Source organism: Oryctolagus cuniculus, chromosome 19 (assembly GCF_051225735.1).
Source record: "Oryctolagus cuniculus isolate XC-2025 breed Fujian yellow rabbit chromosome 19, ASM5122573v1, whole genome shotgun sequence".
Taxonomy (NCBI): Eukaryota; Metazoa; Chordata; class Mammalia; order Lagomorpha; family Leporidae; genus Oryctolagus; species Oryctolagus cuniculus.
In genome coordinates this window covers 18,356,218-18,427,977 of record NC_142885.1, presented here as the reverse complement: position 1 = coordinate 18,427,977, position 71,760 = coordinate 18,356,218, and the positions used below count along the sequence as shown (strand labels likewise).

Genomic DNA, 71,760 nt, shown 5'->3' with positions numbered 1-71,760 from the left:
ACCATACCAGTTGTTAAAAGGACTATTTTAGTCACCTCTGTGAATGATCTCTGTTTTCCTCTTACTGTTTCTAATTTTTTTCTCCCCTGATGTTATGAAGTGTGGTTATGTATACTTTTGTGTCTTTTTGACACACTGCATTTGTAATTCAAGAGTTTGTAAGCATAGAGTCTTTTAAATCATCCAGGTTTGATAATTGCCTTTGTGTGTTTTTCTTTTTTTTTCAATATTTATCACATAATATTCTTTTTTTATTTTTTATTTAATGAGCATAAATTTCCAAAGTACAGCTTAAGGATCACAATAGCCTCCTCCCCACCGTATCTTCCCTCCCACCCACAACGCTCCCCTCTCCCACTCCCTCTCCCCTTCCCCTTCACATCATGATTAATTTTCAATTATCTTTATATACAGAAGATCAATTTAGCATATGTTAAGTAAAGATTTCCACATTTTGCTCCCACACAGAAACACAAAGTGTAAAATACTATTTGAGTACTAGTTATAGCATTAATTAAACACCTAAGAGTAATTGTGTATTAATTACAGAGTTCAACCAATAGTTTTAAGTAGAATATAAAATGCATCTTTTGTATTGTTGTGGCTTCCCCCCTGACCTCCCTCCCTCCCGTGGCCCTCCCCTCACCCACTCCCTCTCCCATCCCGCCCTTCATCACATTTCATTTTCAATTACCTTCATATGTTGAAGATCAACTTAGTATATACTAAGCAGGGATTTCAACAGGTTGCACTCACACAACCGAACCAGGTATAGGGTATTGTTCGACTAGTAGTGTTGTGTTTGAGTTTCATAGTTAAACATATTAAGGACAGAGATCCTGTGTGGGGAGCATGAACCCAGTGACTCCCGTTGTTGATTTAACAATTGGCACTCTTATTTATGATGTCAGCAATCACCCGAGACTCTTGCTATGAGCTGTCTAGGCTATGGAAGCCCCTTGAGTTCAGCAACTCTGAATTTGTTTAGTCAAGGCCATATCACAGTGGAGGTTCCTTCCTCCCTTCAGAGAAAGGCGCCTCTCTCCTTGATGGCCTGATCCTTCTGCTGGGGTGTTGTTCACCAGGATCCTTCATTTAGATTGTTTTTTGCCACCATGTCATGGCTTTCCATGCCCTCACCATGACTGCAGGGGCTGGGGACCCAGGCAGGGGGCTGGGTCAGGTCTGCCCAGGGTGGATCCCTCATTATGCCTGGGGTTCCTCGCCATGCTTGTAGGTGCTGGGTCCTGGACACGGGGCGGGTTCCATATGGGGTGCCCAGGGAGGGCTCTCACAGGGCCTGCAGGGGCTGTGGATCCCGGCGGGGTTGCGTCTGGGGTGTGGGGCCCAAGCTGTGACTTAGGGGCTAGGGACTTGGGCGGGCGGGGCGGGGTCCCATCTGGGGTGCCCAAGGAGGGCTCTTTCTGTGCCTGCACAGGCTGGGAATCTGGGTGGGAGGCGTGGTCATGTCTGGAATGCCCTGGGCGCATCCCTCGCTGTGCCTGAGGGTCCCTCACCATGCCTGTAGGGCCTGGGGACCTGGGTAAGAAGCGGGATCCCATCTAGGGTGGCCAGGGCGGTATTCTCACCATTCTTTCAGGAGCTTGGCACCCGGGTGGTGGGGAGGTAGTGTCTGGGGTGACCAGTACTGGGCCTTCAGCCTGCCTGTAGGGGTCAGGACCCGCATAGGAGGTGGGGTCCCATCTGTCGTGGCCAAGGTAGGGCTGTTGCCATTCCTGCAGGGGCTTGGCACTCGGGTGGAGGAGGTAGCGAGTGTCTGGGGTGCCCAGGGAGGGGCTCTCGCATGCCTGCAGGGGCTGGAGATCCGGGCGGGGGGAAATAGCCTCTGGAATGCCCAGGGTGGGGCCCTTGCTATACCTGAGAGTCCTGGCCAAGCCTGTAGGGACTGGGGTCCTGGGAACGGGGCGGGTTGCGTCTGGGTGCCCACGGTGGCGCCTTCGCCCTGCCTGCAGGTGTGGGGACCCGGGTAGGAGGCGGGGTCCCTTCAGGGGTGGCCAGGGCGGGGTCTCTGCATTCCTGCAGGGACTTGGGACCCAGGCAAGTGGTGTTCGAGTCTGGGGTACTCGGGACGGGTTTCGCCTTGCCTGCAGGGTGAGGGATCCGTACGGGGGACGTGGTTGCGTGTGAGGTGCCCAGGGCAGGGCTATCACAGTGCCTGAGCATCCCTTGCTGTGCCTATAGGGGCTGGGACCCCGGGGGGGTGCGTGGTCACATCTTGGGTGCCCAGGCGGGGACCCAGCTGCTCCCGCCCTTGCTTTACCCGTGGGGCCCTCGCCCTGCCTCCTGCAGTGGTGGCCCGGGCAGGTGGCAGGGTCACCTCCGGGGTGCCCAGGGCGGGGCTCTCCCTGTACCTGTATTGGCTGGAATTAGATCAGGGGCGTGGTCGGATCTGGGGTGCTTCAGGGTAGGGCCCTTGCTACAACTGCCCTCACTGTGCCTGCAGAGCCCTCCGACTGCCTGCAGGGGTGGAGAACGGAGTAGGGTGTGGGTCGCCACTGGGGTGCCCAGAGCGGGAATTTCGCTGTGCCTGCAGGGGCTCGGATGCGGGTAGGGGGCGTGGTCGTATCTGGTTGCATCTGGGTTGCTCAGGACGGGGCCCTCGCTGTGGCTGCAGGCCCTCCTGTGCTGCAAAGGCTGTAGCTCCGGGAGGGGGACATGGCCTCGTATGGGGTGCCAGCAGGGGCTTGTGAACCAGGCAGGTGGTGGGGTCCCAACTGTGGTGCCCACTGCAGGGCACTTACAGTGCTTGCGAGGCCTGGAGCCCCAGGCGCGGGGGAGCCGGGTTGCATCTGGGGTGCCCAGGCGGGGTTCTCGCCCTGCCTGCAGCAGCTGGGGACTCGGGCAAGGGACAGGGTCGCATCTAGGGTGCCCGGGGCAGGGAGCTCGCTTTGCCTCGGGGACTGGGCGGGGTCGTGTCTTGAATTCCCAAGGTGGGTCCCTCCCTGTGCCTTAGGGCCTGGGGACCCCGGCGGACGGGGCGGGGTCCCGTCTGGGGTGCCCAGGGCAGGCCTCTCAGTCAACATGCTGGTGCTTGGGACGCAGGTGTGTGCTGGGGCCGAGTGTAGGGTGAACAGCGCGGTGCTCTCGCTGTGCCTGCAGGGGCTGGAGATCCGGACTGGGGGTAGGTATCATCTGGGGTCCCAGGGCTGGGACTCTACTGCGCCCGCCCTTGCTTTGCCTGCGGGGCCCTCGCCCTGCCTGCAGGTGTGGGGGCCCAGGCAGGGGGCGGGGTCACGTCTGGAGTGCCCAGGGCAGGCCTCTAGGCCAGCATGCTGGGGCTTGGGATCCAGGTGGGTGCTGGGGCCGAGTTTAGGGTGTCCAGGGCGGGGCTCTTTCCATGCCTGCAGGGGTTTGTGCTCGGGCGGGGGTGGGTCGCCTCTGGGGTGCCTGCAGGTCCTGGGGCCCCGGGTGGGGGAGGGCGGTGCAGCGCCTGGGATGCCCAGGGCGTGGCTATTGGCACGCCTGCCCTCCCTGTACCCGCGGGGTCCTCAGAGTTCCTGCAGGGGCTCTGGACCTAGGCGGGGTGGGGTCGCCTTTGGGGTGCCCAGAACAGGGCCCTCTCCGAGCCTGTAGTGCTGGGAACCCGGGCTGGGGGCGGGGTCCTGTCTGGGGTGCCCAGGGAGGGCTCTCATCGTGCCTGCGGGGGTTGGGGATCCGGGCAGGAGGAGGAGGCGACTTGGGTCCCCATGTGCCGCAGGGGCTGGGGACCCGGGCAGACAGGGCGGGGTCCCGTCTGGGGTGCCCAGGGAGGGCTCTCACTGTGCCTGCAGGGGCTGGGGACCCGGGCGGGTGGGGCGGGGTCCCGTCTGGGGTGCCCAGGGCAGGAGTCTCGCTGTGTCTGCAGGGGCTTGGGATCCGGGCGGGGTCGCGTCTTGGGTGGCCAGGGCGGGGCTCTCGCCTGGTCAGCAGGGGTTTGGGACACAGGCAGGGGTGTGTTGTTCCTGGGGTGCCCAAGGCGGAGCTCTCCCCATGCCTGCAGGGACTGGGATCTGGGCGGGGGGCGTGGTCGCGTCTGGCGTTCCCGGGGAGGGCCCTTGCTGTGCCTGAGGGTCCTCGCCATGCCTGTAGGGGCTAGGGTCCTGGGCAGGGGGCGGGGTTGTGTCTGGGTGCCCAGAGCGGGGCCTTCGCCCTGCCTGCAGGTGTGGGGACGCAGGTAGGAGGCGGGGTCCCTTCAGGGGTGGCCAGGGCGGGGCTCTCGCCATTCCTGCAGGGACTTGGGACCCAGGTGAGTGGTGGTCGAGTCTGGGGTGCTCAGGACGGGTTTCGCCTTGCCTGCAGGGGTGGGGGATCCGGGCGGGATACATGGTCGCATGTGAGGTGCCTAGGGCGGGGCCCTCCCAGTGCCTGAGCATCCCTTGCTGTACCTGCCGGGCCGGGGGCGGGTTCGCGTCCGGGGTGCCCAGGGCGGGTCCCTCGCCATGCTTGCAGGGGCTTTTGACCCGGGAGGTAAGTGGGCCCTTGCTGCAACTGCCCTCACTGTGCCTGCGGAGCCCTCCCAGGATACCCGGGTAGGGTGCGGGTCGCCTCTGGGTTGCCCAGAGCGGGAATCTCGTGGTGCCTGCAGGGGCTGGGATGCGGGTGGGGAGCGTGGTTGCATCTGGGTTGCCCAGGGCAGGGCCCTCGCTGTGGCTGCAGGCCCTCGCTGTGCTGCAGGGGCTGGGGCCCCCGGCAGGGGCATGGGTTCGTCTGGGATGCCAGCAGGGGCTTAGGAACTGGGCAGGTGGCGGGGTCCCCACTGTGGTGGCCATTGCAGGGCACTTAGAGGGCTTGCGAGGCCTGGGGCCCCAGGCACGGGGGAGCCGGGTTGCATCTGGGGTGCCCAGGGTGGGGCCCTCGCCCTGCCTGCCGAAGCTGGGGAGCCGGGCAAGGGGCAGGGTCGCGCCTAGGGTGCCCAGGACAGGGCCCTGGCCTTGACTTAGTTGGGGAGCTGGTAAAGCAGTTGAACCCAACTAACTGAATGTTGATGTTGTAAAATATGGCATAAGGTGGCTGGCGCCATGGCTCACTATGTTAATCCTCTGCCTTTCGACGCCGGCACACCGGGTTCTAGTCCCGGTCGGGGCTCTGGATTTTGTCCCGGTTGCCCCTCTTCCAGGCCAGCTCTCTGCTATGGCCCGGGAGTGTAGTGGAGGATGACCCAAGTCCTTGGGCCCTGCACCCCATGGGAGACCAGGAGAAACACCTGGCTCCTGCCATCAGATCAGCGCGGTGCGCGGGCCGCAGCGCGCTGGCCGCGGGGCCATTGGAGGGTGAACCAACTGCAAAGGAAGACCTTTTCTCTCTCTCTCTTTCTCACTGTCCACTCTGCCTGTCAAAAAAAAAAATATGGTATAAGGTATTACCTTGATATCTTGCTGGTGAAAAAAGAGAATACATTTTAAAATTCTAGATTTTTGTTTTACACTTAGAAATGAGAAACAATGACAGCCGAGGCAACTAGAAAAGTTTTAATAATGATTGCATTCTTTTTAAATGAAATTCCCATTAATTGTGTAATCTTAAACCTGAGAGGTGAAGGGAAGCTCTCCTCTGGCCCCAAAGCTGCCTCAGACTTTCCTCTCCACTCCCTTCCTGCCTCACTTCCTTCCCGCTCACACAGGCTCCACAGCAGCCTCGAGGTCTTGCAGCATGATGTCATAGAAACTGCTTTGTACTGGTGAGAAATAAACACAATTCTGCTGTGAGAAGACGACACTCAGGAGGAGGGAATGTGTGGAGCCCTTTGGAATTGTAGTGCTCTGCGTGAGGAACGGGGTGTGTGTCCCTGGTGGTGGGTGGGTGCAGCAAGTATCTCTGGACCTCTCCCGAGCAGCCGTTCCTCCTCTCCCTTGTGTGGTTGGCTGGACAGTTGAAGGGCGGGGACTGCTGCCTCGGTGTCACTGTTGGAGCTGACTGAAAGACCCCATGGCTGAGCCCCCCGGGGGTATGTTGATGGCATCATTTGAGGTGTGAGCCTGGGACTTGATGGACATTTGGGTGTCATGCAGCCGAGGAGAATGCGCCGATTTCCCTGTCTCCTGCTGCCAGAGCCATGAAATCAAGGCTGCTTTGCACCAAGTGCCGGGTGAGCCCTCTTCTCATCCCCATCAGACACAGACGTTTCTGTTGAGGAGAAGCATCTGCTCTTCATGTCAGTTCCGCACCTGGACCAGGCCTCAGCCCTGTTTTCTTCAGGACCTCTCAGGTTGATGGGTGAGGAGACCCGTGGGAGGAGGACTTAGAAGTCTGGAGGCTGAGTGCCTTCTAGTTGTGCACAGAAACACCCTGTACGTGTCTTCCTTAATTTCAGAGTGTTCCTGATGTCATGGGCACGTAGGAACCAGAGAGGAACCTCTGCCCTGGACCTCTCTCTGCTGGATCTCAGCTGCCTCATATTTCCTGGTGCTGTTTTTTTTTTTTCTTTAAGAGTTTATTCAAGTCAGAGGTATCTGCATTTATAGCTTCTTCCTGATAATTCTTTCCTCTCCTGATGGAGTTTCATTTCTCCTGTGTTTCAGGAGATGCCTGGGGGGGGGGGGGTGTCCCCCATTGGATTCTAGTCTGAGGGAGTCTTCCATGGTGAGTCACGTGCTGCTTTGCTCATTAGAAGAATCCTAAGTAAGATGGGAAAAGACTCTTTTTGTTGGAGAGAGAAAATGAAAACCAGCTTTTCTGAGGCCAGAGGGGCTCATGTGTGTCGCTCCCCCTCTTCGTGGAGGAACGACACAGGACCCTGCGCTGTTCTTTCGTCTGCTCGGCCCTCCCCGGGTTTGCTGCTGGTTCCTCCCGGGTTGGCTACTATCCCTTCCACCTCCGTGGAAGGGCAGTTCCCCCTGGCCACATTCCCCACTTCCGCAGGGGAGCGGCACACCACCGGCCGGCTTTCTCGGGGGCTGCACGGGTTCCCTTAGATGTTCCCCATAGATGTTCCTGGTGCATGCCGTCTCTCTCCTCCTTTATAGTCCTCCTCCGCCAATCCCAACTCGGCTGCCCACACGCCGAGTACACCGCTCTCCAATCAGGAGCAAGTCCTACAGTCTATTAGCTGAACTGGAGGCAGCTGTGTGGAAGCTGTTTACTTCTCTCCCAGTGCCATATTGTGGGAGAGCAGATGCATAGAATAAGTCTTAATTCGAGTAACTTAGTCTAGTCCGGATTGCTCCCCACAGATCCCCCTTTCTTTTTATTTTTGGCGTTGATACGCGCCTGTCTTCGGTGTCCCGCGGCACACACTCTGCTCTACTTGCTAGAGTTGCCACAGGCTCTTACAAGTCCTATCAATCAGGAAAACCGAATCCGGGTCCTCTCTTCGCCATGTTGTGAGGAGGTTTTTAGGCGCTGATGCGTGCCTGTGTTCGGTGCCCTGCAGCGCATGCTCTGCTCTGCCTGCAGGGGACTTACAAGACCTATCAGGCAAACCGAATCCAAGCCTTCTCATTGCCTTATTGTGGGGGAGACTTATTAGTGTTGGTTCGTGCCTATCTTCGGTGACCTGCAGCTCATACTCTGGTCGAGCTGCTTGCTGGCGCTTACCGCCTTAATCAGGCAGACCGAATCCAAGCCTTCTAATTGCGGTATTGTGGGGAAGCCTTACTGATGTTAATTCGTGCCTGTCTTCGGTGACCTGCGGCGCATAAGCTGCTAGCCGCCCAGGTGCTCATCGCCTCACTAATCGGGCAGACCGAATCCAAGCCTTCTAATTGCCATGTTGAGGGGAGGCCTTATTTTTCTCTATTTCTCTATCTCCGGGCATTCCTATTTCTCCCATTTTACTTCTATCTGCCAACATTCCCATTTCTCTCACTCCACTTCCAAACTTCTGTTTCTCTTATCCCCGCAGCTTCCCGCTGCCCGCCCCGAGGCTACTTCTCGGCGGCTTCCCGGCTGAGCCGCTTCAGCCCGCGCCTCTCTCATCTGCGCAGCTTCCCGGCTTTGCGCGGCTTGGCTTCGCGCGCTCCGCGGTCTCCACGCCCTTCGCGTCTGCACCACGGCCTACGCCAGCCCCGTTCCCTATCTACTTGTGCCCCGCACGCTCTCTCTGCGCACGGCAGCCTCCGCGAGTCACACAGCGTGTAGCTTACGTGTCCGCCACTAGCATTCAATCTAAGTTCCCCGGGCTAGCCTGGCGAATTCAACCCAGCGTACGTCTCCGCCCCACGGTTTGGCTTCCCGTCCTTTGCTCCCCGGGCTAATCAGACGGATCCCAACCTGGCTCACGTTTCAGCTTCTGGTTTCAACTTTTCGCCCCCTATTCCCGGGCTAACTTGAGAACCCCAAAGTGGCTTCCGTTTCCGCCTCGGCCTGCCCCCCGCGGCTTCAATTTCCCTAACATTTTTCTCTACCCGGTATGTTTCCCCAAGCTTTCCTCCAACGATATTCCTCCCTCATTTCTCCTGGCCTCTCCCCACAGTCCACGTCCGAGTCTGTTTGTTCTAGCTTTCACTTTCGCTTTCGCCCTTAGAGATTTCTCCCAGCTTCCCCCCGTAGTCCGTATCTGAATCTATGCCTAGGCTTTCAATAGCTTCTTCCGGCACCTTTTTCGTCCGGCTTTTCCCTAGGCTGTTTGCTAGTCTCTCTCTCCGATATTTTTCCCATTTCTTCCCGTTTCTTCCCTCCTAAGTTTCCTATCCGTCCTAGGTTTCCTATCCGAGTCACGGCACCATTATGTCGCTCCCCCTCTTCGTGGAGGAACGACACAGGACCCTGTGCTGTTCTTTCGTCTGCTCGGCCCTCCCCGGGTTTGCTGCTGGTTCCTCCCGGGTTGGCTACTATCCCTTCCACCTCCGTGGAAGGGCAGTTCCCCCTGGCCACATTCCCCACTTCCGCAGGGGAGCGGCACACCGCCGGCCGGCTTTCTCGGGGGCTGCACGGGTTCCCTTAGATGTTCCCCATAGATGTTCCTGGTGCATGCCGTCTCTCTCCTCCTTTATAGTCCTCCTCCGCCAATCCCAACTCGGCTGCCCACACGCCGAGTACGCCGCTCTCCAATCAGGAGCAAGTCCTACAGTCTATTAGCTGAACTGGAGGCAGCTGTGCGGAAGCTGTTTACTTCTCTCCCAGCGCCATATTGTGGGAGAGCAGATGCATAGAATAAGTCTTAATTCGAGTAACTTAGTCTAGTCCGGATTGCTCCCCACACATGTGGTAATAAATGATGAATTCATCCTTTTTTTCTGCCATCCCTCCCAGTGGCAGTTGATCTCATGACAGCTGTTTCCAGCTGTACTCTGGATTTTGCGCAGGCCCCTTGGGATGGCTGTAGTGACTCACACAGCTGGGGTTTTTCCACAACGGGCTGAACCTGGCTGCTAGAGGAGCAGGGGCTAGAGGCAGGGAAGGTGACTCTGGTGGCTGGAGGAGATTTCCTTGTTGGGATCGCTGTCCCTGCAGGGCCCTCCTGTCCACAGAGATCCTGGGAGATAACGTCTGGGGCAGGGTAGAGAATGTGTTCATAGAGAACGTGTGTTGGAGAAAGCCAAATGTTCTTTTTTTTTTCTTTTTTCCCTGTCCCTTTCCTTTTCAGATGGAAGTAGATCTGTGTGTGAAATGGATACATGAGTGAGTGTTGAGGGAGACATGGTTAACAGATGGACATTGCAGCCATCCGGCGCAGTGGGATGCCTGCATCCCTCACTGGAGTTTCTGGTTTGAGTTCAGGCTCCTCTTCTTCTGACCCAGCTTCCTGTGAATGCGCTCCATGGGTGGCTGACACTCATGCAGAGACCGGGTTTGAGCTTTGGGCTTCTAGCTTTGGCCGAGCACCGCCTTGGCTGAGTCACACCCGGAGCAGAAGAAGCTGACTGAAGTGGGCCTGGGGCATCAGAATGATGCTGGATGCGGCAGTGCGCAGATGTGTCCCGTGGCGCCATGGCGACGGCCAGTGGGACTGCGCCCGCCTGCGTCCTGCACTTTGACCCGGAAGTGCACACGCACGCATGCATACCCCAACTGCCCGCCAGCGCTCTTGTGGGAGTCAGCACCGCGTCCGCTGCTGCCCAAGAGCCTGCACAAGCTGTGAGGAGCCGTGCTCGACGCTGCTGGCCAAGACTGAGGGAGACCCAGCGGCTCCAAGGTCAGGCCAGGATCAGGAGAGGCTGCATGTCTGAGGCTGCAGCACTATTTCCCAGGCGCGGTTGTCTTCTTCAGCCCCTTCCGGAAGCAACGGCCTTGGTAGACCTCTATCCCGCCAGCAGACCGGGCCCCCTTGGAGGTGAGTGACGTGTGGCTGTTGCGGCTTCCCGCTGGGGTATTGGGTGCCGGCGTGCCTGTTGCTCTTGGTCCCGAAGGCTCAGGTGGAGTCGCAGTTGTGCTGTGCAGACGGTCTGGAAGGGTCCCCAGGGTGCGAGCAGCTGTGTGAGAGCAGAGGTGGCTCCATCTCCTCCCAAAACTGCCCCACGTTCCCGTCTGTTTGCTTTTTGAGGGCCCAGCCACCCTGCTCTAGACCTCTGAGAGTGTTGTTGGGAGGAACGAGAGCGAGAATGTGTGTCTGTGTCCTGGTCTAGGAGGGCAGTTTCCGGTTACTCGCGTTTGGTGTGCTGTTAGTACTCTGTGGGTTTTTTATGAAAGACCGTTGTCAGGCCCAGGTGTACCATCTGTTCTTAATTTGATGATTTTATTTTTTTAATACCGCAAAAGTAATGAAGGTTTTGTGAAATAGGTTTTCTGTGTCTATCGGGATACTTTGTGGCTTTTCCCATGTGGATTCTGTTCTGGGATATATAGCTTTGGTATGGTAGCCATCCTTGCATTCCCGGAGTAACTCTCAGTTGCACACAGTGTGCTAAGCTTTGTTTGTGCTCCCGGATGGCATTTGGTAATATTTTATTGAGGCATGTGACACATTCATGATGGATATTTGTGTGCCATTTTCTTTATGATGTGTGCTTGTTTTGGATGTTGGGATAACGCTAGTCTGATGGAATAAAAAGGAAAGTTTTTCCTCTTCATCTCCTTTTTGGAAGGGTGTGCAAAGAACAGATTATAATTATCTTTTAAATGGGAGTTCTCACCAGTAGAGCCATCTGGTCCTGGACTTTTCTTCATGTGTGTTTGTTTCCCACTACTACAGTCTCTTTTCAAATTATGAGTGTATTTAGGGTTTCTTGTTTTACTGTATTCAGTTTTAGTGGTTTGTGTCTTTCTGAGAATCAGTCCACACTGTATCGACATTGACCAAATCCTTGTGCCTTGGCTTTTCCATAGTGTTTTCTGATTATTATTTTGGTAAGGTAGGTAATAGTGTCTTCTCTGTCGTTTCTGTTGTGAAGTCACTTGAGTCTGTTCCCTTTTTTCCTGCGGATAAACGTTTTGTCCATGTCACTGAGTGTTCAAGAATAGTATTTTGGTCTCACTGAATTTCTGTTGTGATATTTTCTATTCCGTTGGATTTATATCAGTTTGTATATTTTTCCTCCTTCCACTTTCTTAAGATTTACTTTTCTGTTCTAGTGTTTTAAGGTAAAATCCCCACCTTGGGAGACCCAGAAAAATTACTGGCTCCTGGCTTTGGATTGCCCCAGCTCCAGCCATTGTGTCAATTTTGGGAGGTGTACTAGTGGATCGAAGACCCCCCTCTCTCTCTGCTTCTATATCTCTGCAACTCTGCCTTTCAAATAAATGCATAAATCTTTTAAAAGAAAAGATTGACAGTAGTTTTATCATTAGAAACAACATATGCTACAAGAGAACGGAGAACCTCTTTGAAGTACTGAAAGATAAAGAGTGTCAGCATAGAATTCTTTGCACAGTGAACGTATGTTTCCAGTGTGAGAGTGAAATAAAGATTCTAGACATAGGATCACAGAAATAATTCATCACCAGCAGATCCACACTACCAGAAATATTAGAAAAAGTCCTTTAGGGAGAAAGACAATGTTACTAAGTGGGTATTTGAATCAACACAAAAGATGAAAACATGAGAATTGAAAGCTACATGGTTAAATGTATACAGATTTTTTTTGACAGGCAGAGTGGACAGTGAGAGAGAGAGACAGAGAGAAAGGTCTTCCTTTGCCGTTGGTTCACCCTCCAATGGCCGGCACCGCCGGTGCGCTGTGGCCGGCGCACCGCGCTGATCCGATGGCAGGAGCCAGGAGCCAGGTGCTTTTCCTGATCTCCCCTTGGGTGCAGGGCCCAAGCACCTGGGCCATCCTCCACTGCACTCCCTGGCCACAGCAGAGAGCTGGCTTGGAAGAAGGGCAACTGGGACAGAATCCGGCACCCCGACCGGGACTAGAACCTGGTGTGCCGGCATTAAACTCATTAGTTTTTACATAGCTGTGATTATTATTTATAGTATTATATAACCTCTTTTTTAAACTAAGAGATAGAAATGTACTTACCTACTATGAAGTTGAGTGTCTTCAAACATTATTTTAGTGCTTAGACGATAGTCCTGTGTGTGATTGTGCTCAAAATGTAAGGTTACAGATGGAGCATCTACATTGTAGCATGTGTGATTCAAGTAGAGGGTAGAGCTACTGGGATGTTCCAGTGTAAGCAAGTTTGTTCCCTGAAGAGGCTGTGGTCTTCCTGCCTGCTTGTCTAAGACTTTCTGCTGTCAGTGGGGAAGACCATCATTTCCTTCCTTACCAAAGACGTTTCTGATTCGTGTGGGTGTTCTTTTCTAGGAGTTGGTGGGGAGAGTACAGCAGGGTGCCTGGTAGAAAACAGTGAGGTTGACCCTGGCAGCTCAGGAGATAGGCTTTCCACTGGCAATATGGTCTCTGTTTTAATGGCGATTTTTCCCCCAGTCCTGGATATTACTCTTGAAAAGTTTGACCTTTTGTGCATCAAGCCATGTTGTTAGGAAGAAAAAATAGTACGAATGAGCCTTCATGGATAGTCGGGCCTAGTGTGAGAAGTTAATTCTGTGGACTCGGGCATGGGGTAGAACCCCATGATCGTAGGAGTTATCTAGGCACTTCCAGTTCTTCCCTTTGGTTTCAGGCCTCCGTACTTAGAGGATGAAGCAAAACCTTACTTTACTTGAGAATTTCACACCTTCTTCTCTTCCATTTTCCAATAAGTTTTTATGACTCAACTTAGATCAGATTTCTAAACTCTGGTTTAATGAAGTTGTATGTGGGGGCTGGTGCCATGGCTCACTTTGTTAATCCTTCCCCTGCAGCACCTGCATCCCATATGGGTGCCAGTTCTAGTCCCGGTTGCTCCTCTTCCAGTCCAGCTCTCTGCTGTGGCCCGGAAGGCAGTGGAGGATGGCCCAAGTGCTTGGGCCCTGCACCTGCATGGAAGGCCAGGGGGAAGCACGTGGCTCCTGGCTTCGGATCAGCATAGCTCCAGCCATAGTGGCCATTGCGGGGTGAACCAACAGAAGGAAGACCTTTCTATCTGTCTCTCTCTCACTGCCTACCTCAATCTGTCAAATAAAAAAAGAAGTTGAATTTGTTAGAAATGTTTAAAAATAAGAGTTAGTAACTCTTGCCTGTTGTGTAGAGGTACAAATGCTACCTAATTTGGAGAAACATCAGGGAGCTCAATCCAGCAAATGGTATAAAGCATTTAGTGCAGTGCCTAACTGCAGTGTAGTAACTTCTCAGTAAACATTAGCTATTGTGCTAGTAACCGCTATAATTAAAGACACTTGCTCCTCTGGCCGCCATGAGCTCAGTGTGCGTCCATGGAAAAGTTACTTCCCTTCTTGAACTTCAACTTCGCAAAGCTAGTAGAAGAGTATAGCTAATGACTAGACAAGTCTTCCAGTACTAACAGTCCATGGTCTTGGGATTTTCTTTGCAGCAATTCAGCTAACAAGGGGATGAACTTTAAGAAATGCTGCAAGGGGTTCTGCATTGGTATCCTGAAGAAGCTCTCCTGGATGGTCAAGTTTACCTATGACTTCTACCTGGTGACCAAAGGGAAGCATGACAAAAATGTCAACAATATGTGGATTGGAGTGATTGGGGGAAGTAAGTCACCTTTCCACCCTGGCCTCCCATTCTAATGGGGGCCTGTGGTCAGAAGTGTTGGGAAGAACATGTAAAGGTGCCATTCTTTTTATGCCTTACCTCCAGGTGGTTACCACAAAGCGGTCCTGGCAGTGGGCTCGACAACATCAATGAGGAGCATTCTGAAGTGGTGGAATTCTCCGTGCCCTTTGTGAAGACAGGGATCAGTGTCATGGTTTCAAGAAGCAACAGCACTGTCTCGCCTGCTGCTTTTCTAGGTAGGTGAACATCATAGGGAATCCTGCTTCGCTATAAGAAAGTATAGTTTGCTGAAAGCATGGGACTGGACCAGACCTAGCTGTTTAGCATGATTTGCCCACATCAGCATGTTCCAGAGCATGTTGCATTTATATTATCCCAACTCACACTCCCCCACCATCACTCCAGTTCACAGCTCTCATTAATCCTGTTACAAATCTCTGCTGAAAACTACTCTCATATTTTCAGATACCAGTCTTCACTCTAGAATGCAAATTAATAAATATATGGCTTAGAGCCTTGAAAATATTTAAGAACTTAAACCTGGCTGTCCACAGTTAATTTAAATCAGTGCATAAAGCTTTACTCAACATCCATGTACACATCTTGCATCCCATGCTGTGGGGTAAATGCCAGTCATTTATTTATTAGATGCCAGAGGGAAAATAATGATGACTGCACTGTTATTTATACCAGTACTCTGGTAAACAAAATGGTAGTCTGAAGAATGTACACTGGTTTAAAATTAATGGAATCACGTTTTAAATATGGCTGTTCTTTAAGCCAAATAGTTTGCAAAGCAGGAAGATCTCTTGACTCTGTTTTAATGTAAGTTTGTTTTCACATTAAAATATTCCCTTTTTGGATTTGTATATTTTCTCTTCCTTTAAACTTTTCTTCAGCTCTGTATGTACATGTGTTGGATACCCCGGCTAGATTAGTGAGAACTCCATGGAAGGTAGCCCAGCCCAGTTCATTTTTCTCTCTCACAAGAAAAGTGTTGTGTTGACTTTTCTTTCACATGCATTATTTCCATTAGTGGATGTCTTGTTGACAATCAGGCACTTCAGAGCATTAACTCCCTCTTGGTACTGCTATATGCATGCATTCACCTCAAAGTTGTGAAGATTGGAACACACCTTAGAGGAAAGCAAGTAAGAGAGAGAAGGAAGTTCTACAAAGCTTAATCAAAGAGTTGCAGAGAGAGTTAGAAACAAAGAGAAAAAGAAAGGCAAAGAAAGAGAGAGGTCTTCTATTTGCTAGTTAACTCCCCGATGGCTGCGATGACCAAACTGAGCCAATACAAAGTCAGGATCCAGGACCTTCTTCCTGGTCTCTCATGTGGTTTCAGTGGTCCAATGACTTGGGGCATCCTCTGCCACATTCCCAGGCACATTAGGAGGGAGCTGCATGGGAAGAGGAGCAGTCAGGACTCGAATTGGCACCCATATGGGATGCAGGCACTGCATGTCGTGTCTTTAACCTGCTAGAACACAGCACTGTCCCTGACAGTATGGTTTTATTCTTTCATGATTTTGATCTATTTATGTTTATTGATTTGCAAATGTGGAACCCCCATGGCATTTCTGGGATAAATTCCAATTGAAGGTAATATATGAGCTTTACCATGTGGTTTTGGACTTTTTTTATTTTGGCTAGAATTTTATTGAGAATGTTTTCATCTATTTTATTAAGGATATAGGGTGGCAATTTTCTATGCATTTCATGTCTTTTGTAGTTCCTGGTGTCAAAGGAATGCTGGCCTCATAAAAAGTGTTTGCCAAAATTCAGTGTTATTCAGTATTTTGAAGCAGTTTGAGAAGTGTTGAAGTGCCTCTTGAAATATTTTATTGAATTCAGTCGTAATGCAGGCAGTTTTCATTGCTGGAGTTTTAGTGCCTGGAGTTTGCTGGAAAATTTTTAATTACTGCTTCAATCTCATTGGCTTTAAAGGGTCTTTTTCAGATGTCTGTGTCTTCTGGGTTTAATCTTAGTAGTTTATATGTATTTGTTATTGAGGAATTTCTCCATTTCTTCCTGTTTTTTCCAATTTTTTAGCATATGATATTGAATAGTAATTTCTTTTGAAGCCTTGTATTTCAGTGATGTTGGTTATTATGTCTGCTTTTCATCTGTAATTTCACTTACTGTAGAGTTTTTCTCTTTTGTTATGTTAGTCTGGTTAGAGGATTATCTATTTTTTTTTAAATTTTATGTCAGGTGTACAAATTTCTTGCATTTCTTCTATACAGAGTCAACACATACTGATACATCTTCCCATGCTACAATCCCTCCATCCGGCTCTCACACCCTTCTGCTCATTCCCTCTTTTGTTACCACTCTTAATTCTTAATAATTATCTATTTTCTGTTAACTATATACTCATATGTTTAACCACACAATAAGTAGAGAACAATATGAAGAAAAAAAAACACTGTAGAAAATCATCTATCACAGAATGTCAGTTTCCCTCCTACCCATTACCCTTTAGGTCTGTATTAGTTACCACAAATCAGGGTACATATGGTATTTGTCCTTTCAGAATGGCTTATTTCACTAAATACACTGGTTTCCAATTATATCCATTTTGTTGCTAAAGACAGCATCTCTGTAATCCCCAATGGGTTGTGTTACCTAGTGTATATAGGCCATGATTTCTTTATCCAGTCATCAGTTCATGGACATCAAGATTGATTCCATGTCTTAGCTATTGTGAACTGAGCTGTACTAAACTTGGAGGTGCAAATAATCCTTTCAAATCTGCTGATTTCATTTCCTAGGGGTAAATCACCTTGAGTTGGATTGCTGAGTCATATAGTAGATTTATTTCCAGCTTTCTGAGGTATCTCTACTTGCTTCCACAATGGCTTCACCAGTTTATGTTCCCACCAGCAGTGGATTACGTTCCCATAGTTGTCACATCCTCAGTAGCATTTATTGTTTGCTGATTTCTGTATGTGAGCCATTCTAACTGTTGTGCAGTGAAACCTCATTGTCATTTGGATTTGCAATTCTGTGATGGTTTGTGATCTTGAGCATTTTTTCAAGTGTCTGTTGGCCATATGAATTTCCTCACTTGAAAAAATGCATGTTTAAGTCCTTTTGCCATTTCTAAACTGGATTTTTTGTTTTGTGGTTGTTGAGTTCCTTGAACTCTTTATAGATTCTGGATATTAATCTTTTATCAGTTTCATAGTTTGCAAGTATTTTCTCCCATTCTTTCAGTTGCCTTTTCACTTTGCTGAGTGTTTCTTTTGTAGCGCAGAAGCTCCTCGGCTTGATGGAATCATATTTGTCTCTGCTTTTACTGCTTGTGCTTCTGGGATCTTTTTCCTCAGAAATCTTTGCCTATGCCAATACCTTTCGGTTTTCCCCAATGTTCTCTAGTAGTTTGATGAGATTGGGTTTTAAATTTTGTTCCTTGAAGTATTTTTAATTGGTTTTTGTATAAGGTGTAAGGCATGGGTCTTCTTTCATAGTTCTGCATGTGGAGGTCCAGTTTTCCCAGGACCATTTTTTGAAGAGACTGTCCTTTGCAGCTGGGATTGATCTTTAGCTCATTTGTCCAATAGAATTTGTTTGTAGATGTGTGCACAGATTTCTGGAGTTTCTTTTCTGTTCAATTGGTCTATATGTCAATTTTTTGCTTATACCATGCTGTTTTGATTGTAACTGCCCTGTTCTGTGTCTTGCAGTCTGTCGTTGCGATGCTTTGAGCTTTGTTTATGTATATGTTTTAAATTTGTATTTAACAAATATAAATTTCAAAAGTGGAACTTTTGGATTATAGAGGCTTTTCCCCCCATAACCTCCCTCCCACCCACAGCCATCCCATCTCCCACCCCCTCTCCCATCCCATTCTTCATCAAGATTCATTTCCAATTAGTTTTATATACAGAAGATCAACTTAATATATACTAAGTAAAGATATCAACAGTTTGCACCCACGCAGATACACAAAGTATAAAGTACGGTTTGAGTACTAGTTTTACCATTAATTCGCATAGTACAACACATGAAGTATAGTGCTCATTAAGAAATGCCACGCATTTACTTTTTTTCCCCCATTTTCTTTTTAATAGGTACAGTAGCATCTTAGGAAAATCAGATTACTTGTTAGAACAAGGAAACTGTCTTCCAAAACCTGCCTTACAGACTGTCAGCCAGGATATCTCCTGCACGTGGCCTTTATGAAAAGGAGACAGGCAAAAAATGCAGCGTTAAGAACACAGTTGCATAGGGAAGCCAATGCCTCTCTACATGTTTTCCTCAAACTTCTATTTCAGATCGTTGGGCAGAGAGTGCATATTCAGGGAGTTCTAAACCCCTGCCCGAGCCCCCATCACAGACAGAGAGATGCAGTGGTAAAATGGACCAGTATATTACATCCTTAATCCCCACTTCTGGTGGAAACAAGGGTTACTTAGAGGACTTTTCTCATCACTCTGGTTAACGTGTTTCTGGTTTGGATCAGAAGGGAGCAGAGGGCCTGTGACATTATGGAAAGGACCTGAGTTGGTGTTAGTCTGAATTGAGGTCAGTCCGTGGCTTGACCTGTTTCTAGGGGAGTTATATGGCATCTTTCATCCTTCTCTGCCGCTTCCTCAAAATGGAGATAATCGTGGTTTCTTCATCCGTTTGTTGTGAAGATAAATATGTTCAGGTACTTGCGGTAGTACCTGGTACACCCAACGTTCTCTTTAAGTAGTCTTTGTCCTTATTAAAATGTGGATGTGTGTGCAGGAAAGGGCGTGATAGTGGGGAGGAGCTGGGGGGAACTGTGGCCCAATACTCTGTTTTCTCTTTAGCACCAGTTTGTCTTAACCTGTGGGCAAGTGCATGTGTTGAGGAAAGTAACAGGACAGCCCTTATGGCAGATGGATTTCTGCTCCTGTACCTTCCATGGGGAAGACTCACCCTGCTGGAAGTCAGAGGCACAAAGCAGCAAAAAGCTTAAAATTGGGATTCCAGATGAAATAATCTTACTTTACTTTAATTTAAAAATATTTAAATGAACACTGACCAAAAACAATGCGTAGTCTGGTGCTTTGGGGACCTGACTCTGTCCTGTTATCCAAGGCACTCTTTCTCCAGGTTGTCATTTTAATTTGTCATTCCTTGGGTATTAGATCACTGGATGGTTGAGTTTGTTTCTTTAGTTATTTTGAAAGTTGAAGGTGGAGGGAGGAAAGAGAGAGAGAGGGAAGGAGTCTTCCATCTGCTGGTCTACTACCAAATTGGCTGCAATGGGCAGAGCTGAGAGTTTCTGAAGCCAGGAGCCAGGAGCTTCCCCGGGGTCTCTTCATGGGTGCAGAGGCACTAGGACTTGGGGCATTTTTTACTGCCTTCCCAGACCACAGCAGAGAACTGCATTGGAAGTGGAACAGCCAGGATTCGTTCTGGCGTCATGGGATGCCGGCACTGCGGGTGGTGGCTTGACCCACTACCCCACAGTGCCGGCCCTTCCCGGAAGCCGTTCCCCCTGGGATCCAGCTGTCTGCTAAGACGCCTGGGAAAGCGGAGGGAGACGGCCCAAAGACTTAGGCCCCTGAACCCAGAATGGAGCACCAGATAAAAAGTCCCTGGCTTCTGCTTCGGCCTGTCCCAGTGCTGGCCTTTGTAGACACCTGAGGGGTGAACCCCCATATAGACTGTCACTCAGAGAGAGAACAGTGCTTGCGATGGCCCCTGCACTGCTTCTCTCCCCACGTGGCTTTGATGGCCAGCGGTGGGCCAGGCAGAAGCCAGGAGGCAGGGGCTCCATTCAGGACTCTGAGCGGCAGGGAGGCAGGATCCGGAGAACCTGGGCAATCAGCAGCTGCCTCTCTGGGTCAAAGTCTGGAGCAGCGGGACTGAAGTGGCCCTGGGGCTTCTGTCCCTGGATGCTGCAGTGCGCAGATGTGGCGCCATGGCAACGGCCAGTGGGGAATGCGCCTGCGTCCTGCACTTTGACCCGGAAGTGCACCCTCTGACATGGCTGCCTCTGACCTTGGCGCATGGGTAGGAGTAGCGTCTATGTCTGCTGCTGCCCGAGAGTCTGCACAAGCCATGATGTGAGGAGCCATCCTCGACGCTGGTGGTCAAGCCTAAGCCTGACCCATCAGCCCCAGGGTCAGGCCGGCATCAGGAGAGGCTGCGTGTCCGAGGCTGCCAAGCCATTTCCTACGCACGTTTCTCTTCTTCGGCCCCTTCCAGAAGCAACGGTTTTGGCAGGCCTCTATCCCGCCAGGAGACCGGGCCCCCTTGCAGGTGAGTGATGCGTGGCTGTTGCGGCTTCCCGCTGGGGTCTTGGCTGCAGGCATGCCTGTTGCTCTTGGTCCCAAAGGCTCAGGTGGAGTCGCAGTTGTGCTGTGCGGACAGTCTGGAAGGGTCCCCAGGGTGCGAGCAGCTGTGCAAGAGCAGAGGTGGCTGGGTCTCCTCCCGGAACGGCCTTGTGTTCTTGTCTGTCTGCTTTTGGAGGGCCCAGCCTCCCTGCTCTGGACCTGTGAGTGTTGTCGGGAGGAATGAGAGTGAAAGTGCGTGTCTGTGTCCTGGTCTAGGAGGACTGTTTCGGGTTCCTGGCATTGGGTGTGATGTTACTGCTCTGTGGGTTTTTCATGAAAGAGCCTTGTCAGGCCGAGGTGTACCTTCTGTCCTAATTGGATGATTTGTTTTTAGTACCTCAAAAGTAATGAAGGTTTTGTGAAATAGGTTTTCTGTGTCTGTTGGGATACTTTGTGAGTTTTCCCCATGTTTGTTCTGTTCTGGGATAAATTGCTTATGTATGGTAGCCGTCCTTGCATTCCAGAGTAACTCTCAGTTGCACACAGTGTGCTAAGCTTTGGTCGTGCTTCCGGATGGCATTTGGTAATATTTTGTTGAGGTATGTGACACATTCATGATGGATATTTTTGTGCCATTTTCTTGAGGATGTGTGCTTGTTTGGGATGTTGGGATAATGCTGGTCTGATGGAATAATATGGAAGGATTTTCCTCTTCATCTCCTTTTTGGAAGGGTGTGCAAAGAACAGATTATAATTATCTTTTAAATGGGAGTTCTCACCAGTAGAGCCATCTGGTCCTGGACTTTTCTTCATGTTTTTTGTTTGTTTATTTTTGTTTCCCTGCTACTGCAGTCTCTTTTCAAATTATAAGTGTATTTAGGGTTTCTTGTTTTACTGTATTCAGTTTTAGTGGTTTGTGTCTTTCTGACAATCAGTCCACACTGTATCAACATTGACCAAATCCTTGTGCTTTGGCTTTTCCATAGTGTTTTCTGATGATTATTTTGGTAAGTTAGGTAATCGTGTCCTCTCTGTCATTTCTTTTGTGAAGTCACTTGAGTCTGTTCCCTTTTTTCCCTTGTTTCCTGCGGATAAACGTTTTGTCCATGTCACTGAGTGTTCAAGAATAGTATTCTGGTCTCACTGAATTTCTGTTGTGATATTTTCTATTCCGTTGGATTTATATCAGTTTGTATATTTTTCCTCCTTCCACTTTCTTAAGATTTACTTTGCTGTTCTAGTGTTTGAAGGTAAAATTGGGTTTATTGATCTGGTGTCTGTATTCCTTAATATATACATATATAGCAATACAATTTCTCATGTGAAACAAGTCCTGTCAACATGGAAAACTGTATGGATGTACACAGTACTGGTAACATATTGAAGGAAACGAATCATTATGTAGGCAGAGGTTTTCACAGGCCTATGCTCATTGCAGCAGGATGCACAATAGCCAGGCTGTGCCGTCTGTACATGCATGTATGGTGTACATAGCCCATAATGTCTTTATTGAGTCTTCAGGTGATGTGCATTTTGGTTGCTTGCCTATCTTTGCTCTTGTAATTAGCTGTAGTAAATATGAGGGCAGAGATAACTGTATGTTGATTTCATTTCCCTTTTGTATATTCCCAGGGCTGGAGTGGCTGGCTCATATGGTGCATCTATCTTCAGATTTCTGAGGTATCTCCATACTGTCTTCCACAGTGGCTGTAGCAGTTTACATTCCTACCAGCAGTGGATTAGGGTGTCTTTCCCCCACATCCTGAAGGCCATTGTAGTATTGATTTGCATTTCCCTGATGGCTAGTGATCCTGAGCATGTTTACATGTGTTTGTTTGCCATTTAGATTTCCTTTCTTGAAATATGCCTGTTGAAGTCCCTTGCATATTTCTTGATGCGTGGTTTGTTTTGCTGTTGTTGAGTTTCTTGAAAGTTTCTGGTACTTAATCCATTATCAGTTGCATACTTTGAAGATAATTCTGTCTATTCTGTTATTTGCCTTTTCATTTTGCTGAGTGTTTCTTTTGTAGTGCAGAAGCATCTCAATTTTTTTGTTTTCTTCTATTCTTTTGTTTAATCTTTTGCGATTCTCAGATATTGGACCTCCTTGGTTAAATTTATTCCAAGGTCCTTTATTTTCTTTGTAGCTACTTGAACAGGTTTGGTCATGGAGGTTCTTTCTCAGCCATGACATTGTTGGTGTATACAAAGGCTGTTGATTTTCTATCCTGCCCCGTTACCAAACTCTGCTATGAGTTTTGAGAGTCTCTTAGTGGAATCTTTTGGATCTCCTATATATAGAATCATGTCATCTGCACATAGGGGTAGTTGAACTTTCTCCATCCCCATTTGTATCTAACATTGAGAAATGAGAGAAAAAGTACCAACAGGATAACATGCACGTAGAAAATGTCAACAGTGACCTCGGATGCTACCTTTATATTCTGTCTTGCTTTGTGGAATACAGGATTTGTACTATTTCAAACATGATCCATACTTTAAATGCAAGGCTAGTTATGGAGATTGGAGATTGGGAAGCAGACCTGTGTTCCGTGGAGAACCATGTAGATCACGGGTGTTTCAAGTCCTTGTGCGAATGGCTTTATAAGTGTCTAAATAAATAAATTCCAAAGATTTCCTCATGTATAATTCAGAAATCATACCACACAGAATGTTTGTAAGGAAGAAGAGAATGAATGGGTACCAAAACCTTTTCTAAGGCTGAGTTAAACTCCTTTTCAAATTCTTTGTTAGTAGGGCATGTAGTGCATATAGTATCAAATGCTAGATAAGCTCTAGTAGTTGGCCTTGATGTAGTATTTTATTTAGAGCTATGTTTTCCTTTTTAAAAAGAATTTTGCCTTTTTAAAGATTTTTTACTTGAAATTAGGAGTTACACAGAGAGAGAGAGAGAGAGGAAAGGAAGAGAGAGAGAGAGAGAGAGAGAGAGAGAGAGAGAGAGAGAGATAGGTGTCTTCCATGTGGTGGTCCACTCACTAATTGGCTACAATGGACAGAGCTGAGGGGATCCAGAGCCAGGAGCCAGGGGCCAGGAGAATCGCCAGGGTCTCCTGAATGGGTGCAGAGGCACAAGGACTTCTACTGCATTCCCAGACCACAGCAGAGAGCTGCATTGGAACTGGAGCAGCTGGGACTCAAACCAGCACCCATATGGGATGCTGGCACTATGGTCAGTGGCTTCACCTGACCCCACAGTGCCTGCCTCTCCTAGAGGCCATTCCCCGTGGGATCCAGCTGTCTGCTAAGCAGCTTGGGAAAGCAGAGGGAGAAGGCACAAGGAATTAGGCCCCTGAACCCAGAATGGAGCATCAGATAAAATGTCCCTGGCTTCTGCTTTGGCCTGTCCCAGTGCCAGCCTTTATAGCCATCTGTGGAGTGAACTCCAATATGGATGATCACTAAGAAAGATAAATATTGTTCACGATGCCCCCTGCACTGCTTCTCTCCCCACATGGCTTTGATGGCCAGGGCTGGGCCAGGCAGAATCCAGGAGGCAGGAGCTCCATTCAGGACTCCCACAAGGCCTGGAGGTAGGGTCCAGACTACCTGGGTCATCAGCCACAGCCTCCCTGGGTCACAGTCTGGAGCAGAGGGACTGGAAGTGGCCCTGCTGCGTTGGACCCTGGATGTGCCAATGCATCCCCTGGTGCCATGGCAGCCACCCATGGGGATTGCACCTGCGCCCAGCACTGTTCCTGGGAAGTGCGCGTACATGCGTGGCCCCTTTTGACCCAATGTGCTCAGGTGGGAGTCCGCAGTGCATTGGCTCAACCCGAGAGCCTTTTCAAGCAACGAAGAGCCGTCCTCGACACTGCTGGCGGAGCATGAGGGAGACCCAGCAGCCCCAGGGTCAGGCCTGGATCTGGAGAGGCCGGACCCGAGGCGGCCACATCAGTTACCTTGGGCTTCTGGAAATTACTAGGCTCGGTTCTCTTCTTCGGCTCCTTCCAGAAGAGTATGCCTCTTACTGAGTTCCTGTTCAAGAAGAACAGAAATGCTCTTTCTGCATTGAGTTTGGCATGTTGGCCTTTCTGTCATGGTGTGGGCGGGGGCTGGGGTGTGCATGCAAGGGGGTTAAGGGGATAGTAGGAGGAGGAAGAGTGTCAAGGGAGAAGCGGGAGCAGAGAGGAATGGGAGAGAATGAAAAGGTGGTATGAATGTGGGGAGGCGTGAAACGAAGCTAAGAAAGGCGTGTTGCAGAAAGGAAAGGGAGGGGGAGTGTGACAGGTTTCCTGGAGAGTGTGGTGGGTGGTTGGGAGAGGAAGAACTTTTCCCACGGTTCCAGTACTGTTTTGGGGGTTTCCTGTGCCTGGCCAGATGTAGCCTTGGCCACATCCATGAGAAGAGGCCTTGACTCACGTCCTCTCTGCTGCGGGTTGTGCAGCAGTGTAAGGTATGTGTGCAGGGGCATGGGGGCACGGGGCGCTCGAATTAACTGGCATGTAATCCAGTGAATTTTCACAGACTGCACACACGGAGAAAGCAGAAGCTTAGAGAAACACCAAGCATCCCTCTGTGTTCTGTTCCAGCCTGTCCAAGGTTGTGACACCTCATAGTAAGTACTAGATATTTTTTACTTTTAAAGATTGGTTTGCAAGGCAGAGTTATAGATGAGGCAGTGCAGGAGAGATCTTCAATGTATGGGTCCCTACCCCAGGTGGCTACAGTGTTCCGGGGGTGGGCCAGGACAGACCAGAAGCCAGGTACTTTATCCAGTACTCCAGTGTGGGTTCGGATGCCTAAGCCCTTGGGCTGCTTCCTCTGCTTTCCTTAGGGGTATGAGCAGAAAGCTGGATCACAAGTGGGAACAGCCTAGGTATTTGGGGCAGCGGGTTGGCTGAGCCATGGCATAGTGAATGAAGCCGCTGCCTGCAGTAGCAACATCCCATATGGGTGTTGGTTCAAGTCTCAGGAGTTCCACTTCCGTTCCAGCTCTGCTGTGGCCTGGCCAAGTAGTAGAAGAGGGCCCAAGTCCTTGGGCTGCTGCACCTGTGTGGGAGTCCTGGAGGAAGCTACTGGCTCTTGGCTTCAAATCTGCTTAGCTCCGACAGTTGCGTCCATCTCTTATTTTTATCCTTTTATCCCAAGAGCAGTATCTTTCATGTGTTTCACAATATATACTAAGCTTAATAAAATGAAAAGGTTTGAAGATTTTCCTGCAAGTGGCTTTTGCTGCAGCCTCTCCAGTTGGCAGAGCACCAAACATGGGTCTGTATTTCCGAGTTTCAACTTGGCAAGAAGCAAGTTGTGAGCTTTAGGACTGAAGAAACAAATTGTGCATGGAACACTCTTTACTTTGTACTGTGAAGTTTATGGGTCAGTTTCTCTGGGATTGTGCTAATAAAGGGAAAACTCAAAGTTAAGTAACTCCCATGAAAGCCGAGGATGTTGATCCTAAAGGCTGAAGTTAGGGGATTACTCAGACTTTGAATTTCAGCTTCTTATTGTGTATCAAGTGATCCAGTGCTTGTCGTTGAAGAAGAATGTGTGAAATTCTTTGACATTAAGGTTGGCTCTGCCTCATAGCAGTGACTCTTACCATTTAGTGCACTTACCAGTCAACTGGGAAGCTTGTTAGAGTGCCGATTCTGGGCCCCACTGCAGAGTCTGTGAAAGGGACAGGAATAAGCATAGTTACTGGGCTCCACACCATACAGGTACAGCTATGGCTTTAAAGCTGTTTCACTGACCTCATATGTGAGATTGTTAAATTAACAGGAGTCACTGTGTTCTAACTCCCTATGCAGGATCTCTGTCCTCAATGAGTTGCATTATGAGAGTTGACTGTAAAACTAGTTCTCAAACTGTGTGTGTGTGTGTATGTGTGTCTGAGCACGTGTGTGTGTGCAACTTGCTGAAATCTTTACTTAATATAGAATTTGTCTTCTGTGTATAATGTTAATTGAAAATAAATTTTAATGGAGAATGGGACTGGGAAGGGGAGAGGGAGGAAGAAGTGGTGTGGGAGTATAGGTGGGAGGATGGATATGTTGGGAAAATTCACTGTATTCCTAAGGTTTTATTTATAAAATTTATATTAAAAATAAATAAATAGAAAGGAAGAAAAAAAGCTTATTTTCAGCAGTGGGTCTCTTGACATTTGGGTAATTCATAGCCATGGGGAGTTGTTTTATGCATTAAAGACTTTAGCATCCTCTCTAGTGTTTACACACTAAGTGTTGGTTGTACCTCACCCCCAAGTTGTGGCAGGTAAATTCTCCAGCCTCTGCTTGGTAGGACCCATTCCTGTAGATTCTAGCTGGCTGGTAGACAAGTATCATGCACTGAGTTTTGAGTTGGTAAATGGTAAGGTCAGTTTTAGAGTTTGTTGAGTTGAATTGGTTGGTGGGGTACAATGAATGTCCAGTTATTTTGATATGGGAATGATTAGGGCTAGATATAGGATTTGGGAGCCATCATCATCTCTAGTTTAACTCTAAAAATGGCTAAAATATCCAAGAAAATGATAAACAGAGAGGAACAGTGGCAGTAACACAGAACCCGGGAGGAGTGCTAACGGTGTGGGAGGTGAGTGAAGGAAGAGGCTTCCGTAAGAAGTCATCAGGGATGTAGGAGAAGGGCAAGAAGCAGAGATGTTTTGGAAAGTGATGGAAGCGAGTATGGCCAGGATAAGGAAGGTGACACTCAGCCGGAGAAATGCTTCAGAACTACAAATCCCAAAAAGACTGATTGGACCTAGCTGCTGAGAGATCATCTTGACTGTAGAGACCTGTACTGTATAAGATGTGGCCACTGAGCACTAGAGGTGTGGCTGGACCATGCTGCAATTTGCTATAAGCATAACGTTCACACTTCCAAAGAGTTTCCCTCATGTCTCATTTGAGTCTCCTCCAGTGATTGAGACTACAGCCTGGAGGTGAGAGTGAGGGGCAGTCTCAGCATCCTAACCACTGCCATGTCTTCCATATTGGAGAAGTTCTCCTACATCCTTGAGGACAAGGTTAGCTGCTACGGGCAGACCAAGAAGCCAGAGGCCCCACTGCATACTCTTTGCCAGTAAGAGAGAGCTCTTTGTTTATCTCCTAAAGTGAGATCGCAGTTTAGTGGTCGCTTGTTTAGATGTTTGTTGATGAAAATATGCACTGAAAATAGAAAATGTGATGTGTGTGCATTTGGGACTTCTGTTGTGTTTAATTTCACTCTGCTTTCCTCTCCCTTTATCTCAAATCCTTTTGCTTTTTTTTAACTTTATTTAATGAATATAAATTTCCAAAGTACGACTTATGGATTACAATGGCTTCCCCCCCATAACGTGCCTCCCACCCGCAACCCTCCCTTTTCCCACTCCCTCTCCCCTTCTAATCACATCAAGATTCATTTTCGATTCTCTTTATATACAGAAGATCAGTTTAGCATACATTAAGTAAAGATTTCAACAGTTTGCTCCCACACAGAAACATAAAGTGAAAAATAATAGATGATTTTTTAAATGATGATGAAATCAGATCAGACCTATTGTCATGTTTAATCCCAGTGAGAGTCAAGTTGGGAATTGATAATTTCTTCTTCTTTTTTTTTTTTTTCAGAAGATCAGTTTAGTATACATTAAGTAAAGATTTCAACAGTTTCCAACCCATAGAAACACAAAATGAAATATACTGTTTGAGTACTCGTTATAGCATTAAGTCTCAATGTACAGCACATTAAGGACAGAGATCCTACATGAGGAGTAAGTGCACAGTGACTCCTGTTGTTAACTTTACCAATTGACACTCCTGTCTATGGCATCAGTAATCTCCCTATGCTCCAGTCATGAGTTTCCAAGGCTATGGAAGCCCTCTGAGTTCTCCGACTCTTATCTTGTTTAGACAAGGTCATAGTCAAAGTGGAGGTTCTCTCCTCCCTTCAGAGAAAGGTACCTCCTTCTTTGAAGACCTGTTCTTTCCACTGGGATCTCACTCACAGAGATCTTTCATTTAGGTTTTTTTGTTTGTTTGTTTTTGTTTTTTTGCCAGAGTGTCTTGGCTTTCCATGCCTGAAATACTCTCATGGGCTTTTCAGCCAGTTCGGAATGCCTCTAGGGCTGATTCTGAGGCCAGAGTGCTGTTTAGGACATCTGCCATTCTATGAGTCTGCTGAGTATCTCGCTTCCCATGTTGGATCACTCTCCCCTTTATTTATTCTATCGGTTAGTATTAGCAGGTACTAGACGTGTTTATGTGCTCCCTTTGACTCTTAGTCCTTTCATTATGATCAATTGTGAACTGAAATTGATCACTTGGACTAGTGAGATGGCATTGGTACATGCCACCTTGATGGGATTGAATTGGAGTCCCCTGGTACGTTTCTAACTCTACCATTTGGGGCAAGTCAGCTTGAGCATGCCCCAAATTATACATCTCTTCCCTTTCTTATTCCCACTCTTATGTTTAACAGGGATCACATTTCAGTTAAATTTCAACACTTAAGAATAACTGTGTATTAATTACAGAATTAAATCAGTCATATTAAGTAGAACAGATAAAAAAAAACTACTAAGAGGGATAATGAATTAAGTTGTTCATTAACAGTGAGGGCTATGCTGATCAAGGCACCATTTCTCATAGTGTCCATTTCACTTCAGGAGGTTTCCTTTTTGGTGTTTAGTCAGTTGTCACCGATCAGGGAGAACATATGGTATTTGTCCCTTTGGGACTGGCTTACTTCACTCAGCATGATGTGTTCCAGATTCCTCCATTTTGTTGCAAATGACTGGATTTCGTTGTTTCTTACTGCGGTATAGTATTCTAAAGAGTACATACCCCATAATTTCTTTATCCAGTCTACCGTTGATGGGCATTTAGGTTGGTTCCAGGTCTTGGCTATTGTGAATTGTGCTGCGATAAACATTAGGGTGCAGACCGCTTTTTTGTTTGCCAATTTAAACTCCTCTATGGGTTCCAATAGTCTCTTAGTAGAGTTCTTTGGATCCTCTATGTAAAGAATCATATCGTCTGCAAAGAGGGATAGTTTGACTTCTTCCTTCTCAATTTGTATTCCTTTGATTCCTTTTTCTTGTCTGATGGCTCTGGCTAAAACTTCCAGAACTATGTTAAATAGCAGTGGTGAGAGTGGGCATCTCTGCCTGGTGCCAGATTTCAGTGGAAATGCTTCCAACTTTTCCCCATTCAATAGGATGCTGGCTGTGGGTTTTTTTCTAAATTGCTTTGATTATATTGAGGAATGTTCCTTCTATACCCAATTTGCTTAGAGTTTTCATCATGAAAGGGTGTTGAATTTTATCAAATGCTTTCTCTGCATCAATTGAGATAATCATATGGTTTTTCTTTTGCAGTCTGTTAATGTGGTGAATCACATTGATTGATATGCGAATGTTGAACCATCCCTGCATACCAGGGATGAATCCCACTTGGTCTAGGTGGATGATTTTCCTGATGTGTTGTTGTACTCTATTGGCCAGAATTTTATTGAGGATTTTTGCATCTATGTTCATCAGGGATATTGGTCTGTAATTTTCTTTCAGTGCTGCATCTTTCTCTGGCTTAGGGATTAAGGTGATGCTGGCTTCATAGAAAGAATTTGGGAGGATTCCCTCTTTTTTGATTGTTCTGAATAGTTTGAGAAGAAATGGGATTAGTTCTTCTTTAAATGTCTGGTAGAATTCAGCAGTGAATCCATCTGGTCCTGGGCTTTTCTTTGTTGGAAGGGCCTTTATTACGGTTTCAATTTCTGTTTCAGTTATGGGTCTATTTAGGTTTTCTATGTCTTCATGGTTCAATTTAGGTAGATTGCATGTGTCCAGGAATCTATCCATTTCTGATAGATTTTCTTGTTTGCTGGCATAGTAGTAATTTCTGATGATTATTTTTATTTATGTGGTGTCTGTTGTTATGTTTCCTTTCTCATCTCTGATTTTATTGATTTGAGTCTTTTCTCTTCTTTTTTTAGTTAGTTGGGCCAATGGGGTGTCAATTTTGTTTATTTTTTCAAAAACCAGCTCTTCGCTTGGCTGATTTTTTGTAATTTTTTTTGGATTCAATCCTGTTAATTTCTTCTCTGATTTTAATTATTTCTTTTCTCCTACTAGATTTGGGTCTGGTTTGCTGCAGTTTTTCTAGGTCCTTGAGATGCGCTGAAAGCTCATTTATTTGGTGTCTTTCCAATTTCTTGGTATAGGCCCCTATTGCTATAAACTTGCCTCTCAATACTGCTTTTGCTGTATCCCATAAGTTTTGATATGTTGTGTTGTTAACCTCATTTACTTCCAGAAAGTTTCTGATTTCTCTTTTGATTTCTTGAATGACCCAGTGTTCATTCAGGAGCATGTTGTTCAGTCTCCATGTGTTTGCATACTTTCTGGGGTTTCCTGAGTTGCTGATTTCCAGCTTCATTCCGCTGTGGTCTGAGAAGCTGCATGGTATGATTCTAATTCTTTTAAATTTGCTGAGACTTGCTTTATGACCTAGTATGTGATCAATCCTAGAGAAGGTTCCATGCACTGCTGAGAAGAATGTAAAGTCTGTAGATGTAGGGTTGAAAGTTCTGTAGATATCTGTTAGATCCATTTGGGCAATAGTGTCAATTAAATCTGCTGTTTCCTTGTTAATCTTCTGTTCGGATGATCTGTCTATTTCTGAGAGTGGAGTATTGAAGTCCCCCAGTACTATTGTATTGGAATCTAATTCTCCCTTTAAGTCCCTTAATATATCTTTTAAATAGACCGGTGCCCTGTAATTAGGTGCATATATATTTATAATAGTTACATCTTCCTGTTGAATTGAACCCCTCTTTGTCTCTCTTAACAGTTTTTGTATTAAAGTTTATTTTGTCTGATATTAATATGGCTACACCTGCTTTTTTTTTGGTTTCTGTTGGCATGGAATATCTTTTTCCTACCTTTCACTTTCAGTTTGCATGCCTCTTTGTTAGAGAGATGTGTTTCTTGTAGGCAACAAATAGTTGGGTTGTGTTCTTTGAGCCAGTCAGCCAATCGGCGTCTTTTAACTGAAGAGTTAAGTCCATTCACGTTTAATGTGACTATTGATACATAATGACTTTGCCCTGCCATTTGCCAAAGATTAGTTCTAATATATGCTTTGAGCTTCCCATGCTCTTTTACTGGTAGGTGTTCTTCCTTTCCCTTCTTTCATATTGATGGCTGTGTTTCTGTGTTTCTGAGTGTAGCACATCTTTATCTTTTGTAGGGCCGGACGAGTGGCCACAAAGGCTTTCAATTTCTGTTTGCTATGAAAGGTCTTTATTTCACCTTCATTCACAAATGAGAGCTTGGCAGGATATAATATTCTGGGCTGGCAATTTTTCTCTCTTAGCACCTGTGCTATGTCTCGCCATTCCCTCCTAGCCTGTAGTGTTTCTGATGAGAAGTCAGCTGTGAGTCTGATTGGAGATCCTCTGAGAGTAATCTGACGTTTCTCTCTTGCACGTTTTAGGATCTTTTCTTTATGTTTCACTGTGGTGAGTTTAATTACAACGTGTTGTGGTGAGGATCTCTTTTGGTCATGTTTACTGGGGGTTCTATGAGCTTCCTGTATTAGGATGTCTCTGTCCTTCTCCAAACCCAGAAAGTTCTCTGCTAGTATCTCACTAAAAAGGCCTTCTAATCCTTTCTCTTTCTCCATGCCCTCAGGAACTCCTAGAACCCGAATGTTGGTTTTTTAAATAGTATCCTGTAGATTCCCAACAATATTTTTTAGATTTCTAATTTCCTCTTCTTTTCTTTGGTTTGACTGTATGTTTTCCTGTGCTCTATCTTCTAAGTCCGATATTCTCTCTTCTGCTTCACCCATTCTGTTTTTAAGGCTCTCTAATGTGTTTGTCATTTGATCTATTGAGCTCTTCATTTCATTTTGATTTCTCTTCACTATCACACTTTCTTGTTCTACTAGTTTCTGCGTTTCATTTTGATTCTTCCTTAAAATTTCATTTTCACGAGAGAGATTTTCAATCCTGTCCAATAAGGATTTCTGTAGTTCAAGGATTTGCTTTTGAAAACTTCTAAATGTGCTTATCATACATTTTTTGAAATCCGTGTCTTGCATTTCTTCTATCTCATCATCTTCATAATCTTGGCTTTGGGTGTTTCGTTTATTTGGAGGCATCATAGTGTCATTGTTGATCTTGTTCCCTCGATTTCTGTGTTTATTGCTTGGCATGGTTAATTCTTTTTCCCTCACTGTGAGGTGTTTTTTTTTTTTATATACTATGTCTGTGTTAAGTGGACTGCCTGTTGTTGGAGGAGCCTTGGAGGCTTGAGATGGGTGTGGCCTGAGAGCTCTGCTTGGTTCTTCAGGGTTACAGGTGTGCAAAGTTTATGCGTGGTAAATATTTATTTATTTATTCATTTATTTATTTTATTTTATTTTTTTATTCAGGAGGTAAGTAATACTGCAAGGCTGAGCAGAATGGATGGTATTTAGCTTCAGATCTCTGGCTTCTACCCATAGAGTCCTGTGGACTCCCCCTGGGTTGCCTAGGCTACTGAATTGTAGCCTTAACGCTCCCCTTTTATTATGTATATCCCAGCTCTTTGTCTCTTGCTCGCCTTTGCAAGATTGGTGGAGAGGAACTTGTCCATGCCAGTATGCCCTCACCTTTTTTTTTTATTTTTATTTTTATTTTTATTTTTATTTATTTTTTTTTCCCTTCTCTCCTGTAGTCTGTTGAACTTTCCCACTTCAAAGCCTGCTTCCCTCTAAAATTCTGTCTGTCGTTTCCCCGCCAATGTCTCCGGTTACTAAGCTCACCTCCGCTTCCAGCGCCGATGTGTGGACTCGGAGCCCTGGGCGTCCCTCCTTTCCCCTCTGGTCAATCCTTTTGCTTTTAAGATAATTAATTTTATACTTTATTCTTAACAGTGTATTCAAGAAACTTACAAATGGTATAGAGAGTCTCTCTCTCTCTGTATCTCAGGGATATCTAGGTTCCTTATAATGTACAGATCACATTCTTCAATATAGAAGAAACCTGATTTATTTATCCAATCCACGTAATGATTGCAGTTTCGTTTTGTGAGATTTTCCCCCTTAGAAGTGTTGATCTGCAGTGATAATGATCCAGCTTGACTATGCACATGTGATTCCTTCTAAGAAGTGGGGGTTTGGGGTCATAAGTCATGCAAGTTTTAAAATTTAAATATCTATGACCCAGTTTTGGTGCAGAATAACTGCCAATATCCATTCACACCCACAGGTTGTTAAATGCCCCAGTATCCCAAATCCTCAGCCACTTGTGACTGTTGGGGAAAAACTGCCCATACTGGTGCTTCTGGTCTCAGACTTAGTATTTCCTGCCTCCTTATACACTAAGTAATTTTATGGGCCATTGGACGTCTTGGCAACCATCACACTTAGAGCTGAATTATATTCCATCAAATGGACAGCTCCTAATTTATTTGACTGCTACCAACTTGGTGGATGTAGAGTCAATTTGATGTTTCTGAGAAGTCTCATTGTTCTTGTGGCCCATCACTGGCTCAGCTGTTGAGATTTAGAGTTATCACTGCAGACTCATTTGGCATATTTTTGTCTGATGCTCACTGATTCAATCCATACTTCATTCCTTGGATAACGAGCATTGTAGCACTGTGATTGAGGGACTGGGCTCTGGAGTTAGCCTGTCTGGTTTCAAATATGGTGTCTTCTGCTTTCTCTGTGCCTTGAATGATCAATTTACCTTTCTGGGCCTGAGGTGTTCATTGTGAAATTATAACAGCCCCCACTCTCTCAGTGATCATTCCCCAACTTTGGCACACATCAGAATTTTGGGGAGAGCTTGTTACATCAGAGACTGGGCTCCGCATGTTGGCATGTCTCAAGTAGCAGCAGTACAAGCATTTGTGATTCTAGCATTTTCCTGGGTGATTCTGACCTTGCTTCCTGGGGATTTTGTTTTGAGAAATTATTGTGAGTATTAATTGAGGTGACGCATGAACAATGCTGCTTAGCACCATGCTTGTGTTGCCCTCGGTAATTAGGTAATAACTTTTGAGCAATCCATGAAGTTTCTGGCCATCGTTAATGACAGTCAGCAGATCATGTGAGTTTATGGCAGGAGAGTACAGGGTCGCTCTAAAATATCAACCTCTAGCATAGAGGTCAAGTTCCTCTCTGTCCTGGGGCTTGAGGGGTGTGTGTGTGTGTGTGTATGTGTGTGTGTGTGTGTGTGTTAGACAGTATACTTCTCTCTGCACTGGGGCTGGAGAGGTGTGTGTGTGTGTGTGTGTGTGTGTGGTAGGCAGTATACTTCCTTACAATTAACACAGACCTGAGAAAGGAACTATTCAATTGGGAAGTCATGGTCCTGTGACAACTTCCCTTCCTCTCTTCTTCACCTCAATAATCCTGTTTCTACATCACCCTTTTTAGCATTTTAAATAATTGTCCAAATGCCAGGAAAAACCTCAGGTAAATCCATGTGAGACACGCGATCCTCTTAGAGAGTGTGATTGCTGCCAGCCCAGAGACAAGAGTTGGGCTAATGAATTCGTTCTTCCTTTTATGAGGGGTGCCCTGCAGGTGGAATACTCAGAAATGTAAAATCTTGAAGGAAATGTGACTCAATTGTAGGACAGTTGAAATATATGCAGGAGAAGAAATTTGGGTGGGAGAATTGGCAAAATATTCTGTTCCCTTTCCAGTGGCCACCCTGGATTCCATTCTTGAAAATTTTCAGGCATGGAAAGCCAAGACACTCTGGCAAAAAGATCTCTGCGAGTGAGATCCCAGTGGAAAGAACAGGTCTTCAAAGAAGGAGGTACCTTTCTCTGAAGGGAGGAGAGAACCTCCACTTTGACTATGACCATGTCTAAACAAGATAAGAGTCGGAGAACTCAGAGGGCTTCCATAGCCTTGGAAACTCATGACTGGAGCATAGGGAGATTACTGATGCCATAGACAGGAGTGTCAATTGGTAAAGTTAACAACAGGAGTCACTGTGCACTTACTCTTCATGTAGGATCTCTGTCCTTAATGTGCTGTACATTGAGATTTAATGCTATAATGAGTACTCAAACAGTATATTTCACTTTGTGTTTCTATGGGGATGCAAACTGTTGAAATCTTTACTTAATGTATACTAAACTGATCTTCTGTAAAAAAAAAAAAAAAAAAGAGAGCCGGCGCCGTGGCTCAATAGGCTAATCCTCCACCTTGCGGCGCCGGCACACCGGGTTCTAGTCCCGGTTGGGTCGCCGGATTCTGTCCCGGTTGCCCCTCTTCCAGGCCAGCTCTCTGCTATGGCCAGGGAGTGCAGTGGAGGATGGCCCAGGTGCTTGGGCCCTGCACCCCATGGGAGACCAGGAAAAGCACCTGGCTCCTGGCTCCTGCCAGGATCAGCGCAGTGCGCCGGCTGCAGCGGCGGCCATTGGAGGGTGAACCAGCGGCAAAGGAAGACCTTTCTCTCTCTGTCTCTCTCTCACTGTCCACTCTGCCTGTCAAAAAAAAAAAAAAAAGAAATTATCAATTCCCAACTTGACTCTCACTGGGATTAAACATGACAATACCAATTTTATAAAAGTGTTGCTCAGTCCCACTATTTCCCTTTAGCTTCTTGGTGTCCAGCGTTGCGGCGTTCTTCCTCAGATGCTGTGCAGAGCCCCGGCGCTGGACTTGGAACAAGGAGGTGAGCTCCATGATGAGCAACACCTGCAGGAAGGCTGGGCCGCTGGTGTCTGAGGAGTGATAGTGGATTCACCGGGCCTCTGACTCAGGTTCATCCATCTTTGCCTGGTGAGTCTTTTTGAACTCTTTGTGCATATCGTGTGATGGCCCCGAACATGGGTCAGGGACACTCAGGCCTTCAGGAGCCAGATGGAAGGAAGAATAAATTGTGTATTACATTGTATGCTACAAATTAAATAGTGTATTTTATATTATAAATTATTTTTGTTACATATCATAAATTGTATGTTGTTATAAGTATACTTTAAAATGTATATGTGCTCAGAGGTATCACACATAGTTCCAGAAGGAATGAGCCTACCTGGCTGAATGCTGATGCCAGGATGGGTGAACCACCAGGTGGGCAATGAAGACGCCCAGCCACTGTGTTAATTTCCAGGTTTTCTTGCTATTCTTTTCTGGATTTATAGTTGTACTTAGTGGATAGGAACTGAGAAATGGATCTGGTCATCCAGAAAGGAAGTTTCTGCTCCCAGGCTTTGACTCCTGTTTTTCCTGATTTGCTAAGATGGTTTATCTCAGTGTGCCTTGAAGGTTCTCCAGCACAGCAGTGATAGCATTGATTGGGAAACCCAAGTAGACAGTTGTGTGTGTGTCATTGCCCACTGAACTCTGATTCTCCTCTGTGATACCCAGTGTTTCCCTAATTTTGTGAAAATTCCTGAGGAATGTATTCTGTTATATTACCTTTATGAATGCAGTTATATGAGGAAACACAGAATGTAAAAATGTATGTATCCCAGTCATATTATTAGATTAATTGGGACTGTGGGGCTCCAACAGAGGCAACTAGATCAGAGAATGGCTCTAGAATTTTAAGAAGTAAGCATCAATTGCTGAGGATATTTGTTGCACTTAGGAAACTAAGGTCCTGGATACCTCAGTCAGTACAGGTTATTTTTACTTCCAGATTAGATGTTGAAATGCTGGAATTATTTTAACTCTGATATTCTTAGAGCATGTTTAGTTCTGAGTGGGTAGGGACTGTTGTTTCTGCACAGTATGCAGAAAGGTGGCCATATAATTGGTTCTAAAACTTGGGTTGACAAAATGCAATACCTCTTTGTCCCTCTGTTTCACAACACAAAAACTTTCAAAATATTTAGGTATTGTGCTTTGTGCTTTGGTTCTTACAGAATGTGGTGAATTAAGTCTGTGTTCCTACTGGTCAGCAGTAACTAGTGTTGACCTTGAAGAGTCATTCCTCCGGCTTCATTTCCCCTGGGATTGCTATTGTGGTGACTCCTCCTCGTCCTCCAGGTCTCAGCCTTTGAGGAGGCCACCTGTGACCCCAGTAAGTTTATTCTGCACACCTTTGTCCATCAAATTCCTACTGGCTTTATAGGAGTTATGATCAGTGTGTGTGGTTTCCATGTTTTGCAACATTTCTTTGAAATGAGGAGTGGGGATGAAAAAGAGATATTTTCAGATCCTCCAACTGCTGATTCACTCCCCAAAGGCCAGCAACAGCTGCTAATGGGCCAGACTGAAGCCAGAAGCCTGGAGCTAGGAACCTTGGTCCTCAAGTACTGGAGCCATCATATATCATCTCTCAGGTGCATTAGCACAAAAACTGGATCAGAAGTAGAGTGTCCAGGACCAACTAGGCACTCCACTATGGGATATGCATATCCCAAGCAGCTGCTGAACCTGCTGAGCCAAAATACTCACCGCTATGTGTGTATTTGAAAAACTGCATTAAATGTATTTTATTTGAAAGGCATCATGCACAGACGCGCACGCGCGCGCGCACACACACACACACACACACAGAACTCTTATCTGTATTTTCACTGCCAGAATGTCCACAACAGCAGGAGCAGGACCAGGCCCAGCAGGCCAGAACTCAAGAGTTTCCCATGTGATGGCAGGAACCCAAGCACTGCTGCCTCCCAGGGTGCACATTAGCAAGCTGCTGGAATCCACAAGGGAGCTGGGACTGGAACCAAAGCACCCCCCATTAGGTTGGGAGCCTCCCCAGACAAATCTTACTTCTGGGCCAAACGACCCCCCCCATATCAATGTTGAATACGCAACAAAAGGATGAATGAATGAATGAATGAATGAGTGGCAAAGGGTTAGGAAGACAGTTAGGCACATGGAATTTGCTGTTTCCCAGGGCTCTGCAGCATGAGTGAGAAGGGCTTTTTGCCTCTTCTTATTTACTGCTTGGGAGCTCACCGGGGAAACTCAACTCTGAGTGCTTCTGCAGCCTTGCTTTTGCTTTGCAGAGTCTTGTAGAAAGAAGCCCTCATGGCCCTTGCTTTACTTGTTTCTTTACCAAAGTGGATTTTGAAAGACTTGTATTTCAGCTTTGCAAAACAGTGTTGCCAGGACTGTTTACCTGGGGAGGCCAAGCATCCTCTTTCAAGAAACTGACATGTTTTGTCTCCTATTGCTCTAGAAAGGATAGGGCCGGGCCCCAGGCGGGATCTATGCAGACTTCCTGGGGAAGCTCAGGAGGGTTCCAGTCATTGAGCATGGGGGCTGGGCCTGTCAAGGAGCTGGCCTCCCACAGGTGGTGAGCTAAGGGTGCAAGTCCCAGTGGCCCCCAGGTGAGGAGGGAGGGACCAAGGGACTGCAGCTCCTGGCTGTCCGGCCTGTAAGTGCCCACAATCCTTGGTAGGCCACTTTTTTGGAGACAAACCCACACAGGAGCGAGTCTGTGAGAGAGCTGCAGCTTGGCTGGGGCTGGGGGTGTGCTCCCATGGGGACCTTTGCATGTTCTGGGCCAGGCTGGGACATGGCTCCTCTACCCCATTCCTGACTCTTTCAGACTTTCTTCAAGCTCCAGGCACATTGCTGTGGCTGCTGGAGAGGAGGTGTCCACTGGCCTGAGCTGGGCGCGAGGTTGGCGCGAGGTTCCCCCGTAGCACTTGACCCCCAGGCCACATGGCAGCTGCAGAGACTCCCACTCCTGGGGTACACAGTGTGGGTGAACATGAGCGGTGAGTGCGTGCTGGGCACGGGGAGGGTCCTTGAGCACCTGGGCAGGTGTGGCTCTGTCAGGCCCAAGCCTCACCTTTCAGGGTTGCCCGGTTTTCTGTTTGGGCACCAACGCCACTGGGCCATCTGGAGTTGGGACTCTGAAGGCAGGAATGTGGCAACTCTTGCCAGTTCCTGCAGTTCCTTCTCTGAGCAAAAAGTAGCAGAGATACGGGCTGAGTGCCCCATGTGTCGGTGCAGCACGCGGGCAGGTGCAATAGGCACCTGGGCTCTGCTGGCTGGCACAGGTGCTCCTCTGCTGCACTTGATCTTGTGGCGGTAATGCTGATTAGGAAAGTGGTTTCTTTACAGACCCCAGGGAGGTGACATTTCTCATGATGGCATGCCCCTGCGGGAACAGTTGGAACCATGCACAGGAGAAAATAGTGATTGCTAACTAACCAGTCACGGGGTCATGGCTGTGCTGGGTGAGTGAGGAGTCCTCGGCCAACCCACACAGCACCTGGAGGCAGAAGTGCTTTGTCATCACCATGTTACTTCACTGCTTTCTCTCACTGAGTTACAGCCACCGTTTTCTCTGATTTGTCATTTGTCTTTGTGAACCCTCCCACCTCTCCATGATATGGTCGTCTTGGAATTCATTTTGGAAATGAAGGGCAGGTCTACCTCTCTGGGTTCCCCCTTGGTGAATGTCACAGGCAGTCACTTTTTCACAGTGGGGCTTTTGCTCCATACACGTTATTCTCATTTTCACATGCAGAAGTTGGGGCTCAGAGAGACTGAGTGACTTGCCCCTGGTGACACAGCATGATGCTGCCTATGTTGCATAATCAGGGAGTGAGTCCTTGTGAGCAGAGAAGTGAGGCTGATGGGGCAGAATGAGTCCCAAGGCACCAGCAGGAGTGTCCTCATGGGACCTCTCTGAATCTGACCTTATGCAGCTTCCTCTTCTGCCCCATCCATGCTGGCCTCTCAGGTCCGTGACAGTGCCAAGTTCTCTTCCACCTCGGGGCACTTACATTGCTTTTCTTTCTTGATTGTTTCTGTCCTTGAACTTCTGCCATGAAACTGAGGAACAGACCACATTTCCAGGTGGTTAAGAGTTTGGTAGCTGGGGGAGTTGTTCGTGGAAGGATGAGTTTCCAAGCCTCATGTTCCTCTTCTGTTAAAATGGAATCCTCTCTGAAGATTATCTATTTTATCATCTTAAAAAGGTAAGTTTTGGTTTGCTGATCAAGTATATTTTTTATTTCATTTATTTATGTTCTGATCCATTTTATTTCTCATCTCATGCTTGTTTGGGGTTTTGTTTTTTCTTGTTTATCTAAATTTTTGAGATATATAACTTGATTTTGAATTTTAGGCATTTCTCATTTTAAATATGACTGCTGTATGCTATAAACTTCCCACTTAATGTTTTTGCTTTAATCAACAGTGTTTCACATGTTTTGTTTTACTTTTCATTTATTTCAAGATAGGTTTTATTTGCTTTTTAATTTCTTCAGTGATCACTCATCATTCCGTAGCATCTAGTTAAATTTCCAAATATTTATGAGTGTTCAATTTTTATTCTTATAGTTTATTTCTAGTTACCTGATAGGATTTCAGTCTTTTCAGGTTTGCTGAGGATTGATTTGTGGACCCATATATAATATATCCAAAAAAAAGTTGAGTGTGCTGATGAGAAGAATGTAGCTTTTAGGTTAAATGTCCTATAAATTTCTGTCAAGTCATTGACTTGATGTAATATTTTAGCTTTGACACGTGTCATTATTTATATTGTATTTGGATGATCTGTCCATTGATGAGAGTGCATTGTTCAACTTACTCCCTATTGTTGTATAGGAATGTCTCTCCCTTTCGGTCTAATGCTATTTTCTGTGTATATCTTGGTGGTCTTGTGTTGGTTGCTTATATATTAATGATTGTTATATCTTCTGCTGAATAAAATTTAATCAATGCAATGTCCTTTTTATCTCTTTTTATAATTTTTGATTTCAAGTTTTTTATTTGTTATCAAGATAGCCAATTCTCCTCATTTTTATTTTCTGTTTGTGTGGAATATCTTTTTCTTTTTGCCCTCCACTTTCAGTCTATGTGTGTCCTTGTGAAGTGAATTTCTTATAGATATTATATAGTGGGGCCTTTTGTATTTAGTTCAAACTTTTATTCTTGAGATTTTTTCCACTTTTTTAAAAATTTAAGTTATATAAATTTCGTGCATTTCATAAATGCAAATTTAAAGAGATAGTATTTTTTCCCAGCCGCACTCTAACCTTTCTTCCTCCTCTATCTCTATTCCCTTTCTTATTTGTTTAGTAAGATTTATTTTTAGTTAACTTTAAATGCATAAGATTAAGCATATACTTATTAGAGCTCAGCAAATGGTATGAAATAAATAAAACTGCTCCTCAACAGTTGAGACAAAGGCTGTTCAAACCATAGCATTTCAATGTCATTTTTATTTTTATAGATTACCATTTTTTACTGTTATTATAAATATTTTGCTCAAAACATTTTATCTAAGGTACACAAACTTCATAAATTTCTTTTTTAAATTTTTTTTTATTTGAAAGGTAGAGCTATAGACAGTGAGAGAGAGAGAGAGAGAGAGAGAGAGACAGAGAGAAAGGTCTTCCTTCCATTGGTTCACTCCCCAAATGGCCGCACTGACAGGTGCTGCGCTGATCCGAAGCCAGGAGCCAGGTGCTCCTTCCTGGTCTCCCATGTGGGTGCTGGAGCCCAAGCACTTGGGCCATCCTCCATTGCCTTCTCGGGCCACAGCATAGAGCTGAACTGGAAGAGGTGCAACCAGGATTAGAACCTGGTGCTCCTATTGGATGCTGGTGTCCCAGGCAGAGGATTAACCAAATGAGCCACGGTGCTGGCCCCACACTTCATAAATTTCATTAATATAAATTTATGAACATAGTGATTATTTTCTACCCTATCAGTACTCCCACCTTTCTTCCTCCTCCCTCTCCTATTCACATTCTCATTTTTTGTGAAGATCTATTTTCTTTTCTTTTAAAATATTTATTATTTGTCTATATGAAAGGGTTACGCAGAGAGAGAAGGAGAGGTAGAGAGTCTTTCCTCCGCTGGTTCACTCTCCAGTTTGCTGCAACTGCTGGAGCTGTGCCAATCTGCAGCCAGGACCAGGAGCTTCTTCTGGGTCGCTCAACAGGTGCAGGCACCCAAGGACTCAGGCCATCTTCTACAACTTTCCCAGGCCATAGCAGAGAGCTGGATTAGAAGAGGAACAGCCAGGACTTGAACCGGCCCCAGTATGGGATGATGGCACTGCAGGTGGCAGCTTTACCTGCTATGCCATGGCACCGGCCCATAAGATCTATTTTCAATTAACTTTATGCACATATGATTACCTCTATAGTAAGTAAAGAGTTCAAGGCATAGTATGAAAAAAGAAAACCTGTTCCTCAGCAGTTGAGATAATGGCTGTTCAAAGTAATCACATCGGAAATTGGCAGTTTAACTTCTGTGGATTACATTATAGATACACTATTAATTATTAACCGAAATTTGCGGAGAACATATTGTATTTGTCCTTTTGAGACTGGCTTATTTTGCTAAGTATAATGTTTTCAGGTTGTAACCACTTTGCTTCAAATGACAGGATTTCTTTTTTTTCTTTAGGACTGTGTAGTATTCTGTGGTGTACATATTGAAAAATTTCATTATCTTTTTTCAGTTAAAGCACATCTGGGTTGATTCCACATCTTAGCCATTGTGAATTCACCTGTAGTAAACATGGGGGTACATATCAGTCTTTCATAGGCTGATTTCATTACCCTTGGGTAAATTCCCCATAATGAGATGGCTGGGTCATACTGTAAATCTATATTCAGGTTTCTGAAGAATGTCCATACCATCTTCCACAGTGGCTGTATCAGTTTACATTCCCACCAACAGTGGATTAGGGTACCTTTTTCCACACATCCTCACCAGCAATTAGTTGTTTGTTGATATCTGTATGAAAACCATTCTAATGGAGGTGAGGTGAGAACTTAACTGTGGTTTTGGGTGGCATTTCCCTGAGGTTAGTGATCCTGAGCATTTTTGCATGTGTCTGTTGGATTTCCTCTTTGGAAAAATGTCTGTTTATCTCCTTCACTTATTTCTTAACTAGATTGTTTTGTTGTTGAGTTTCTTGAGCTCTTTATATATCTAGTATTAATCCTTTATCAATTGCATAGTTTGCAAACAATTTCTTCCATTCTGTTGGTTGGCTCTTCACTTTGTTGAGTGTTTTTTACAGTGCAGAATCTTCTCAATTTTATGTAATCCTATTTGTAAATGCTGTCTTTGATTGCCAGTGCTCTGGTGTTTTTTCCAAGAAGTTTTTGCCTATGATAGTGTCTTGCCGGTTTTCCTGAATGTCAGGTAATAAATTGATGGTATTGGGTTGTCGATTTAAATCTTTAATCCATGTTGAGTGGATTTGTGTGTAAGCTGTAAGGTAGAGGTCTTGCTTCATACTTCTGCATGTGGAGATCCAGTTTACCCAGAGCTATTTGTTAAAGAGACTTTCCTTGCTCTAGGCATTATTTTAGCTCCTTTGTCAAAGACAGGTTGGTTGTAGAAGCATGGGTTGATATTTGGAGTTTCTGTTCTGCTCCATTGGTCTATCCATCTGTTTGTGCCAGTACCAGGCTGTACAACTGTCCTATAGTATGCCTTGAAATCAGATATTGTGATGCCTCTGGCTTTGTTTTTGTTGTTAAGATTGCTTTAGCATTTTGGGGTCTCCTGTGTTTCCAAATAAATTTAAGCATCTCTTTTCTAGATCTGTATTCTGATTGATATCACATTGAACCTATTAATTGCTTTTGGTAGTGTGGGCATTTTGATGATAATGATTCTTCCAATCTACCAACATGGACGATTTGTCCATTTTTGTTTCTTTATTTCTTCCTTTATTGTTTTGTAATCCTCATGTTAGATTTAGTTGCTGTCCTTGGTTAAATTTATTCCAAGGTATTTAATTTTTCTGTAGCTGTTGTGAATGGGATTGAGCTTAGAAGTTCTTTCTCAGCCTTGGCATTGTCTGGGTATACGAGGCTATTAATTTCTGGGTTTTTAAATATTTTGTTACTTTACCAAACTCTCTTATGAGTTTCAGTAGTTTCTTATTGGAGTCTTTTGGATGCACTAAATACAGAATCATGTCATCTGCAAGTAGGGATAATTTGACTTCCTCCTTCCTAATTTTATCCTTTGAATTTATTTTTCTTTTCTGTTGGCTCTGGTAAAACTCCCAGGACTGTATTGATTAGCAATGATGAAAGTGTGCATCCTTGTCTGGTTCTGCATCTTACTGGGAGTGCATCTAACTTTTCCATACAGTAGGATGCTTGTCCTGGGTTTGTCATAAATTGCCTTGATTGTGGTGAGGAATGTTCCTTCTGTACCCAGTTTGCTTAGAATTTTCATCATGAAACGGTGCTGTATTTTGTTAAATGGTTTCTCTGCACTGAGTGAGATAATCATATAGTTTTTATTCTGCAGTTTGTTAATGTGGTGTATCACATTGTTTGATTTGTGAAAGTTGAACCATCCCTGCATTCGAGGGATAAATCCTTCTTGGTCTGGGTGAAGGATCTTTCTGATCTATTGTTGTTTTTGATTAGGTAGCATTTGCTGAGGATTTTTGTGTGTATATTCAACAGTGAAATTGTTCTGTAATTCTCTTTCTCTGTTGTATGTTTTTCTGATTTAGGAATTGAATCATGCTGGATTCATAGAAGGAGTTTTGGAGGATTCCCACCAATGAATTTGTTTTGAATAGCTTGAGAAGAATTGTGGAGTTAGTTCTCCTTTAAATGTCTGATAGAATTCAGCAGTGAAGTCATCCAGTCCTTGGCTTTTATTTATTGGGAAGGTCTTACTGATTCACTTTCCTTCTTGGTTAATGGTCTGTTTAGGTTTTCTGTTTCATCATGGCTCAATTTAGGTAAGTTGTATGTATCCAGGAATTTATCCATTTCTTCTAGGTCTTCCAATTTGTTGGCATACAGTTTCTTGTCATCATTTCTGATGATTCCTTTTATTTCTATGGTATATGTTGTTTTGCTACCTTTTTCATCTCTAATTTTATTGAATTGGGTATTCTCCCTTTTTGTTTAGTTGGCCTGATGGTATATTATTTTTTTTCCAAAAAAAGCAGCTTTTTTTACTGATCTTTTGTATTGTGTTTTGTATTTCAATTTTGTTAATATCTTCACTAATTTTAATTATTTCTGTTGTCCTACTAATTTTTGGTTCATTTCCTGTATTTTTCTAGATCCTTGAGAGCTGTTGATAGCTCACTTATTTGGTGCCTTTCCAATACCTTCATATAGGCACCAATTGGTATAAACTTTCCTCCTAACACTTCTTTTACTTTATCCCATAAACTTTGATATTTTCTATTGCCATTTCATTCGTTTTACAGAAATTTTTTGATTTATCTTTTTATTTCTTTTATGATCCACTATTCACTCAGAGCATTTTGTTCAGTCTCCACATGTTAATATGTGTTCTGGAGATTCCTGAGTTTTTGATTTCCAGTTTCACCCCATTGTGGTCAGAGAAGATGCATGGTATGATTTTGATTTTTCTGAATTTCCTGAGACATGCTTTATGGCCTATTCTGTGCCCTATTCTAGAGAAAGCTCCATGCCCTGGTAAGAAGAATGTGTATTCTGCAACTGTAGGATGAAAATTTCTGTAGATATCTATGAGGCGCATCTGGTCTATATGTCAATGAACTCTGTTGTTTCTTTGCTAATTTTCCATCTGCTTGGTCTGTCCGTTGCTGAACATGGGGTATTGAACGTTCCCATTTGTATTATGTTGGAGTGCATTACTCCCTTTAGGTCCATTACCATTTATTTTAGGTAGTCAGATGCCCTGTAATTATTGGGTGCATATATCTTGGCTATAGTCACATCTGTTGAATTAATCCCTCAGTTGTTATACAGTGTCCTTCTTTGTCTCTTTTAACAGTTTGTGTGTTAAAGTCTATTTTTTCTGATATTAGGTTGGTTACACCAGCTTTTTATTTTTTTGGTTTCTGTTAGTGTGGAATAATTTTTTCCATCATTTCACTTTCAGTCTGTGCAAATCCTTGTAGGTGACATTTGTTTGTTGTAGGCACAAATAGATGGGTCTTGTTTTCAACCCATTAAGCTAGTCTGTGTGTTAACTGGAGAGTTGAGACCATTTATATTCCAGGTGACTGTTGATAGTGACTTGACCCTACCATTTTCCCATAAATATTCCTGTTTTTTTCTGTGGATTTCCTTTGTTGTTTTATTGGGGAATTGCCTTCACCTTCTTTCATAGTGATGACCATGTTGGTATATTCGTGTGTGTAGTGCTTCCTTAAGTAAGCACTTCCTTTTGTAAGGCTGGATGAATGATGTCAAATTCTTTCAATTTCTTTGTTGTGGAAGGTTTTCATTTCCCCTTCATTGATAAATGAGTGCTTTGTGGGGTACAGTATTCTGGGTTGACCTTTTTTTTTTCTCTTAAGACTTGGGATATATTGTGCCATTCTCTACTAGCCTGTGGGGTTTCTGATGAGAAGTCAGCTGTGAGTCTAATTGGAGATCCTCTGAGAGTTATCTGGCATTTCTCTTATGCACATTTTAGAATCTTTGTTTCACAGTGGAGATTTTGACTACAATGTGCTGTAGTGAGGATCTTTTCTGGTCATGTCTATTAGGAGATCTGTGTGCTTCCTGTACTTGGATGTCCCTTTCATTCTCCAAATTAGGGAAGTTTAGTGTAATTACTTCACTAAAAAGGCCTTCTCATCCATTCTGTCTTTCTCAGAAACGCCTAAGACCTGTATGTTTGGTCATTTGATATTTTCCCATAAATCTCCAAGACTGTTTTTAAGTTTTCTAATTTCTTCTTCTTCATTTTTTTTGGTTTGACTGTAAAATTTCCAGAAAATTGTCTTCTAAGTTAGATACTCTTTCTTCTGACTCACTGAGTCTGTTGCTAAGATATTCCACCACGTACTTTATTTGAGCTATTGAGTTCTTGATTTCTAACATTTAATTTCATTTCTATTTAAAATTTCAATTTCATGGAAAAATTTTTCATTCATGTCATCTATGGATTTCTTTAACTCGTGGATTTACTTCTGATGATTTATAAGTAACCTACAATCAGTTTTTCAAATTCCCTATCCAGCATTGCATCAATCTCTTCATGTTCGCATTCTAATAAGGAATTGTTCTTGTTTCCTAAATTCCTCTTTTTTCTTTTGTTTGATTATATAGTTTCTGGTGCTTGGTCTTCTATGCCGATATCTTCTTATGCTTCATCAATTCTATTGTTAAAGGTCTCCACTGCATTTTTGTTTGTTCTGTTGCATTTTTCATTTCATTGAGATTTCATGGGACAAATTTTCTTTCATGTCCAATATGGATTTCAGTAGTTGATGCATTTGCTTCTGATTACTTCTATGTATTTTACGATCAATTTTTTGAATTCCATTTCTTCAATTCTTCTATCTCATCATCTTCACAATCTAGTATTGAAGTTTCATGGTTTTTTTAAGATTTATTTATTATTTATTTGAAAGCACTACACAGAGAGAGAAGAAGAGGCAGAGAAAGAGAGAGAGAGATAGAGAGAAGTCTTCCATCAGCTTGCCACTACCCAGTTGGCCACAATGGGCGTTGTATACCAATCTGCAGCCAGGAGCCAGGAGCTTATGGAGATCTCCCATGTGGGTGCTGAGGTCCAAGGACTTTGACCGTATTACACTGCTTTTCCAGGCCAGAGCAGAGCGCTGGATTGGAAATCGTTCAGCCAGAACTTGAAGTAGTACCCATATGGTATGTTGGCACGGCACATGGCGGCTTTACCGACTATGCCACAGTTCAGGCTCCAAAGTGTCTTGTTCTTTTGGGGGCATCATGTTGTCTTTCTATTCTTGTTTCTTGAATTGGTGTATTTATTGTTTGGCATTTGTGGAGATACTTGTTGGTTTTCTCTTTGTCTCTCTTTTTATTTATTTATTTTTTTTTGCTGTGGCAACTTTTCTCTTTGGACTATGACTGTGTAGATAAGTGGAAGGTTTTCTTAGTGAATATCTAGAGGCTTGTAGTGGGGGTGGCCAGAGAGCTGTGTTCAGTTCTCCAGGGATAAGGGAATGCCCCAAGTGACACACCCAGGTTTGTTGTGGCAAATCTCTCTCTCTCTCTCTCTCTCTCTCTCTCTCTCTCATCAAAAGGGAATTTATTCTGTGCAGCTGAGCTCCTCTCCTCAATGGAGACCCAGGCTAGAGTGCTAGCCCAAGTTTGTATTATATTTATCCGCTCTGTCCCAAGGTCCACACAAAGGATCTGTGCATTCCTCAGTGTAAGATCAGTTTCCCTAGCAGTATCTCTCACCAGGTAACCAGGAAACCCTGAGCATATGGAGTCTCCCACTGTAACTGCTCAAAGTCCTAGCCACACTGTGAGTCTTCCCACACACCCTCAGTTTTTTCCCGTGTCCAAATACAGACACTTCACACAGTCACAAGCTATCGGCCCCCTGTTAGTTCTCCCCACCAGAATCAGGAGTCTCCACTTGGCTGGTTGCTGTGCAGAGATACGAGCTGGTGCACCTGTGATGTATCTCTGAAATGGCACCCTTCTACTGGCATGTTACAGGACGCTGTTGTAAACTGATTTGGGAGAGAGAAACGTGTCCACCCCATTCTTTTTCTTTTTATCATCTAGTTTGGCTAGTACAGTGTCTCCCATGGGGCTCCAAGCCTGGTTCCCTCTAGACTCTTTCTGCAGCTTTTTTGCCACTTCTGGGTCTGCTGTGGTCTTGTCTCACTTCACTTTCCAGTGCTGGTCCATAGGCTGTTGGCTGGGTAGGCTAGAGTCCTGAGCGATGTGCATCCATGCCTGCCAGGTAGGTCCACCCTGTCTCTCTAATTTCGGTACAGTTTCCTCTGCCATTGACTCACTAATTCTATCCTTAGATTACACTCTCTCCACATTTTTAAACTATCATCTCCTGGGCTAGAAGCGAAGAGTTAAGCTCACTCCCTACTCTGCCATATTTGGACCTCCTACGAGTTCTAATAATCTCTGAGTAGAGTCTTGTGGATCCTTTATATACAGTTTTTACTCAGGTTTTCATCATGAAAGGGTGTTGTATTCTATGAAATGCTTTTCCTGCTATTAATGAGATAATCATATCATTTTTGTTCTTCACTTTGTTAATGTGGTGTATCACATTGATTTGTGAATGCTAATAGTTGCTGTGTACCAGGGATAATACCCACTTTGTCCGGATGAATGATCATTTCTTATATGTTGTTGTATTCAATTGGCTAGTATTTTGATGATGATTTTTATGTGTGCTTATCAGGGACATTTGTGTATAATTTCTCTCTTGTATCCTTTTCTGATTTAGGAATTAAGGTGATGCTGTCATCATGGAAGGAGTTTGGAAGGCTTCCCTCTCTTTCAGTTGTTTTGAATAGCTTGAGAAGAATTGGTTTTAGTTCTTCTTTAAATGTCTGATAGAATTCAGCAGTAAAACTGTCCAATCCTAGGTTTTTCTTTGTTGGGAGTGTCTTTATTACTGAATCAATTTGTGTCTTGTTTATTGATCTGTTAGGTTTTTCTGTGTCTTGGGTCAATTTTGGTGGGTTGTGTGTGTCCAGGAATGTTTTTCTTCTAGGTTTCCTGATGTGTTGGGCTACAGCTCTTTGTAGTAATTCCTGATGAGAAGTCAGCTGTAAGTCTAATTGAAGATACTCTGAAAGTAATCTGACATTTCCCTTTATGCATATCTTTGAATCTTTTCTCTATGTTTGACTGTGGAGCATTTGACTACAATATGTCATGGTGAAGGTCTTTTCTGGTCATGTATATTAAGAGTGCTGTGTGTTTCTAGTACTTGGACATACTTACTTTGTCCAAATTCGGGAAGTTTTCTGTAATTATTTCACTAAAAGGCCTTCTAATCCATTCTCTCTTTCCATGCCTTCAGTAACCCCTAAGACCCTATATTGTGTCATTTGGTAGTATCCTATACATCTCCAACCCTATTTTTCACTTTTCTAATTTGTTCTTCTTCATTTTTTTGTTTGCCTGTTAATTTTCCAGAGATCTGCCTCATGAAATCTGTTGTTAACCCTCAGTGGGTGCTGTTCTCATCTGTGCTTCTGTGGTTCTGTGGTTCTGCATGATTGCCACAAAGGGTCTGTGCAGTGTTCAGTGTGAGCACAGATCCTGCTGCAGTGACCCACCCCAGGCAGCCAGGGTGCTGAGCTTATGGAGCTACCCAAGTATTTTCCCAGAAACCAGCTACACCGTGCACCCTCTCCTGCATGCCTGGGTTCCCACAGTCTCAGTACCAGAGCTCCCACAGACACAGGGTGCAGAAGACCCACCCCACTGCACTAACCTGTTCTGTCTTTGGAGAGGCTGAGAAATTCTGAGAGCCAGTTGCCTATGGGTTCTCCACTTAGGCAGTTTGAGCTCCAGAGCCTGCGTTATGTTGAGAGGCTAAGGGCTCATGATAGTCATAGGTGCATTTGCAGCCCCCTGTCAGTCTTTCCACCCAGACTGAAAGTCGGTGGGGAACACAGATTTTTCCCTGTGGTGAAATCCCTGGTCATACATGTCCACAAGAGCTGCTGGCCACAGCACTGCTTGTTTCACAATCATGCTTCTCCCCGCCAGTTTTTGGACACTTAGAAGAGTCCCTGCAGCTAGTGATGATGTCAGAATGGCTCCTTCTCCCTGCCTGTTGCTGGGCAACACCTGGGCTGTTGCTACTTGAGACAAGATGGTGCCTTTTCCCTGACTGTTCCTGGGAGTCTGCATGAGAGCTGCTGCAGCTACTAGCATATCCAAAATGGTGCCTGCCCTCTCTGAGCTGGTTGTCGGGGGCTGTTGTGAGAGGATGGGGAGAAATTGTCTCTCTTTTCTGCTGGGTTAGGGGATACCCATTACCCTCAGGGTCCAAGTCACACCCCAAGACAGTGTAGTCTGCTAGGCTCTCTCTGCAGCTATTTCAGCAGTGGCATGGGCCACTGCAGTCTGATCTCACCTTGGTCTTCAGAGCCGGCACTTTCTCCAGCTCTCGGCTGCTGGCACTTGTGTTGTATCAGTGCTTGTTGCTGGGCATCTGCAGCTTCCACACAGACCCACAGCATCTCTCCTCCTCTTACAGAATCTCCAGTCTCCCCTGAGAATGCACTTTCTTGCCTTTTTTTCTATTTTATCCTAGCCTATAGCAGTCCTCCATTTCCCTATTCCTCCATGTTGGAATCCCCTCTGAGGATTATTAATTTTGTTTACCTTCTCAAAATGAATTTTTGATTTCTTGATCTTTTTTAAATTTCATTTATTTATGCTGTGACATAGATTATTTCTCACCTCCTTCTGCTTAAATGTTGTGATCTTATTTTTCTAAGTTTTTGAGATGCATCATTAGATCTTTAATTTGAAACATTTCTCTTTTGTAATATAATCACTATATGCTATAAACTTACCTCTTAATAATGCTTTTGCTGTAACTCACAGGAGTTAATATGTTGTGTTTTCATTTTCATTTATTTCAAGAAATATTTTATTTCCTTTTAAATTTCTTCAGTGTCCCATTGTTCATTCAGGAGCATCTTGTTTAATTTCCATATATTTTTTGAGTATTCTCTTTTTGTTCGTTTATTTCTAGTTACTTGATAGGATTTCAGTCTTTTCAAATTAAATGAGAGTTGATTTGTGGCCTAATGTTTGGTATACCCTGAAAAAATGTTCAATGTGGTGAATAGAATATAGCTTTTGGTCTGTTAGGGCGTTTGTTTGATGTTATGTTTCAACTCTGATGTGTCTTTACTTATTTTCTATCTAGATGATCTGTCCATTGATGAGAGTGCATTGTTGAAGTCACCCACTTTTATTGTCTAGGAGTGTCTCTCTTTCTTTAGGTCTAATAGTATTTTCTGTATATAACCGGTGGTCTTGTATTCAGTGCATAAATATTTATGATTGCTATGTCTTCTTTTGGAATCAAAAGTTTTATCAGAATACAATGTCAATTTTATCTCTTTTTACAAATTTCTATAGAAAGCATACTATGATATGCTTCATTGATGATATCCAATTTCTATATTAAAGACCTTGAAAAATGTACCCTTGGTTTAAACTGATTCTTTTTTAAAAGATTTATTTATTTATTTGAAAGGCTGAGTTACAGAGAGACAGAGGCAGATGCAGAAGTGGGGGTGCAGAGAGAGAGAGAGGTCTTCCACCTTTTTTGGGTTCAGGGGCCCAAGACCTTGGACCATCTTCTGCTTTCCCAGTCCGTAGCAGAGAGCTGGATTGAAAGTGGAGCAGCCGGGACTCGAACCTGTGCCCCATATACATGCCGGCACTGCAGGTGGTGGCTTCATCCACTATTCCACAGCGCTGGCCCCTAAACTGATTCTTGACAATAATTTGTGAACTGAAAAAATATCAACCATGCAACCACTGGTAAATTTTCACCAAAATCATTCACATGACCAGTGAACAGGACTAAAAGAGTAGTCTTATTGCACAGTGCATATGGCCAATCTTAGAATTCTCCCATTAGTATCTATGTAGTTTCAGATTCTTTTTGGGGTTGCCAGGTAAAAATATATTAGTAATAGAAGTTACCTTTACAGAATCATATCATCTGTAGTATTTTAATACATATTTTACAAGCTTTATAATGAGTTTTTATAATTAAATATGCATTGGGGGTTCATAATAAATGATTTGGGGTAGCTGTTGCTAACTGATGTGTCCCCTCAATATGCATGTGTTGAAACGTAATACTCAATGTGTTGTTATTTAAGAGCAGGGGTGCTGGGAGGTGACTGGATCATGAGGGCAGATCTTCTGAGAATGCTATCACTGCCTTTATTTTTTAAAAAAAGTTTTATTTACTTATTTGAGAAGCAGAGTTAAAGACAGAGAGAGGAAGGACCAGAGAGAAAAGACTTCCATCTTCTGGTTCACTCCCCAGTCGGCCACAGTGGCCAGAGCTGAGCCAATCAGAAACCAGGAACCAGTGTATTCCAGGTCTCCCACATGGAAACAGGGGTCCAAGGGCTTGGGCCATCTTCCACTGGCACTGGTTTCCCATGCTGCAGCAGAGAGTTGGATCAGAAGTGGAGCCTCTGGTACTCAAACCCGTGCCAATGTGGGATGCCAGGCCTGAAGGCGGCTTTACCCACTATGCCACAGCACCCTTTTAAGAATGGCTTGATGGAGCAGCTTGTTTACCCCTTTGCTATTCTGCCACATGAAGGCACACAGACATTAGCCAGCAAAGCTTCACTAGACACTGAGCCCCTAACACTGTGATCTTGGACTTACCACCCTCCAAAAGAGAGTAATATATTCCTGCTGTTTATAAATTTCCCAGTGTAATGTGTTTACTTACAGTAACCCAAATAGACTAAGATGCAGTAACTAATCAGAAAAGTTTAGAAATGGGTGGGCATGATGCACAGCATGTTAATGTGACATTTGGGTTGTCAGCATCCTGCATAAGCTGCCTGTTGTGAGTCCTAGCTCCCCCATGTCCAGTTCAGTTTCCTGGTAATTCCCCTGGGAGGCAACAAACAATGGCCCAAGTGCGTAGTTCCTGCCACCTACATTGGAGACTGAGATGTAGTTCCTGGCTCCTGGCTTCTGCCTGGCCCAATCCTGGCTGTTGGGGGCATTTGAGGAGTAAGTCAGCAGGTAGAAGATCTCTCTTTGTGTCTCTGTCACTCTGCCTGGCAAATGAATACATAAGCCTTAAGAAAAACATTGATGACATGACTTTGGTAAATGCTTCATCAAGTAAGAAGTTTAAGAACATGGGAATGGCACTGTACGAGCTCTGGTCCAAATCCTGTCTGTTCTACCTCTGATACAGCTCCCTGCTAATGCCTCTAGGATAGTAGCAGAGGATAGCCCAAGTGCTTGGGCCTCTGCACCCTTGTGGGTGACCTAGAATAAGCTCTTGGCTCCTGGTTTCATTGTGGATGAACCCTGGCTGTTCTGGCCATTTGTGGAGTGAACTGAGTAGATGGAAAATCTCTTTTCCTCTCTCTCTCCTTCTCTCTGTAAGTAACTGTGCCTTCCAAGAAAATAAAGTAAATCTTTAAAAAAAAAGTAAAAGGCTGGCGCCGCAGCTCAATAGGCTAATCCTCCGCCTTGCGGCGCCGGCACACCGGGTTCTAGTCCTGGTCAGGGCGCCAGATTCTGTCCCAGTTGCCCCTCTTCCAGGCCAGCTCTCTGCTGTGGCCCGGGAATGCAGTGGAGGATGGCCTAAGTCCTTGGGCCCTGCACCCCATGGGAGACCAGGATAAGTACCTGGCTCCTGCCATCGGGTCAGCGCAGTGCCCTGGCTGCAGCGCTCCGGCTGCAGCGGCCATTGGAGGGTGAACCAATGGCAAAAAAGGAAGACCTTTCTGTCTCTCTCTCTCTCTCTCACTGTCCATTCTGCCTGTCAAAAAAAAAAGAAGTAAAAAAGAAAAAAAAAAGAGAAACCCTAATTTAGTGGGAAATAAGCAAACAGGCATAAACAGCTGAACGGAAAATGACCATTTTACCCAATAGCATAAATTTTAATGTAATCACAGATCATTAAAACTATGCTAGTGTAATGTTCTTCATTATTTTTAAATTATGTTTGAAATAATTTTTCATGAATTTCATAGGTGCTGTTCCAGGAAGACAACCACATTCCTCTTTTGCTCTTCCTCTCCCTCCCTTGTCTCTCTTCTTTTCATTATTTTTTGCAAGATATAATTTTAATTCACTTTATTATTCATAATCTTAATTCACCACTAACCATAGTATTCAACAAGGAAAAGTAGGAAGACCACAATTCCACAAGAGCAGTATAATTGTCCTTTTTTTAATAATTATTTTTTTTGACAGGCAGAGTGGACAGTGAGAGATAGAGGCAGAGAGAAAGGTCATCCTTTTACTGTTGGTTCACCCCACCTTGTCTCCCCATAAGGGTGACAGAGGCCGAAACAATCGACCCACCCTCAAACAGCCATTCCTCAGGCCTCTAAAAGGGAGCTGGATCAGAAGTGGAGCAGCCAGGGCAGGCAATGGTCCGATCAATGGATGCCTGCGCTGCTGGTGGCCCTACCCACTACACCACAGCACTGGCACCTGGCTTCACTGTTTTTGACCATACTTGTAAGAACAGTCTTCTGAGAAGTGCACGGCTGCCCCATCTCAGTTGATTTTTATAAATGATGAGAGATATGGATCTAATTCCATTCTTCTACACGAATACATCGAGCTTTGCCAGCACTATTTGTTGAAGAGATTATCCTTACACCAATGAAAGATCTGACCCCTTTTGTCAAAAATCAGGTGGCTATATGTATTTACAATTTTTTTTTGACAGGCAGAGTGGACAGTGAGAGAGAGAGACAGAGAGAAAGGTCTTCCTTTGCCGTTGGTTCACCCTCCAATGGCCGCCGCGGCTGGCGCGCTGCGGCCGGCGCACCGCACTGATCCGATGGCAGGAGCCAGGAGCCAGGTGCTTTTCCTGGTCTCCCATGGGGTGCAGGGCCCAAGCACCTGGGCCATCCTCCACTGCACTCCCTGGCCACAGCAGAGGGCTGGCCTGGAAGAGGGGCAACCGGGACAGAATCCGGCGCCCCAACCGGGACTAGAACCCGGTATGCCGGCGCCGCTAGGAGGAGGATTAGCCTAGTGAGCCGCGGCGCCGGCCTATATGTATTTACATTAACTTTGGGATTCTCTGTTTCACTCCATCGGTCTATGTCTCAGTTTTTTTTTTTTTTTTAAGTATCAGTGTGATGTGATGTTAATACAGTTTTTTAGTATGCTTTGAAGTCAGGTATTGTGATGTCTCCAGCTTGATTTTTATTTCCTCAGGTTCACCTTAGCGTTTCTGGATCTTCTGTGGTTCTGTATGAATTTGAGGGTTGTTTTTTTAAATTCTGTAGAGAATGTCATTGGTATTCTGTAGATTTCTTTCCATGAGATAGACATTTTAATGATACAAATTCTTCCAATCCACAAAAAAAGGAATACCTTTCCAGTTTTGTGTCCTTGATGGTTTCTTTGGTCAGCGTTTGATGATTTTCATTATAGAGATCTTTCACTTATTTGATTAAATTTATTCCTCAATAGTCTAATTTTTGTGGTTATTGTAAATTGGATTTTTGTTGCTTTCTTTGTCAGTGAGGCCATCATTAATATGTAAAAAGCAGCTTTTTCAAATGTTTACTTGTACTTCTAAAGTTTTCTGAATTGGATTATCAGTTGAAGCAGCATTTTGCTGGAATGTTTGTGTTCTTCCAGGAGCAACATCATGTCATCTGCAAACATTAATTATTTTACTTGTTCTTTTCCAGTTTTAGTGCCTGTTATTTTGTTCTCCTCTGTAATTGCTCTTGTGAAAATGTATAGTACTGTATTCAGTTAGAGTGGTGAGAGTGGACGTCCTTGTGTTGTTACAGATTTTGACAAAATGCGTTCATCTTCTCCTCATTCAGTATAATATTGGCTGATTCTTTGTCAAATATCACATGTTTTTGAGGCATGTTCCTTCTATGCCTAATTTGTGGAGGTTTTTTTTTGTGCCATGAAACAATGCATCATATCAAATGCTTTCTCTGGATCTAATGAGAGTATGGTTTCTATTCTTTCATTATGTTGATTAATTTATGATATTTATTGTTTTGCAAATATGGAACCACCCTTGCATTTCTAGGATCAATTCCAATTGATAGTTATGTATCAGCTTTTTGATGTTTTCAATTGTTTATTTTGTACTCTGTTGAGAATCTTTTTATCTATGTTCTTCAAGGATATAGGCCTGTAGTATTCTTTCCATTTTGTGTCTTTGTTCGTTTTTGGCATCAAATGGATGTTGGCCTCCTAAAAAGTGTTTGACAGTGTTCCATCCTGTTCAGTGTTTTCAAATAGTCTGAAGATTGTTGGAGTTTGTCTTTAAATGTTTTGTAGAATTGGATAGTAAAGCCATCAAGTCATGGGCTTTTTATTGATGGAAGAATTTTGCTTACTGCTACAATGCCATTACTTTTTATGAGTCTGCTAGATTATCCGTATCTTCTGGATTAAATTTGGTAAGTTATTTGTATTGAAAAAACTTCTCCATTTTTCTGCTTTTTCCAGTTTATTAGCATATAGTATTGAATGGCAGTTTCTTTTGAAGCCTTGTATTTCAGTAGTGTTGATTATACTGTCTGATTTTTCATCTAATCTTACTTATTTGAGGTTTTGAAGTTTTTTTCTCTTTTTTTCTTTGTCAGTCTTGTTAGAGGCTTATTTAGTTTTTAAAAATTTTATGTGAGGTAAACAAATTTCATGTACTTGCCATATACATATTCAGGAACGTATTGATTCTTCACATCCAACGCTTCCTCTAACCCATGCTTCCATACTTCTTCCTCTTCCCTCTCCTGTTTCCACTGTTAATTTTTTTATCTTTTATTTAATGAATATAAATTTCCAAAGTATGACTCATGGGTTACAATGGCTTCCCCCCCCGTACCGTCCCTCCCACCCACAACCCTCCCCTTTCCCACTCCCTCTCCCCTTCCATTCACATCAAGATTCATTTTCGATTATCTTAATATACAGAAGATCAGCCCTAAAGGCACTCGGATCTGGCTGAAAAGCCCATGAGAGTATTTCAGGCATGGAAAGCCAAGACACTCTGGCAAAAAGATCTCTGTGAGTGAGATCCCAGTGGAAAGAACAGGTCTTCAAAGAGGGAGGTGCCTTTCTCTGAAGGGAGGAGAGAACCTCCACTTTGACTATGACTGTGTCTAAACAAGATAAGAGTCGGAGAACTCAAGGGGCTTCCATAGCCTTGGAAACTCATGACTGGAGAATAGGGAGATTACTGATGCCATAAACAGGAGTGTCAATTTGTAAAGTCAACAACAGGAGTCACTGTGCACTTACTCCTCATGTAGGATCTCTGTCCTTAATGTGCTGTACACTGAGGCTTAATGCTATAACGAGTACTCAAACAGTATATTTCACTTTGTGTTTCTATGGGGGTGCAAACGATTGAAATCTTTACTTAATGTACACTAAACTGATCTTCTGTAAAAAAAAAAAAAGAAAAAGAAATTATCAATTCCCAACTTGACTCTCACTGGGATTAAACATGACAATAGGTCTGATCTGATTTCATCATCATTTAAAAAAAATCATCTATTATTTTTCACTTTATGTTTCTGTGTGGGAGCAAACTGTTGAAATCCTTACTTAAGGTATACTAAGCTGATCCACTGTTAATTTTAATAGAAAAATATTTTCAGGTAACTTTATACTCAAAATAGTCACTATTCACTAAGTAAAAAGTTCAACAAATAGTATGAAGAAAATAAATTGTTTCTCAAAGTGAGACAAGGCTTGTAAAAAAAAGCATCATATCTCAAAATACTCATTTTATTCCTACACATTATTACCTGTTAAATACTCTATTAGTCACCGCAGATCAGGGACAACATGTGGTATTTGTCTTTTGGGGACTAGCTTATTTCACTAAGTATAATGTTTTCTAGTTATATCCATTTTGTTGCAAAAGACTTCATTGCATTTTTTCCTGCTGAATAGTATTCCATAGTGTGTATATACCATAGTTACTTTTTTTCAAGATTCATTTTTCTGAGAGGCAGAGTTGAGAGAGGGAGAGACAGAGAACGAGAGATCTTCCATCTGAGAATGAGAGGTCTTCCTTCTGGTTCACTCTCTAAATGGATGCAATGGCTAGAACTGGGCTGATGCAAAGCCAGGAGCCAGGAGCTTCTTTTGGGTCTCCCACGCAGGTGCAAGGGCCCAAGGACTTGGGCCATCTTCCACTGTTTTCCTAGGCCTTCATCAGGGAGGATCCAGGCTTCGAACAGGAACACCTATGGGATGCTGGTGCAGCAAGTAGGAGGCTTAACCCACTTTGTGCTGGCCTCCATAATTTCTTTATCTAATCATCATTTGATAGACATCTGGATTGATTCCATATCTTAGCTGTTGTGAATTGAGCAGCCATAAACGTGGGTACAGATAACTCTTTCATCTGCTGATTTCAATTTGTTTAGGTAAATTCCCATGAGTGGCATTGCTGGTTCATATGATTCATCTATTTTCAGCCTTTTGAGGTGTCTCCATACTGTCTTCCACAATGGCTTCACCAGATTACATTCCCAGTGGATTAGGGTACTGCATTATTATTATTATGTTATTTATATTAATAATATTAATATATTATTATAATTATATTAATAATTGACAGGAAGAGTTACAGACAGTGAGAGTGAGAGTCAGAGAGAAAAGTGTTCCATCCAATGGTTCACCCCCCAAATGGCCACAATTGCCAGAGCTGCACCGATCCAAATCCAGGAGCCAGGTGCCTCTTCCTGGTCTCCCAAACGGGTGCAGAGGCCCAAGCACTTGGGCCATCCTTCATTGCTTTTCCAGGCCACAGCAGAGAGCTGGACTGGAAGAGGGGAAGCTGGGTTTAGAACCAGGTGCCCATATGGGATGCCAGCACCGCAGGAGGAGGATTCACCTCGTGCACCACGGCACTGGCCACTTGTGTACTGTTTTGCCACATCCTTTCCAGCATTTGTTGTTTGTTGATTTCTGTATGCAAACCATTCTAACTGTGGTGAGGTGAAACTTCATTGTGGTTTCATTTTGCATTTCGCTAATGGCTAGTGATCCTGAGCATTTTTTCATGTGTCTGTTGGTCATTTGCATTTCCTTCCTTGAGGAATGTCTGTTCAAGTCTGTTGCCCATTCTTTTTTTTTTTTTGACAGGCAGAGTGGACAGTGAGAGAGAGAGACAGAGAGAAAGGTCTTCCTTTGCCGTTGGTTCACCCTCCAATGGCCGCCGCGGTCGGCGCGCTGTGGCCGGCGCACCGCGCTGATCCGATGGCAGGAGCCAGGAGCCAGGTGCTTTTCCTGGTCTCCCATGGGGTGCAGGGCCCAAGCACCTGGGCCATCCTCCACTGCACTCCCTGGCCACAGCAGAGGGCTGGCCTGGAAGAGGGGCAACCGGGACAGAATCCGGCGCCCCGACCGGGACTAGAACCCGGTGTGCCGGCGCCGCAAGGCGGAGGATTAGCCTAGTGAGCCGCGGTGCCGGCCTGTTGCCCATTCTTAACTGCATTGTTTGTTTTGTTGTTGTTGAGTTTCTTGAGCACTTTATACATTCTGGATATTAACAATTTATCAGGTCATAGTTTGCATATATTTTCTCTCATTCTGTCAGTTGCCCTTCACTTTGCTGAGTTTTCATTTACAGTGCAAAAGCTGCTCAGCTTGATGTAATCCCATTTGTGTGTTTTTGCTTTTATTGCCTGTACGTCTGTGTTCCAAGAAGTCTGCATCTGGCAATGTCTTGCATCATTTCCACAATGTTCTCTAAGAATTTGATGGTATTAGGTTGTACATTTAGGTCTTTGATCCTTTTTTGAGTTTGTTTTTTTGTAAGAATGAGGTAGGTTTTTATTTTCATACTTCTGCATGGGAGATCCACCTTTTATGCACCATTTTTTGAAGAGACTGACCTTGTCACATGGTTGGATTTTAGATCCTTTGTCAAAGATAAATTATTTGTAGATGTGTGGATTGAGTTTTTGGAGTTTCTATTGTGCTCCATTGGTCCACATGTCTATTCTTTGCCAGTATCAGGCTGTTTTGTTTGTAACTGTCCTGAAGTATGTCTTGAATTCTGGTATTGTGATGCTTCTGGCTTTGTTGTTCACATATAAGATTCCATTAGCTATTCTGGGTCTCTTGTGTTTCCATTTGAATTTTAGCATCTTTTTCCCCTAGATCTGAAAAGAATGTAATTGGCATTTTAATTGGGATCACATGAATTTGTAAATTGCTTTTGGTACTATGGACATTTTGATTATATTGATTATTTTAGTCCTTAAATATTAAAGCTTTTTCCATTTTCTGTGTCTTCTGTTTCTTTCACTAATGTTTGCTAATTTTCATAGTAGATACTTTGGCATCCTTGATTAATTTTATCCCATGGTGTTTAATTTTTTTGTAGCAATTGTGAATGGGATTGATCTTAGAAGTTCTTTCCCAGCCATGGCATTTTATACATAGACTATTGATTTTTGTGTTAATTTTGTATCCTGGCACTCCCCCAGACTCTTTTTATGAATTCCAGTAATCTCTTAGTGGAGACTTATTTCCCCTATATATAGAATCCTGTCACCCGCAAGTAGGGGTAATTTGACTCCCTCCTTCCCAGTTTGTATCCTTGGATTTCTTTTTCTTGCCTAATAGGTCTGGCTAAAACTTCCAGGTCTATATTGAATAGCAAGGGCACAAGTTGTCATCCTTGTCTGATTCCAGCTCTTCAGGGAATGCTTCCAACATTTCCCCATTCATAAGATGCTGTCTATAGGTTTGTCATAAATTGCCTTGATTATGTTGAGCAATGTTCTTACTACACTCAGTTTCCTTAAGGTTTTCACTATGAAAGGATGTTGTATTTTGTCAAATGCTTTCTCTGCATCTATTGAAATAAGCCTATGGTTTATTTGAAAGTTTTATTTATTTATTTGTGAGGCAGAATTATAGACGGAGTAGGAGAGACAGACTTTTTAATTGGTTGGCATACAGTCCTTTGTATTAGCTCCTGATGGGTAAGTCTTTTAATCATCTGTGGTATCTGTTGTTACCTTTCATTTTTCATCTCTGATTTTACTGATTGGGGTCTTTTTTTTTAAGGATAGTTGGACCAAGAGTGTATAAATTTTTTAAGCAAGTTCTTCATTTCACTGATATTTATATTCTTTTTTGCTTTCAATTTTGTTTATTTCTCCTCTATTTTATATATCTCTTTCCTCTTGATAATTTTGCATTTGATTTCATTTTTTTTCAAGGGTGCTACATTGGTGGCTCACTTATTTGATTCTTTTCCAATTTCTTGGTATAGGCACCAATTTCTCTAAACTTTCCAGTATCTGATAAGTTTTGATATGTTATACTGTCATCTGTATTCGTTTTCATCTTTTTTTAATTTTTTCTGACTCACAGTTCATTCAGGAGCATGTTCAGTCTCCATGTGGTTGTATATGTTCTTGAGGTTCTTGGTGTGGTCATTCGCCCCTTCATTCCATGTAGTTGTGGAAGATGCATGGTATGATTTTGATATTTGTTGAATTAGCTGAGACTTATGGCCTACCTTATTGTGTATCCTGGAGGGTGGCTCAAGGCCTTAGTTCCTGTCAACCATGTGGGAGATGTGGATGAAGATCCTACTTCTCAGCTTTAGTCCCATCTTGAGGGCATTTGGGGAGTGACTCAGTAGATGAGAGCTATCTCTAGCTCTCTCTCTCATAATGAATCATTAAAAATTTTACCTCCCTTTTTTACCTGGAAACTTGATTTAAAGTATTCAAACTTGATGTATTTCATATATACAAATTTAGAAACATTAATTATTCCCACTCTACCCTCGCTCACTCCTACTGACCAACCCGAACATGCTCCCATTCCTCTTCATTTTTTTAAAGATTTATTTATTTATTTGAAAGTCAGAGTTACACAGAGAGAGGAAAGGCATAGAGAGGTCTTCCATCCGATGGTTCACTCCTCAATTGGCCACAATGGTCAGAGCTGTGCTGATCTGAAGCCAGGAGCCAGGAGCTTCTTCTGCGTCTCCCAATGGGTCAGGGGCCCAAGGACCTGGGCCATCCTCCACTGCTTTCCCAGGCCATAGCAGAGAGCTGGATCGCAAGTGCAGAAGCCAGTCTCAAACTGGCGCCCATATTTAATGCTGGTGCTCCAGGCCAGGGTGTTAACCTGCTTGGCCACAGCACCGGCCCTATTTCCCATCCCTCTTCATCCTCTATCCACGATTCCCATTCTTGTTTTATACAAAAATCTATTTTCAATTATTTTATACTCATAATATAAAGCCTGCACTATGTAAAGAATTCAACAGTTTGAAAGAATTAAAAAAAAATCTGTTCCTGAAGAGGCAAGACATGGTTTGTTTAAAATCATTCTATCTGCAAGACAAGAGTTGTCTAAATCATTGTACGTCAAAGTATCAATATCACTAATATAGCTCACCTTTTAGGTACTCTGTTACCACAGATCAGGGAGAATATACAGTGTTTGTCTTTTTTTGGAAAGGGTTATTTTAAAGTGTAAGGTTTTACAGTTGCATCCATTTTTTTTCTTTTTGCAAATGACAGGTTTTTCTTTTTTTTTTTTTTACCAGAAAACGTTTCTTACCTGGAGCACATCGGAAATCAACACAGTCTTAGCCCGGAGCCAAGACTGCTGTCACCCACGTTTTTGACGCTGCCTGGCAGCTTCTGGTGCTGCTGTGCTTACTGGGAGGAAGAGGCGGGTCCTAGATGGCTGGCGCTTGCGCAGTCGGCCTGGTGGAGAGCAAGACGGTATTATCTGCTGGTGGCGGCATGTTGTTGGCTGCCGGAATTCTCGGCTGATGGCAGCGTTTTCGGCAGCTGTACTGGCCCAGAGAGTGCGGGAGTGAAGGTGAGTTTTTCTTATGAAACAATGAGAGGCCTGGGACCTCGTCGCGGGGCGGCGGGGTCGTGGCTCCTCGGAGCAGTGTAGACACTCATGTCCGCAGGCTGACGGCCGTGGGGGCAGGCGGCGGCTCAGCTGTGGGAAGCGGAGAAGCGGGTGGCTGGGCTTGCGCTGGAGGACAGGACTGCGGGTTACAAGGTATGTTTATTTGTAACCTCTAACTTATTTATTTAGTCAGTTCTAGCAGTGTTTTTGGTGGGTGTTTTAGTTTTCATTGATTTTTATGAGTCTTTTTAGGTTGTCTATATCTTCTGGATTTAATCTTAGTAGGTCACGTGTATTTGTTATCCAGGGATTCCTCTGTTTCTTCTAGTTTTCCAGTTTATTAGCATATAGTACTGAATAGCAATTTCTCTGAAACCTTGTGTTTCAGTGATGTAGATTATAATCTCTGCTTTTTTTCTGTAATTTTATTTACTGGAGTTTTTATCATTTTTGTTAGTCTGGTTAGAAGATTATCTGCTTTTTAAAATTTTATATCAGGTATGTAAATTTCATGTATTTCTTATATACAGATTCAAACATACTGATACTACTTCCCATGCTAGCATCTCTCAAGCCTGCACTCCCAGCCTTCTTCTTCCTCCTTCTCTTGTTCCCACTCTTAATTCTTCATCAGTTAAAGGTAGGGTGGGCAAGTTCCACGTGAGCTGCGTAGTGATCTTTTTTCAAAAAAATATATATTCTTAAGTGGCAGAGATCCAGAGATAGGGAAACACAGAGATAGAGGTCTTCCATCTGCTGGTTTGCTCCCGAAATGGCCACAGGGCCCATTGCTGGGCTGATCCAAAGCTAGGAGTCAGGAGTTTCTTCCAGGTCTCCCATATGGAGACTGCATTCAGTAAGAGTGTTAAAAGGGACATCTTTGTGTTGTTATATGTTTGACAAAATGATTTCACATTCTCCCCATCCAGCATGACATTGGCTGTTGGTTTGTCATACATAGCCTTTATGATATTGATATGTATTCCTTCTGTGTATATTTTGTGTAGTTTTTAATCATTTTTTATTCTACTGATATCTGTATCTAATTAGATGATGTGGTTTTCAAAAGATTTATTTCATTTGTTTGCAAGATTTATACAGAGAGATATAGGTAGAGCAAGAGCAAAAGAGAAGGAGGGAGGGAGAGAGGTCTTCTGTTTGCTAGTTCATTCCCCAAAAGACCTTGATGGCCAAACTGAGCCATCAGGATCCAGAACCTTCTTCCAAGTCTCCCATGTGGCTGCATGGCCCCAACTAATTGGGACATCCTCCGACATTTTCCCAGGCATGTTAGGAGGGAGCAGGATTGAAAGTGGAGCAGCCTGGATGCTAAATGGCACCCATATGAGATGCCGGCATTATGTGTTTTGGTTTTAACCCTCTGTAACACAGCGCCAGCCCAGACAATGTGGTTTTATTCTTCCATTTTTTGATAAAATTCATCATGTGTATTAATTTGCAAATGTGGAACATCATGGCATTTCTGATATAAATTCCAATTGAAGGTTTTATGTGAGCTTCAGCATGTGGTTTTGGTTTTGTTAGGCTAGAATTTTGTTAAGAATCTTTGCATCTTTTTCATTATGCATATAGGCCTTCAGTTTTCTTTGTATTTCATGTTTTGTTATCTTTTGTGGTTAAAGTAATGCCGGCCTCTCAAAAAGTGTTTGTTAGAGTTGAATCCTACTCCTTCCAGTTTATGATTTTGAAATAGTTGGAAAAGTATTGGAGTTGCTTTTTAAATCTTCAAGCTCCTTGGATACCTTTATTCAAAGTTATTTAAATTTTAGTAGCTATTGTGAATGGAATGGATCTTCGAAGTGGTTTCTCAGCCCTGATATTGTGTGTATACAAATTCTATTGATTTTTGTGTGTTGATTTTCTATCCTGCCACTTTTCCAAACTCTGTTATGAGTTCTAATGGTCTCGTGGTGGAGTTTCTTGGTTCCCCCATTTATAAAATCTTGTCCTTTTGAAGGAGGGATAGTTTGACTTCCTCCTTCCCAATTTGTATCCATTTGATTTCTTTTTCTTGCCTAATGGCTCTAAAACTTCCAGATCTATATTGAATAGCAATAATGAGAGTGCATCCTTGTCTGATTCCAGATCGTAGTTGGGAATGCTTCCAACTTGTCCCCATTCATAAGATGCTATCAGTCGGTTTGACATAAATTGCCTTGATTGTGTAGAGGAATGTACTTTCTGTTGTCAGATTCCCTGAGGTTTTCTTTCTGAAAGGTTTTTGCATATTTTCCAGCTGTTTTCATCTATTGAAATAATTATGTTTTTTAAATATTTATTTAATTGAAAGGCAGATTTATGGAGTGAGGGAGATTTTTCCAAGAATTTCCAATTCATTGGCAAACAGTACATTGTAGGAATTCCAGATAGTTGTTTTTATTATTGGGTTTCTATTATTACAGTTTGTTTTTCATTTCTGATTTTACTGATTGGGGTCTTATTCCTGTTTTGTTGTTGTTGTTGTTTTGGAGATTTTCAGCAATTTTCTAAAAAATATTTTTTAACCAGATTTTCATATCAGTGATCTTTTTATTTTTTTTGGACAGGCAGATTTAGACAGAGAGAGAGACAGAAAGGTCTTCCTTTTCATTGCTTCATTCTCTAAATGGCCGCTCAGGCTGGTGCACTGCGCCAATCTGAAGCCAGGAGCCAGGTGCTTCCTCCAGATCACCCACGCGGATGTAGGGCCCAAGCACTTGGGCCATCCTACACTGCACTCCCGGGCCACAGGAAAGAGCTGGACAGGAAGAGGTGCAACCGGGACAGAATCTGGCACCCCGACCAGAACTAGAATCCGGTGTGGCAGCGCCGCAAGTGGAGGATTAGCCTATTGAGACACGGCGCTGGCCTCAATGATCTTTTATAATGTTTTTCTTCAGCTTTGTTCATTTCTTCTCAAATTTCCATGATTTCTGTCATCCTACTAATTTGGAGTTTGATACGTTGTTTTTCTAGATTTTGTGATGCATTGAAAAGCTCATTTATTTGATTCCTTTCCAATATCTTGTTGTAGGCACAAGTTGTTATAAAGTTTCCTGTTAACATTGCATTTGCTGTGTCCCATACGTTTTGCTATGTTGTACTGTTATCTTTAATCATTTCCAGAAATTTCTGGATTTTCATTTTGATTTCTCCTAAGACCAACCATTCATTCAGGAGCATGTTGCTCGGACTCCACATGTTTGCATATGTTCTGGAGATTCCTAAGTTGTTGATTTCCTGTTTCCTTTCATTTTGATCATAGAAGATGCATGAACTGATTTCAGTTATTGAGTTTTCTAGGCTTGCTTTATATCCTATCATATGTTGTGTCCTAGACAAAGTTCCAGGGACTGATGAGAAGAATATGTATTCTGCAAGTTGTGGGATGAAATGTTCTGAGTTAGGATTTCAAACAAGGCAGCCTGTTCTCAGGGACAAAGCGATGAGCGACTGTGTCACCTACAATTTTGACATAGGGGAGGGGCTAGGAAACGACCAAGAGAAGACAGTTCAGGTGTTCTTGTAAGATACTGTTTTTTAGTTAAGAGATCCAAATTCCATGCATTTCATAAATGCAATTTAGGTACACAGTGATAGTCCCTACCCTACCTCCCTGTCAGGGGCATAACACATTGTGCACTTGTTTGTCTGACTCCGGGCAGCAACCCTGGCACTGACCAGGCCAAGGATGCTGGGCAGGTATCTGCCGTTCAGTAGCCCTGACCATGGGCAGTTTGGCAGAGCTGTGCGCCATGTGGGAGAGGCTGGGTGTTAGCCCGGGAGGTGTAGAGAGCTCCACACTGCCCTGAGCTTCTGGTGGGCTGGATTGGGAGCAACGATGCCCTTGGAGTGCTCCTGATGATGGTGAGCACAGGAAAGGCATGTCAGGCTGGGGCTCAGGCTGTGGCCCCTGTTTCTTCAAGGCAGTGCGGCCTGTTCTACTGACGCTGTGTTTCTGGGAGGAAGGGATGGGTGTTAGTTGGGTGGTACTTGCGCAGTAGGCCTAGGGGAGAAGTAGGCTATATCCGAGGCAGTGTCGTCGTTGGCTGGCATTGGCAGTAGCGGTTCAGTAGGCTTGTAGAGTGCAGGATGGACTTGTTGTGTTTAAGTTTTTGGACAGAGAGATGCCCAGGGCCTGCCTCAAAGGATGGGGGATCCCGGTTCTTCCCAGCAGTGTTTTCCCTGCAAATCCACTGGTTCAGAGGCAGCGGGGGTTGGGCAGGGGCTCAGGTGTGAAGAAGCCATGATGCGGCTGTCTGCCTCACCTCCCCCCCAAGAAGGACTCGGATGTGAAACTAATGCAGAGTGGACACTTAACCTCAGCTGCCAGGCAATCTTGTTCTTCTGGAGACTCTCCACTTCCTGTCATCAGTTCATGGACATCAGGTTTGATTCTGTATCTCAGCTATTGTGAACTGAGCTGCAGTAAACCTGGAGGTACAGATAACCCTTTAAAGTCTGCTGATTTCATTTCCTAGGGGTAAATCACCAGGAGAAGGATTGCTGAGTCATATGGAAGATTTATTTTCAGCTTTCTGAGGTATCTCCATACTGTCTTAGGCAGTGGCTTCCCCAGGTTACATTTCTACCAACAGTGTATTAGGGTAGCATAGTGCCAGATCCTCAGCAGCATTTATCATTTGTTGATTTTAGTATGAGAGCCATTCTGACTGTGGTGTGGTGAAACCTGATGGCTAGCGATCCTGAGCCGTTTTTCATGTGTCTGTTGGCCATATGAAGTTCCTCTCTTGAAACATGCCTGTTCAAGTCCTTTGCCTATTTTTAAATGGAATTTTTGTTTTGTTGTTGTTGAGTTCCTTGAACTCTTTGTAGATTGTGGCTATTAATCTTTTATAAGTTTTATAGTTGGCAGATTATTTTCTCTTATTCAAAGCCTCTTGACTTTGCTCTTTTTAGATTCTGGATATTAATCTTTATTTTTTGACAGGCAGAGTTAGACAGTGAGAGAGAGGGAAAGAGAGAGAAAGGTCTTCCTTTTTCCATTGGTTCATCCCCAATTGGCTGCTGCGGCTAGCACACCACGCTGCTCCAAAGCCAGGAGCCAGGTGCTTCTCCTGGTCTCCCATTTGGGTGCAGGGCTCAAGGACTTGGGCCATCCTCCATTGCACTCCTGGCCACAGCAGAGGGCTGAACTGGAAGAGGAGCAAGAGGGACAGAATCTGGCGCCCTGACCGGGACTAGAACCCAGAGTGCTAGCGCTGCAGGTGGAGGATTAGCCTATTGAGCGGCAGCACTGGCCTGGATATTAATCTTTTATCAGTTTCATAGTTAGCAAATAGTTTCTCCCATCCTTTTGGTTGCCTCTTTACTTTTCTGAGTGTTCCTTTTGTAGTGCAGAAGCTTCTCAGCTTGATGGAATCTCATTTGTTTGTTTCAGCTTTTATTGTGCTACTGGCATTTTTTCCCAGAAATCTTTCTTTAAGCCAATGTTTTCCAGTATTCCCCAATGTTCTCTAATAATATGATGATATTGAGGTTTAGATTTTGTTCCTTGACGTGTTTTAGTTGCTTTTTGTATAAGGTGGAAAGTATGGGTCTTCTTTCATACTTCTACATGTAGAGGTCCAGTTTTCTCAGGACCTTTTTATAAAGAAACGGTCCTTTGAACCTGGGATTGATCTTTAGCTCCTTCTTGAAAGATAGATTAGTTGTAGATGTGTGCGTTATTTCAGGTGTTTCTTTTCTGTTCCATTGTTGTCATTTTTTTTTTTTTTTTTGCCTATAGCATGCTGTTTTGATTGTAACTGTCCTGTGCTGTGTCTTGCAATCTGTTATTGTGATGCTTCAAGTTTTGTCAATGTTGTTTAAGGTTGCCTTCTCTATTCAGATGTTCTGTGTTTTCATATGAATTTTAGCATTGTTTTCTCTCCATCTGGGCAAAATGCTATTTGACCTTTGCTTGGGATCCCATTGTGTCTGTAAATTGCTTATGGTAGAATGGATATTTGCATTATGTTGATTTTGCCAATGAGTCAACGTGGAAGATTTTTCCATTTTTGTGTGTCGTCTTCCATTTCTTAATGTTTTGTAACTTTATTGTAGACATTTTCATCGATATGAAATTGGACACAGAGTTGACACGGAAGTTCAGCTGCTGGGTAATCTTCCATTTCTGGGGACTGCTCTGCTTTCTTGTAAAACCCAGCTGTGCCTTCACCCTGGACAGGAGCAACTGGTTAGTAGTACATGTGGCTGTGTCCTGTTGATGGCAGCCCTTGGGCCCAAGGAGGAGAGAAGGGAAGGGAAGGGAACCCTGTGCCCTGGGGTTGGGCTGCCAGGCTGACAGCAAAGTGGACTTCCAGATTTTGTGAAGGAAGGTCAAGTGGTGGGAGCCCTATATACATGTGGAGACAGAAATGTGGGGGTCTAGTGTTCCTAGAATAGAGGAACCACAGAGACAGAGTTGAATAAGATATTGGCGAATGATTTCCCTGGGGCTTTGCCGAGAATTGTGGGGCAAAGAACATGCTAAGAAGGGAAGAATGGTTGTCCAGGCAGTGGGAGGGGAATCTGGGAGGAAAACTGTCAAATGTTTAATCAGAGGAAAAACATAAGAGTCTGGTTTGGAGAGATGTGGTAATAGTTGTTTGGGTTTTAGATTTTCAGGCTAAGGACGATGGGATTACAAGTACTTCATGCAGTGGGAGTGGAGGGTTAGATGCCATGGAAGAACCTGGGGCGTGCAAGGTTTTGGGAGCTGAAAACAGTTTGTGTCTGTATGTCACCATCCTATGATAGAAAAAGGAGAATGGAAGGATTGTGGGGAGGAAGGCAGGCAACTTTGAGGAGAGTTGTAATAGGGAAGAGCTGTAATAGGTCTGCCTGTAAGAACTAGTGGAGTATCAGAGTGTGAGGTCCAGGATAGGCCCTGGGGAGAAACCTTACGAAAAGTGAGGGAAGGGATATCAGGAGGCGGGCAGAGGGAACTTTCAGGAGGGACTGGGGAATGGGTGCTGAGTTAATCAGGAAATTTGACCAAAGTGTGCAGACTACCAAGAGATGGAGAAGATGTTATCTGAAAGAAAACTGGGTTGATAGGGGTCTTGGGAACAGGGAGAACATGTTTTAGCCTATGAATGAAGTTTGTGGCTTGTGGAAGTCAGAATATGGGCAGAGGAGTTTCTCTTGGTAAATATATTTTTCTTGGCTTTCAAAGGAGTGTCTGCTATGTGCCCACATTTGTTCTAGTTATTTAAGATATTGCAGAGAGCATCATGAGGGTCAATGAAAAAGTCTGTGGAAAGAGGAATTTGTAAGTTTGTTTCATTGTGTGTGTGTGTGTGTGTGTGTGTGTGTCTGTGTACAGAGAGATAGAGAATTATTCTTATCAATTCAACTGATGATGTTTGAAATCCTTGAGAATTTCTTGTTTTCCCTGCCGTGAAGCATACTGCAATAAATATTGTGGTGAACGTATCTCTGATACAATACGTTCATGTATTTTGGGTTATATCAGTAGAGGAATTGTTCCATCATATGACAAGTCTGTTTTTATTTTCTTAAGAAATCTCTATATCGTTTTCCACAGTAGTTGCACTAATTTAAATTTTTACCACCAGTGTGTAAGTGTTCCACTTTTCCCACATCCTCCTCCTCATTGTGACTCTCTGTCCTTTCGGTTTTAGCCAGTATATACGTGTGAGCTGATATCCCATTGTGGTTTGGACTTACATTTCCCTGATAGCTTGTGATGTTGAGCATTTTTTCCTATATTTGTTGGCCATCTGTGTATCTATGGGGAACTGTCTGTTGCGTTCCTTTGGCAATTTCATAACCTGATTGGTGGTTTTTTTGCTGTTTTTTTTAAGTTGCAAATATATTCTTTTCTTTCTTTCTATTTTTTTAAACTTTTATTTAGTAAATATAAATTTCCAAAGTACAGTTTATGGATTACAATGGCTTCCCCCCATAACTTCCCTCCCACTCGCACCTCTCCCATCTCCAGCTCCCTCTCCCATTCCATTCACATCAAGATTCATTTTCAATTATCTTTATATACAGAAGATCAATTTAGTATATATTGAGTAAATATTTCATCAGTTTGCACCTGCACAGAAACACAAAGTGTAAAATACTGTTTCAGTACTAGTTATAGCATTACTTCACGTAGGACAACACCTTAAGGACAGATCCCACATGAGGAGTAAGGACACAGTGACTCTTGTTCTTGACTTAACAATTTGGCACTCTTGTTTATGGTATCAATAATCTGCCTAGGCTCTAGTCATGAGTTACTGAGGCTATGGAAGCCTTTTGAGTTCGCCAACTTCGATCTTATTCCCACAGGGTCATAGTCAAAGTGGAAGTT

The 71,760-nt window shown here is 44.2% G+C and overlaps 1 long non-coding RNA gene across 1 annotated transcript; it reads left to right on the top strand.

Moving 5' to 3' along the window:
• The first annotated feature begins 13,764 nt into the window (after positions 1-13,764).
• On the top strand, positions 13,765-63,781 carry LOC149120369 (uncharacterized). The gene is made up of 3 exons (XR_016226390.1): positions 13,765-13,928; positions 14,034-14,185; positions 63,109-63,781. It is a non-coding gene; the product is annotated as an uncharacterized LOC149120369 (long non-coding RNA).
• Positions 63,782-71,760: the final 7,979 nt, after the last annotated feature.